Here is a 72,089-nt window from a genome sequence, read left to right as displayed (position 1 = left end):
ATATTTCAAGGCACGCTGTATGGATTCACAATAAAGTGTAAAAGTGCAAATTATATTCGTACACATTTCATCTGAGACAGGGCGAGTGCCAACACTGAATACAGGCAGTACAGGTGGCATACCTAATGTTTACACACAGCTTGGGTTACAACGTATTACTGCAGTACGTCAATTGGTGGTTGGCCCTTTGCCGAGATTTGTTGATGGCTTGAACGAACCAGCCAAACGGGGATCAAAGACAAGACTAACCACAATAACAGCAATTGCAACAAAAAATGTCACAGTTTCGCCCTAAGGGCGAAGCAATAAATGCGATAGCAACACAGCAATGTCATAGGAAGTAAGGTGAGCGGCTTTGGTAGCAATATGAATTGTAGTAAACATGAGCTGATTAAGTAAGCAGGTGTGCTGCGGCGTAAGTAGACCGACATGAAGAGAGACTTGATGACCACGAGGAGGCGCGTGTGAAACGGTGGTGTTGATGAGAAGCGCTTCCCGTGGGCAGCGCGTGCGAAGGGACACACCTGTAGCGCTGCACTGCCGACCCGGGCAGCATTGCATGTGTAGCGTGCGTTGGAAAATGTGGCCCGACTATTACTAACTGAATGAACAAGCGTGGTGTGAGCGCGCACAAACAAACATGAATAGATCAAACTGAATGACTGCAGACAACGACTGTCAAAACGCTGGCAGCAAGCGCATATATACGCCGCAGCAGCGGGCGAAGGTACTTGCGGTCGATCGCTTCAACGGAAACTGAGCGGCGAATCCACGGCGCAGAAAGGTCAGAGCCGTGTGGAGATAAGAGACGGTGCGGACGAGCGACGAGCGCGGTTGTTGGCAGCGTAGAAGTGCGCCCCCCCCACCCCCCGCGCTCCCTCCGGCGCTGGCTTCCCGCTTCCTTGCTTGCGCCTGGGTGATTGAGTGATTGAGTGCGTTCGCTCTCCGTGATAGCGCGCGTCCCCGCACGCTTCCGCTCGGGCATACGGCGCGCGGCGAAGATTTTATCTATAGGGAACCTCACGGCGACGGCGACGGCGACGGCAGAAATCCGGTAGAAGTGTCCATATAATTGCTATCGCAATAAAACAAATAACAGTGACATGGATACGTTTCATAAAGGCGGTGTGCACGTTTCAATATTCGCTTCGTTATAGAGCTCCTGAAAATGGCAGTAGTGTTGCCTTTAGACTGAATAAAGTTATTTCTCATAGACGAAAGTTAATTGACAAAGTGGGAAATCGGGAACAACAAATATGTCTTTTCTTGAAATTACACTGAGGCTAAGTGAAATGTAATTCAGGGGCGCTATAACGTAAAGCTATTCCCAATATGTTTTTATTCCAAATTTACGTAAACGCCAATGCAAGCATCGGGTGGTGACCCGCAGTGTTGTTTGAACTGCCTAATAAAACACTCTCATCTTTTGCTTTCAAAGCTAATAGCATTGCCTACCTCGACTGGTTCCTGTTATCTATACTGGCTGACAAGAGGTGAGGAACATGCAAAAGTGGAGAGGGTGTCAGCGGGGGGTGCTTGCGTACCGAAAGTAGAAGATAACCGGATAAGAGGCGTCTGCAATTGGCCCACTTCCCCTTACGTAGCTTGCGGTGGCTTGCCGAAAATCGCGGAGGCGATTTTAGACAAGACATCGCAAGCTAAGTAAGGGGAAGCGGGCCATTGCAGCGATTCATCTTGAAAGTCACAGGGCAGGTGATTTTCAAGATGAATCTCGATCAAGTGGCATTACGAGAGGATAGCCCGAGAGACGCTTCGGCAAGCGATCGAGTACTCGTTTTTCAAAAGCCAAATTACCGTAGCTGAAAACTTAAAGCCTAATTATTAGCCTATGTACGAATATGCTAATGCCGTAGACATTGCATGAGCTAGCGATATGTGCAAAGTACGCGCAAACTTAAACGCCTGTATGCTGCACCTATTTTTACATGCAAATACAAGTTGCAGCAGTGTGTCGGAGTGGAACGAAAAAAACAAGAAGAAAAAAAAGAAACAAAACAATATAACTAAACCGTAACTGAAAGGTTACGGTGAAAGATCCCGAAGATCGCTTATTTCGTTCCGGAGTGAAACCAAAATAATTTTGATCGGTATTCGGTTCAAGGGGATAGTCAGCAATTCGAAACAACGGACGCCAAGCAATGTCAGAATAATGCCAAGCAATGTCAATGTCAGGGGTCCGCATAAGCACGTATCTCAGACAGGCATAATGCGAGCGATAGCCGGTCGAGCCCTCCACTATATAATGTAAGCCTGCCACTCGGCACACTAGTAGATCGGCATCGTAACAAAACCCAGGGCTTGCGCACTAAGCGCTTATCCTTTGGTTTTCTACAGGTTATATGGTTTGGTTTCTGCGGCTTTCTTTTGCACGTTTCTACAGGGTTTTCTTACCGAAGCTTCATCCTTCGTTTGTGTTCCTTTAAGTTCGTTTTAGCGGAACAATGGTCTGGAATTATGTCGAGTACACTCGATGACGTGCTGCTTCTGAGATCATGCTCAGTGTCTTGACTCAGTGCACTGAGCATGATCTCAGAATTTGGAATTCACTTATTGAGAAAAACAATACTATGTTTCTATCGTTACATAGCTTCCAGAATTTTTACTTGCGAACCAAAACCATTATGCACCGTTACGGATCACATTTGTTTCGTTCCGGAGCTGAACGGCAACGAAGCTTTTTTCAGTGGAACGAAAATAAACCCAGAAGAAAAAAACATTTTGTTCAGACACCCTGATTTGCAGTAACGAGTTTATGCTAGCAGAAAGCGTGTTAACTCTCAGCGTATTGATAATGCGTCGGCCCGAGATCTGATGCAGAACCATCTTCCAGGAAGCACGGAGATATTCGCGCTCACCTTTATGCTAGGAATGATATCAGGCAAGCCTCCGACTGCAAATCCAGATCCATTGTCATCAGAAGTTTCTTCCACGCCGACGCTTTGTAAGTCCTGCAGTGTCACACCACCGGTGCTGTCGGCATCAGTGTTCACCTTACGCACCGAAGGCTCCTCTCTGTCCGCATCAACAAGAGACTTGACGCTTCCTGCAGGATTACCCAGCAAGACACGTGCGTTCTCGCCATCCCCTAGTTTCCCCGACATTGTTTTGCACCCAAGGTCGAATCGTCGGCGTATTAACGGAAGCGGAGGCATAGGACTTAGGAGAGGGCTACCCACGATAACTGCTGCTGCCGAGCCTCGTTCAAAGTGGCCTATAACATGACAGCCTCCCGGAGTACCAGATTGTTCCGAAACTTCGGCCTGATGACTGCTATCTGGAACGACATCGCCTGGTTTAGGGAGCACTTTGCTCTCTGAAGATACACAAGGGAGTACCATAAGCTTCGAAGAAGGTTTGACTCCACGCTCCTCTAATGTATGTTCTGAATGATCGGCTCCGTTAGAGGGAGAAGGCGCAGCTGTGGAGGAACTTTTCTCCGTGGCGACGATGACCTCCTCAATCGCCTCGCACGTTGCGTCTTCGGGACTCAACTTAGCATCGGGATGGACGCTCTGCGATATCCATAGTGCCTCGGTTGCTGTTGAGCTTTGTTCCTTGTCCTCTGAGGCCTCTGGCCGCGAGGTTGACTCGTCCCCCTCCGGCTTCGCGTCCACGGCGAAGGCCACATTCTTTTGTCGGCGAGAGCCTGCCATTCCCGAAGGGACTTCACTGTCGTCGTCATCTGGCAGCACGGCTTTTCCCGGAATCATGGCCGACTTCAATGGCTTCTCGCGAGTGGCGGTGTTGAATTTCAAGGAAGAGGAGCTCGAGATGTTAGCGCCCCATTTAATGCTCAGAGAGTGCGTGCTCGTGGTGCTCTTGAAAGGCAACAATCTTACAGATGCGGGGAGAAGGCCTGTGCCTGCCGCTGAAGTCGTCGAGCACTTTTTTGTCACGTGCACGTTGGCGACGTCATTACTGCTGGACGATATCACGTTACCAGGACCAGAATCGGGTCTGCTAGACTCCTCCGTTTTCGTCTCGTCCGTTTTGTCGGATGTCGGAGATGACGTCTCCACTGATGTCGCGATCACCACGGAATCGGCGCTGGAGGAGACCGCAGTGGTGCTAGGTACCGCAGAGGTGGTCAGTCCTGTTGCAAGCAAGACACAGGAAGGGGTTTAGGAGTTCTGGAGACGCACAAACAAAATATTGTGCTTGGCGTAAACACGAATTTCAAGCATGAATTTGCCACGGCCCCTGAAGTTGTAATTATCCATCAGCGCAGTTCAGATGAAATACGCCGTCTTGGATTGGTTCACAGGGTTTTGCCAACCGAACGCTACTTGGAGTGGGAGGGACGCCAAAGTCGTGAGTTTTGATTATTTCAGCACGCGGTTCTTATATGTGTGCCTAGGTAGCTCTCTGGTCAGAATCGATCCGTGAAACTGTTTATTGCATTCTGACACTCCTTTAAGTACCCTAAAATTATCGAATGATAGAAAATGCTGACTATATGATTCTAAAAGCAGACAACCATGATACACTTGCTTGCACCTGAGGTTAGCATAAGAAATAAAAGTTAACCCGCCGTGGTTGCTCAGTGGCTATGGTGTTGGGCTGCTGAGCACGAGGTCGCGGGATCGAATCCCGGCCACGGCGGCCGCATTTCGATGGAGGCGAAATGCGAAAACGCCCGTGTACTTAAATTTAGGTGCACGTTAATGAACCCCAGGTGGTCCAAATTTCCGGAATCCCCCACTACGGCGTGCCTCATAATCGTATCGGGGTTTTGGCACGTAAAACCCCATAATTTTTCAAAGAAATAAAAGTTAGCATAAGATGTGGTATTTACATTTAAGGGGAGATATCCCCTTACAAGTTCTCAGAATTTCCTTCAGAATGTCATAACATATGGAACTGTATGAGCGGGTAAAACATGGACGGTGGAACCTATGGATTGGTGGCAATGGTACACTGCACCTTCTTCTTGGGCGGGCGGCATGCGAATTCGACGAATGGGCAGGGCTCTCGCCGGTGAGTTTTGGCGCAATGGTAATCCCCGTAAGTGCGACGGGGTCTTCATTGTGGAAGCCTCAGCTGGACCAAACTTCCGCCAAGGTGGCGCCTGTGCGGAGCATAGTTCTTCGTCGGGAGTAGAACCACTGCGGGACTTGGACCGAGAGAGCATTCTGGATAGAAATAAAAGGTCGAAGGGAGAGAGCACGAGAACATTATTGCCAGAAAATGACGTAGTATAAAATAAAAGTCGCAGTTTCGCCCGAAAGGCGAAGCATCAATTGCGATAGCAAATTCGCAGAGAGCTATACGAAGCAGGGATAGTAGTTAAATGGGCCGTATAAAGTTGTAAACATTCGCTTAGTAACTAAATAGACAAGCAAGGTGTCACGCGCGCACAGGTAAACATGAACACATCTCGTTCGATGACGGCGGAAACAGGCTGTTTAAACGCCGGAGTGAGAAAAAGCACCACCATCAGCGGGCAAATTGACCTTCGCGCTGCCTCTCGTCTCGCTTCAACGCGAACTAAACGTCGAAAGCACAGCGCCCACGAACCTACCGGCAATCGGCGCATGCACTTTCACCCCATCGCAGATCGTTTTGAAGATGAGGCCCGTGCGGGCGCACACTTCGGTCACGTCGCAGATCGCTTTCAAGATACGGCGACCGCGCTGTGAGCAGCAGCCGACGGAGCAGAACCCACTCCTCCCGCTCCCTCTCCGTCGCCTCTCCCCCATGCCACGCGTGCGAAAGAAGACCGCGCGCTTCCGGCCTGTCTTCCTCCCTCACGTGCGCTACATGGAGCCGCGATTGCCGACTCACCCTCCTACGTTTTCAGTCGTACACACGGCCTACGGTGCGCGGCGACGATTTTACCGCCGTTGGACTTTATACGAGACCTCACGGCGACGACGACGACAGAAATGCGCTTGGAGTGTCCACATAATTGCTATCGTAATAAAAGAAACACTGCATTGTTGTACGCGGGAACCGCCTTCGTTATAGCTTGTCTAAACCCAGTGACATGCATATACTTGAATTGATATACACACTGCTTGTTTATATTTATTCGGTGACCGCATTCCAGCGGCTAACAAATGTTAAAGGTCATCGCTCAGCGCAAGACGCGCCCTTCTGTATCGGAAGTTTCTCGAGTGTTATCGATGGTTCTATCTGTTGTCTAGGTTGTCGCCGAGCCTTCTGTAATCAAATTGTGTGCCTTAAGTGTACACTGGTGTACATTCCAGAAGTAACGTGAGTGCTAGCGATTACGTTGGAGCGTTCATTGAACTATCTTTAAATAGTCAACGCCTCTGATCCACAGGTCAGATTTCGACGATCGCCGACTGTGCTCGCCGCTATCGCCGTGGTTTGAGCGTTACTCGCTTTTGTGAGCACAGAAAGTTAGTTTCGTGATCCACACTTTTGCTAGTGTTTTCTTCACCGTAACTACGACGTGACAATAACAGGCTGGTGACTACTGGGTCGCATTACCTTTCTGCGAAATTCGTCATGTGATCATACTTAGTAGATTACAGCCCGCTCTTTGGGATTTCTTTCAAATCAAACAACTAAGCCCGCGGCCAATAAAACGGAAATATGGTACATTCCATTCAGACCAGAGATGTTCATGGGGTAAACAATGGTCATTAACCGTTTTTTTATCATAATTGTGCTTCAATTGAGGCCTCGGCCTGATAATTTTGATCGCGATAACCTTGTGCACGCCGAGGGCATGTGGCAAGCCAATAATCAGGCGGACATCGCAGCCACGAAGCCGGCTAATGAATGAATACATGATTAGATAATGAGCGAAAATTTGTTGAGCCCCATTCGTACCGTAAATTGGAAGCTTCTGACAGATGAGAAGACGGTTTATTCTGCTTACTTTCTCAACAAAGAAACATCCCAAGATGAGCCACATTCGCAGAACTGAATTTCGGCTCTGAGAAGTTCGCTTTCTGTGCACGCCGAGTAACGAAGAAACGTTGGCCCTGTCATTTAGCATTACTTTGCCAGTAACATATGAGTGAAAGTTTGACACCTTACACGATATCAGCTCGAGAAAAATGTGCGCAGACTTTTTCATTACGGCTAATGTCACCGGCACTTGCAGCACCCATACGAGTATTTGGACTTCACCTGAAGTTTGTGCGCCTGTTTAAAGTGTATAATACGTTTTCACTTCGAAGTGGAAACTGTTAATTTCCCCGCGTCCTTACATTAGGTGATATTCTTGCTAGCGAATCGGTATTCAATGAGCAACGCTGTTGGGTTCTACCCTGCACGATATCTTACTGACCACTTAGCGAGCAAGCTCAGAGTTTCATAGCGCTTTAGGGTTACAACGAACGCTGCCACAAGGTACTAAGGTTTCACTGAATGAGAGCTTGATAATGGTGATGTAGGAAACGAATCACTATGTCCACCTGATTTTGTAATTATTTGATATGTAATTACTAGTAATTCTATGCAGAAAACACAATGACACGCGCACGCAGCGGCGGGCGATGGGGAGATAAAAATGGCGGTAAAATGGCTCCACAGCGAAGAAGAGTTGGCAGAGCGATGTCCTATACGTGCCGAAAGGGCTGGACATCGTTTCACAACCACGTAAAGTATTTTATTAAAAGCAAAGAAATGCCTTGTCGCCGACAGCTGCGAGTTTCCAATGCCAGAGCGATCGGCGGGCAGCCATCTTTTATTCCTTTCCGAACTGGGCATTATTATTACAAAAAATTTCCTGCTTTGTTCACTTTAACTTTAACATGGCGTGTTTTTTGCGGTTTTGTAACCGCGCGTGAGAGACAGGCGAACTGAGCATGGCCAGAAAATTTTTTATCAGAAGGGGAGGGCAACGAAGGCGTAGAATAGGGATTTTTTGAAATTTTGTTCGGCACAAGCATTGCGTACAAGTAATTATCGAAGAAGGTGTTCTCACGGTTCCGCGACATCGCGTGAAAGGCAATGAAGTGGGCGCGGCCCGGAAAATGTTGAGCAATCGCGGAGTACTAATTGCAGGAATGGAATCGAAACAGATAGCAATAGCTTCACTTTATATTGCCACGGAGCTACGGACGCTCACTCAGGCTAGTGCATTTAAAAAGCGGCAGTATAGCGCGAATCGCTTTCTGCGGCATCGACGGATGTGGCCGTGGTCACAGAATCTTCGTCTCACAAAATTTTCATGAGTCCAGCCGGGTTAATGCAACTGTAGGCAGAGTGCAGGACGATATTTTGAGTATTGGTCAAATAAATTGTGAACTTGCATGAGCGATATTAACAGCTTCTGGTCGAGTTTAAACGCGCTATAGAAGTGGACGCTAGACCAAACAATGGCCTGTTTTTAGTGACAGATTGGTTGCAATAATTTTAGTTACGCGCATGTCTACCCACAGTCTTGTATACGAAAAAGACTAACAGAAAAAAACGTTCAACTGAAAATTTCAATTCAAATAAAACCTACTGGATTCATATTTTATATTTGAAATACTCCCCCGCGGTTGTTCAGCGGTCGGCTAACTGAAACTCGGCCGCCGCTCTTAAAATGAGCAGCAGAACGCAGCGCAAGGGCAACTGAATTTCCAGACAGCTGTTTACCAACCCGCTCACCTGACGAAGACGAAGGCAGCCATGAGTGTAGCCGTGACAGCCAGCCCGACAGTGGTCGGAGTCGCTGCATCAACCAGTCTGGTCACCAATGATGGTCGTGCTACATTGAGGAACGACATGGAGAGTTAAGAGAAAGTCGAAAAGCACAAAAGAAAAGAAAAAAAGGGCTCTTGTGTGTTGTGTTTTGTTCTTTTACAAAACAAAGTTCTGGAGACTGGCAACTGTGAAAGAAAGCTATATTTACCGAACATACAGCGTCTGGTAACCTGCGCTATGTAGCTGAGATCGCTGGCTGAGAAATTAGCACATCGGCACATATCCATAATGTCAAAGGCAAGCCGCAACTATACAGGGTGTTTCAATTTAGCTGCACCAAATTTTTAAACATTGCCCGTGGCAGATAGCACAGTTTTAATCCGTGATCTAAACTACTCGATGATGCGGCCATTACTTCCACGAGAAATCCAAAGGTCTAATTGAATACTTATTATAATTACGCTAATAACATTTTAAAATTAATTATTTTACGGCACATATCTTAATCTACAAACTGTAGCTAGTGAGCTACCAAGGTGTATTCACTTGGAAGGAATTTCTTGGGCTGCGCTAGTTCCGGGATATTAATTTTCAAAGCGTCCGAGGAAATGCATTGGTGTTCCAGTTACTTTTGTGCTTCAATGCATAAAACAGCGTTTTCTTCAAGAAGTTAACTGGAACACCAATGCATTTCGTCATACACTTTGAAAATTAATATCTAGAAACTGGTTCAGTCCTGAGAATTCGTTCCAAATGGATGCGCCTTGTGAACTCACTGGCTATAATTCGCCGATTGAAATATGTATTGTAATGTAATTCATTAAAAAGTAATTATGTAAGTAATTCATTAAAAGCATAATTATGTTAATTATTCAATTAGACGTTTGATTTCTCGAGAAATTATTGGCCGCCTCATCGACTAGTTTAGATCAAGGATTAGGACTGAGCTATCTGCCACAGGCAATTTTTTTTCGTGCAACTACAGCGAAACACCCTGTATGTTAGAAATGCGTACATAGTGATAAGACGACGAGTCACTGTGTTGAACAAAGGAGGCAAGAATACTCGCGTGCCGAAACTATAACCGCGTCCTTCGATAAAGTCACAAGAGTTTGACGATTATAGACATTGACGCGCCAAAAAGGTTACGTTTTAGCGGTGTAAAAATGTAGTTCATATCTAGCCGCAAAGCTGCAAACCTTATACATTGCTAGTAATAGTTATGTCAAAACATTAAGAAATATTCATTAGCCCATTCACATACCCAAGATGTAGTGCCAATAATTTTATTCAATTAAGGCTTGTTGCCTATTTCAGGCTTGATGAAACCGCATTTTGTACATACAGAGTAGAGCGCTACACAGCCGTATTACCGTAAAAACCCGCGTATAATACGAGTTTTTTTTATGATTATTATTAGCGTCCCAAGTTTTCGCCTCGTACTATATGCGGATCCGAACCCAAATTTCAGTCATTACGTCAAGCGCAAAGTTTTGGTTTCGGTATTGCTGCACGGCTAAGGCGTGGTTTAGTTATTGCTGCATGTCTACGGCTTCGGTTCGTTATTGCTGCGTATTTACAGCATGTTTTCGCCATTGTTGAGTGTGTACCTTGGCAGCACACGAGCCGACTTGCTAACCAAGTGTAGTGCACCTTTTTTTTTTTCCGCATTGGAGCAGCATGTGAGAGTTACGAAAACAGTACTCGGCTGCTTTCAAAATGTGATTTTGGCTGGAGAGAACATTGGCAACTATGCGGCCGGGAGGCAGCTTGGCGTCACCGAGGGAACCGTGCGCAGATGGCGACGGCAGAAGGAAGCCCTTTTCGCGTGCAGCGGAACCAGAAGAAGGTTTCGCGGGCCAAAGAATAGGACATTCCCGAAAATTGAACTCGCCCTGACGGAGTTCGTACTACAACAGGGGAGCCACGCATCTAGCTGTGAGCGTGGAGTTTATGCACGCGAATGCTAGGGAGCCTGCAAGAGAAAAACGCATACCGAGCTACGACTTCAAAACCAGCAAGAACTGCATCTATCGCTACATTTTCATTACGCCGGCGAACTTTGATCTCGCAAAAGCAGCCCGAATGATTCCAAGAGCTACTTGTGGCTTTCGAGCGCCACGTTATTTTGTTGCGCAAGACCAAGAACTTCCAGCCAGGGCACATCGGCAATGCCGACCAAACGCCGGTTTATCTGAACAAGCCATCGCCTCTCACCATGCATGAAAAGCACCGGCTCCAAACAAGCTTGTGTTCGATCCACTGGCAATGACAAGACGTTGTCGTAATGTTGTCGCGCACGGCAGATAGCCATGAGCTTCCAGCCTATATGTCGTCTTCCAGCGCAAGAAAATGCCGAAAGGTGAGGATCGAGCTACTGAAAAAAATGCTTGCTGCTTACTGGCAGCTGTGGTGTTGATATATAGTTTACATGCTTTTTGTTCCGGCGATATTTTTGTCCTCAAGAGGCACACTAGTAAAAGTTCTTCTTCTTCTTTCTGGGGTTTTACGTGCCAAAACCAGTTCTGGTTATGAGGCACGCCGTAGTGGAGGGCTCCGGATTAATTTTGACCACCTGGGGTTCTGTAACGTGCACTACAACGCAAGCACACGGGCGTTTTTGCATTTCGCCTCCATCGAAATGCGGCCGCCGCGGCCGGGATACTAATAAAAGTGTGCACCCAATTATCTTGCACATATCACTGATTGAAGCATAAGAGTGCACTACTTTTTTCTCGGAAGTGAGTGTACAGCTTTGTTATATATATATATATATATATATATATATATATATATATATCCAACAATAGCTATGCTGAATTTTTGAAACAGGTATATAATAAAGTTTCACACTCACTCCAGCGAAACAGCTAGTGCATTCTTGTGCTTTCAATATGCGCCCTGTGTAACCAAGCGATTTCGTTGAGAGGAAGCATCGCTTCTATATCGAATATGGATAGGATCTGCTCGTACACCAGCATGGTTATTTAAGACGGGGTGTATTGATTCTCCAAACTGTACTACGTGTGACGAGACATGAGACATTGAACACTTTCTGCGGTCGTGCCCAAGGTACTGAGATGAAAGGGACATTCTTCTGAAGAATCCGCAGAAAAGGCATGCATGCGGGCATGCATGCCTTCCATGCATGCCTTTCACGCATTCATTCATGCATTCAGGCATGCATTCCGCAGGCATGCATGCGACACTTCGTGTTCCTAGGAGGATCACTTATATCACGCAAAGAAGCTTCATGTCTTTTTATTGCATTCTTAAAGTGACCCTGAAACATTTCTTAAATGGCAAGAAAATGTTGCCGATCTGCCGTAGCAGCTGCTGTGAACATGTGAGCCAAATATTATTGCACTGCATGCAGCAGGGAATTTACAATCTCGTGTCGAACACAATGAAAAAAGTTGTCGCAGTTTCACCTGAAAGGTGAAGCATCAATTGCGATAGCAAATTTGAAGAGAGCTATACCGAGTAATGACAGCAGCTTTATCAGCTGTATAAACTTGGACATGCAGCAGCACCGGCAACACGCAGAACTGTTGTCGACGCCGTCGGCGTTTTGCCCGCGTTCGCTCAAAATGCGTGCGGCGTTGGTGACTGTTGCCGGAGCCTCTGATATAAATACGCACTTGGTGCCGCAGCTAGACGTCGCCTCCCTTCCCTCCCCCTCCCCCCCACGGCTTTTCGTGCGTCGGAAGAAGGCACGTTTGCTCTACATATATGGTGATTGTAGAGGAGGAAAGAGACGCCTACTTCTGCAGCCCTTAAGGGAGCACAGAGCAGAACGCGCGTTTGTTCTCCGCCGTGCGTTCACTCCCCGTGAAAGCGCGCGTCCCTCGCGCCCTTTCACTCGCACATACAGCGTTCGGCGCGCGGCGACGATTTCATCTCCATTGACGTCATACGGAACCTCACGGCGACGGCGACGGCGACGGCAGAAATCTGCTTTTGAGTGTCCATATAATTGCTATCGCAATAAAATGTCGTCGTGACATGCCACGACAAAGGCTGGATAAACGAGGATCTCGTGCTCGACTGGTTGAAGTCCATGGGGTGTAGGCGGCCCAGCGCACTGTTCAGGTTCCCGTCCATCCTCGTGATGGACGCGTTTCGTGGCCATTTGGCCGACTCTGTGAAGAGGCTGCTGCGCGATTCCGGCACTGAGCTCGTCGTCATCCAGTGTGGGATGACGTCTCAGCTGCAGCCTTTAGATGTCTGCGCAAACAAGCCGTTGAGGGACGCGGTCAAGCGGTGCTACGCGGAATGGATGCGCTCAGGTGAGCTCGAAGTGACGTTGACCGGCTGGCTGAAGCGGGCATTGCCAGCCACGCTGTGGGAGTGGATTGCGGACGCATGGTCGAGCATCAGCAGAGGACCTTGTGCGTCGCGCTTTCAAGAAGTGCGGCATATCGAACGCGCTCAATGGCACGGAGGATCACTACCTACGGGAAGATTTGTCGGACAAGGAACTGTCCGGAGAACGCTCAACGGAGGATGGCAAACATTGAAGCACGGATCCGATCTAAGTAAATATTTTCGCCGAGTTGTCCTCACTCGTATTGCACTCAGATAACGGTTTGATTTTCCGTTTCGCGGCCCGAAAAGTTTACCTCGCGTTATATGCGGGTCCGTATTATACGCAGGTTTTTACGGTACACTAGGCGAGTCTGACGACTTTCCAGCCGTCATGTGAACGGTATGTGGAGAGCAGATCGACTTCACTGGACCAGGCATTCGGCTGCGTTCAGGTCTCGTGTCACTTATTTTTATTTTTAATTTTACATTGGGTTGAGTTGTGTTCGCCTACTTGGTAGTGTTAAGAATTAAAGTCATTTGTTTACTAAGTCCCCTTGTGCGGAAAATATGAGGTGGAGCTTTAAATAAAGAACTACGTAACCTGTGCGTCGACAACTCCTAGTAATGTTTTTAACCCAATGATCATTATCCAGGCTGCGTTTTTTTAGATGCGAAGCATCTTATGCTTGGGGCTATGTCACTCCCTCCCTCCATCCATCCAACCGCCGTGCGTCCACACCCCTACTGCGCATGGGCATCCTCCTCCCCCTCCTCTCCTCTCCTTGTCTCATCTCCTCTTCACTCGGCATTCCTCCTGTCCTCTCCGACGCTCCTCTCCGGATTGCGCAACGAATGGCAACACCTGCGGTGGAGTGACCAAGAATATGGGAGAGTGTCCAAAGCGCCGCGCGAATGCATGGGAGAAGCGAGGACCTTTTTCTGTGAACTTTGTGTGAACAAGACTGCATCCCGTGCTCTGTTGTTTCTTTATTAAGGTGAAATCCTTAACTGGGCTCTTGGGAAGCGGAATGTGTCAGTTGGCCGATGCCGCGGTACCAAAAATAAATATAAGCCGCGTAACTCTCGCGGCTCGTTCACTTGGTATATATACCAAAGTATACCGTGGAAAGGCACAAATGTGTGACTAAGATGACTGATGGGTCATGGCATTAGTAACTTGACATACTTGCACTCAAGTGACGATTAACGATAACAATATGACTGTGTTCATATGACGACGGCCAGAAATCCCTCTGATGCTGTGGGTGTGACGATAAAAACATGTTGAATGCCAATCTCGATCTCAACGTGTCGAACTTACCCATATATCATGAAGAACTGAGAGCACAGGTAAAGGGTAATAACAGTAATGATAATTTCTGGGGTTTTACGCCCCAAAACCACACTATGACTATAAGAGACGTCGCATTGGAGGGCTCCGTTGATTTCGACCACCTGGGGTTCTTTAACGTGCACCTAAATCTATGTACGCGGGTGTTTTATGGATTTCGCCTCCATCGAACTTTAAGCCGCCGTGGCCGGGAATCGAACCAGCGTCCTCGAGCTTAGCAGTACAACCTACCAAAGCACTAAGCTATATAGCACGGCGTGCATAGGTAAATGATACGCGAGAAATATGAGGCAAAAAACAAGACAAACCAAAATAAATGAAACGCTAACAGTTAAGCATTGTATACGTACGCCTCATTTCCTAATTACGAGCAAGCGTCAGAAAACGAACATGATGGATTACGTATGTGCAACTCGTCTTCGCCTTCTTGCGTTGCAAGAGCGCAAACACTAAGCGAATTTTGACATGAAAGTAACTTTAGGAATATTTATTGCTTATACTCGCTGGTTCGTACACAGCAAATATACTTACTAATCAATAACTATACGTACTTGTAGTTATGTAATGAAAGAGGCAACAAATCACCAGAACATAAACTTTTCATTTTGTTGCTGTTATTGAAGGTAACTATTTTAGGGATATGTAAAATCAATAGCGGTATTTGTAGTGCATCAAAGACAGTAATTTTCAAGACGATTTTCCACTCATTATAATGCAAGCACAAACATCGTCACGCGCCATGAATGCTTGTTAGTTTACGTAAAAAATCACACGTTAAGCAATAACTATGATATAATGAGAAGTTACATGTTGGTAATTTCAGAGAGGATTCACGGATTATTAAAACAACGCTATTGCATTAATAACTTTTACATAACAAATTAGTAAATGGCTAGGCCAGTAGTAGCTATCTATTCATTTCAATGTCGAAAAAAATATATATTTGTTTAGCTATATTGGCTGGATCGAATGGATTTTCTTTCGAATGTCTGAATTTGAAAAAGCTTCGCTCACGGTGAACCTTAAGGTACATCATGCGCGAAGTTTGTATTGAAGAGATAGCGTACAGAAGAATTGTTCATGTACGCAATCTCTGAAGCGAAATAAGCCAACAATATTGCGGCGTTAGGTCCGTCTTTGATCTTTCTCTTGCTTCCCTTACATGTTCTCACTCTGCTCTGTTCATAATAAAATATTTTTGTGGCTAAAAAATATTCGAATAAATACATAGGCATATAGCTGTAAACCACTACTGACCGTGAACGAAAAGCGCGTAATTGTGAGCGAAGCGGTCTCGGCAGGCACGTAAGTATTTCTGTGCGAGTAATTTACTCTTTTCGTTACTCTTATTCTTGCAAGCAAGGCGCTATTGCCCCCGTACCCATGCGAATAACGTATCTTTTTTTACGTTCTTTCCTTGCGCGGGCTCATTTAGCGCTTTTATACGCACGCACAGTTACCGTAATACCGTTCCCGAACTCTAGCACTGGAGCTGGGCCGCGCTGATGAGTTTGATACGTTAGTTTTTGCATTATATTGCTGCCCAAGCACAAAGAAACGCTTAGAGATGGGTAAGCTCCATGCAGCACGACACTGTTGAAGTTAAATAGAGTTTAAGTGCTTTGCGTGGAAAACGAACGCAAAAATCTACGGCGCGTAGCAGACGACCCTCGCTTCCCGCGCGCTTCGCGAGCGCGAAAAGCCCACGGGTCCAGAGAAGCAGCGGCGCGGCGCGGCAGTTCACAGAAAAAGGCCCTCTCCGGAGCCGGCGCTTTGGACACTCTCCCATATTCTAGGTCACTCTACCTGCGGCTCCGTGCACGATAATGCGAATCAGCTTAGGTTAGAGGCGCGACGCTACGTAGGCGCCCCAAAGGCACCGGCAACAGTCACCAACGCCGCGCGCGTTCGGTGCGAACGCGGGCAATACGCCGACGGCGTCGACAACAGCAACATCTATAAACGTTGGACAACAGTTCTGCGCGTTGCTGGTGCTGCTGCACGCAGTTTATACAGCTGATAGAACTACCTTGAGTCGACCCCATGGCTACTTCGCATAGTGCTCAGGGTTCCCCTACTCGGAGATGGCGTAATTTTTTTTATACCATGCAGGTTAAGTGCGAATGCACTTCATAAGCGACCCCGAAAACTCCGGCGGCATCCGCGCTCCTCCTCCTCTCTCCTAGCAACGGCGCAAGGAGCGGAGAGGAGCGTCTGTAGCAACGGCGCAGCGACGTCACGCCCCACGTGACTGCGCGCTCCGCCCTCCGCTCCGTGGCTGCGCGCGCCCCGCGCCGGCTCCGCACCGCTCTCCGCGCCGTGACGTCACGGCGCGTTGTGCAGCTGGCGCCTCCGCGCCGTGGCTGCGCGCGCCGCGCCGGCTCCTCGCACCCTCTCCGCGCCGTGACGTCACGGCGCCATGCAGCTGGTGTGCCTCTCCCCCCGTTAGGTTTGCACTCACCCTCGGCCGCCGCCTCTCCCCTCGCGCTGACAGCTCCCTCCTCGCCCGGTAACAGCCCCTCGTGTGCGTACTCTCCCCACCGCTCACCCCCTCTCCAACCGACTGGCGTGTTTCGCTCCGCCGTCACGTGTTGTGTGTGTGGCGCCGGCGCGTCAGTCGTGCTCTCTCGCTGCCGTCTCCTTCGCTCGGCTCTGCAGTTTAAAGCCCCTATATTTATAAAAGTAGCGCCATCCACTTCCCTCCTCCTCCGTTCCACTATCGCGCTCGGCGCGACCAGCGCGATCGAGACGCGATATCGACAGTGGCGCCGCCTGCGTCGGGCCTGCCGTGGCAGACGACAGCTAACGCGCTACCAGAGGAAATCCGAGGAAAACTTCGATCGTGCCCTGCGGAGACGTTTTTGAGGCGCGATTTTGCTTCGTCAGTCAGTAACTGGTCTTAATAATGCCGTTTTGGAAGTAGCAACGCGACGATGCGAGACGGCGCAAATATCAAATGTGCAGCAAGCGTTTGCGCACGCCGGATGGTAAACAAATACAGCCTTTTGCCCTCGCCTTGTCGGTTGCGGCAACTTAAGGCGCAGCAGCATGCCATCACAACGAAGTTCTTGTCCCTAACACGTTTGATCCGTTTGTGCGTACAGCACTTTCGTCGCACAGGCCCGAGAATGGCAGTCGGAGCGCGCTGGAAAGAAAAAAAAATATACAGAAGCGCGACGCGAACTTCCACGTGACACGGATTGGCCAATGGGGGAGCGGAGGAGGCTGGGGCGACAGGAGGTGGCTAAGAGAGGGCGAGGAGGAAGCGCCGGGGTGAGCGCGGTGGCGGCAAGATCTAAGAATGGCGCTACTTTTATAAATATAGGGGCTTTACTGCAGTTTAGTCGCGCGCGCCCCCTCATAGCATCACCCCGTGCTTCGCACTTCCTCATACTCCCCTTCGGGGAAATGCGGGTTTTTTATCAAAGACGTCGTAAGCGCCGTTTTATAAAGGAGTTCCTAGGCGAGGTAGAGACATATTCCTACTGCAAAAACCAGCGTCTTCCAGTGCCTTCCAGTGTAAAACCTGCGCGTTTTGTTTTGACACAGGATCGCACTGGGGACGCTGGCACTCGATGCGAGTTGCTGGGACGCCAATGAGATCGCTGGAAAAGAGCCGGGTCACACTGGACGAGACACTGGTTTGACTGCTATGACGCTGGGTTGCACTGGTGTGCGCTGTACACGCGCTGGTTCTCGCTGGAGTTCGCTGGCTCGTACTGGAAACTGCACTGGTTGCCTTTGTGCTTCACGGGTTCCAGTGTGCCTGGGGTTACGCGCTGTTGATTATTAAATGCTTGATACAATTTTATCGGGAGGTACTAGTTTCCTGTCCTAAATAACGCTTTATCGTGAGGTCATAAATGTGTATTTCGTGTCGCAGCTTGCAATAAAGATGTGTGAGCTGCTCCGATTATGCTTTATGTGTGTCACTGAAAATTACTCTTGTTTTTTGCATTTCTCTGTTAACTGCGCTGATAGCCATGCACTTACCCAAAATGCGCAAACCCAAATAACAGCTCGTTTTTTAGAAGTTACTATCTTTATATTTTTTTTTATTTTTATTCATCTGGGGGCATCAACGAGGGCTCATTGCTCAGCAGCAGTGCATGTTTGATTTCCTGCACATTCACCGCACTTCTTATATCTGTGTCCGTGGCTTGTTCCTGTAATGGTTTTATATTTATGTATAAGCGGTGACGCAACCGATGACTGCGAGTTGTCGCAGTGTTGTGGAGTCGATACGTAATGAACAAACGCAGCAGTCGTTCGGACGCGTTCGAACGGACCCCAGGAAGCTTGGCCGGCCCTGATTGATATTATCGCACCACAACAAACCCGAGACAATTCTCGCGTTTCCTCTTTCTATAGTGTACTAAAAATAACAGTAAAAAGGTTGTGAGTCTCAAATACACACATTTTAGTATTCACCAGCTGCGCGCACCAAGATTGTTCACTTCCACCGAAGGTTAGGCCTAGCGAACCCGCCGAGTCCGTATACACGCTATCAGCCCGTCTGGGCTCAGAAATAAACAAGTCTAACGAGGAAAAATCGTCCTACAGTTCAGCTTTCGCGTCATCCGCCGTGGTTACTCAGTGGCTATGGTGTTGGGCTGCTGAGCACGAGGTCGCGGGATCGAATCCCGGCCACGGCGGCCGCATTTCGATGGGGGCGAAATGCGAAAACACCCGTGTACTTAGATTTAGGTGCACGTTAAAGAACCCCAGGTGGTCCAAATTTCCGGAGTCCTCCACTACGGCGTGCCTCATAACAGAACTGGTTTTGGCACATAAAACCCCATAATTTTTAGCTTTCGCGTCAGTGCTCTTAAATAAACCATTTTTTTTGTATGTGTGCGTGTAAACAGTGTCAGCACAAGAAGTGGTGAGCGCCAAACAAATCGCTCAGCTAAAAAAAAAATTCGCAGTTACCTTGCGTGAAGTACAATATAGGCATTAACATCCCATGCAGCGTCCTAGGCCGTCGCTTCATTATGGATATTTTTCGAAGTTTGCCTATAGGATTTGCCGATAGTAACGTGAGCGTGAGACAACTAGTTAAGACAATTCATTGATTAACTTTTACGTGAGTGTATCGGGGATAGATGTTCAAACAGGAAATGTGGAGGCAGTCACATTTTAAAGCCTCCCACACTTCTTCAAAATTTTTAAAATCGTAGCCCGTTCTAGAAATTTATCGTGTAATTTAAACTCTAAATTCAGGCAATATTGAGACCGAGCCTGTCATGCTACTTCGTCTGACGGAAACGCCCCGTCAAGAAGTGAGGGGTGAAGTTTGAATGACAGCATGTCGCGGAAAATTCTGACCCGACACACAACCGCAGATGCTAGCCAGGAAAAGCGTGCCTTATCAGTAGCTGCCGCGAATGACCGAAAAGTTGTTTCTAACTTCGTCGCCTTGTCGTCACGGGGTGTTTCGGTCTGGTACGATAGCGGGGCTGGCCTTTTCTGCGCTCCCGGCACACTCGTTTTCGATATTGCCTGCCTTTATCGTTGAAATGGGAAGATGAAGCACTCGAATCTTTCAAGATTAATAAAATAACAAGGGGGCAATAGAATGTGACTGCCTCCAAATTTGCATTTTAAACTGCCCCCCTGGGCAATAATAAAGAGGTTAGTTATTTGATTTTTGTTAATTAGTCTTCTGAAGCTGCCGTTATTAGGGGCAAAGTACGTCGCTATCGCATAGGAACTTTCGCCACGTTCACTGCGCTTTTAACATTTTATAAAAAAATAGTATGATCTAAAAAAAGAACGCCCTGTATATTGTGCAAATGACTACGCAATATTCTTTGTGAAATAACTTATTTATTTATTTATTTATTTATTTATTTACTTATAATACCTGAAGTCCCATATTGGAGTGGTGAGGCTTGAGGGGTGGGCGAGTATACAAGTTAGCAGAAACACTATGCTACTGCACTAAGCACTGAAATGAGTTGCAAAAACAGCAAAGAAAAAAAACATGAAAATCGGCACCTACGTAGGTTAATAAATTTAAGGGAGAACAGAGGGAGAAGATTATCAAATAAAAAACAATTGTTCATTCTTCAAGTATAATCAACTAATTCATTATCAAATTGTTCGCATAGACTGAGGCGGTACAAAAAATTTCGTTTAAGCTGACTGCAACCAGTGAACGCAATGCTGTAAACTATTGCAAAGCCTTTCGCGATAGCCCCATACGAATGTTCTAACTCCGCTGTACCACGATTCAGAGAGCCCTCATTATAATCATGCTGCCTAAATCGCCATATGGACGAATAGCTAGTTGGTCAAGAAGGACACTAGTTGCCGGGCTGAATGTAGCATAAGGAACCCACGACGAGAGAAAGAAGAGGTGTACACAAGCAACTGGTGTCGCTTCCTTCTCTTGTCATGTATTTTGTTTGTGCTACACCAAACCATGAATTGACACAAACTAAGCTAGCTATCTGTGACAGCCGATAGGACGCTAGGCAGCAAAGAAGTGTGGCTGAAACATAACAGCCAAGCGATAAGGTAAATTTCAGTGTATCATCTCCGTCATGAACTAGTGCTGTTTTCGTTTGCCTACTTCCGGGGAGTTTCGGTATAGACTTCAGGGTACAGCCGGCACCAGCACCTGGTCCCACGCCCAGCGCAGTACTCACGCGCGGTGCATCCTCCTTTGGCTGTGGACTCGAAGGGCGTCGGGCACAGGCACAGACTCTCTACGCAGCGCATCGCACTGATGGTGTGGTTGCACTCCTGGTGGAACCGGCACGGCTGGTACAGCGAGCGCGCTGCGGGAAGTCGGAAAATCAGTGTGCACCAGAGCTGCACGCGTGCCCGAACGGCGAGACGTTAAGCCTGGCGTCCTAGGCCTAGCCCCTGCCTGACTGCACAGACTAATACACCCGCCTGACTATAGGCCCGACGATTATGATCTATAGCTTTGAAATTCTGGCTCGACCCGACAGATCATGGTTACGGCCGTTACTGAAGAAAAAATAAATGTTTTCGCGGAAAACAAGGGAGTAAGTCGTGATGGCATGAGAGGTGCTAGTGTTAAAGATGAGCACAAGGTAATAACCGGAAGAAAGTTTATTATCGTAAAGTCGGAACGCGAAGTCCTCGCCACTGTATTACGTGTCCCGAACCCCATGGGCCACAGGCTGGAGCCCGAAGCTAATTCCCATCAACCTCCCCAGAAAAGATTGTTGAACCGCGACCGCCAGAATCTTATTGCGAGCAAAATTAATTTCAATCAACTAGCTGCCAATTCTACCTCAATTTCAATGGCTTCGTATTGAAGAAATATATGCCTCTGTAATACGCAAGCAACGCTATTGGCCCCTTCGCGTCGTCTTAGACTAAGCTGCACTCTCGATGTACGTGGACTAGACTTGTCCAACCCGATGGCACATCAGCCCAGGCCCAGCCCTAGCCTTATAGAGGAGTGAAATCTCCCGAGTCCAGTAAGGTGTTTTGGCGGCGTACGTGCTCTTGCGTGAGTCTGAGCCGTCACGTGGAGTGTGCGTCAAGCTTGTTGTTTAACGTGGGCAGTCAGCGGAAGGTAATTGTTATGATTCAATAAAACTTGTCACTAGGCGAGTGGGCTTTCGTTACCTTAGCTTTTAGAGCAACAAATAATTTGTCTACCATACAGCATGCCTTTTCATTGCGCGAATGTATTTCAAATGCAGTGTTTGAAGGTACACTTTCTCTAACGAAATGAGAGCGTTGAAAATGTAGTGTCAGTGCTTCAGTGCAGTGTGGACACTGCAAAAGATTTACCGCATCTGTCCTAATACACTTCCTTTGCGATCACTCCTCATTGAGCACATAGCGCAACTCTCAAATTTTACACTTCACGTGTTGAGAATTTTTGACAACTGCAAATTCAGAGCAGTGAGGAGCAATGTCACATCACACGACAAACGCAAGAATACTGTGAATTGCACAAAATTAATCACTATGAAAGACTCAAGCTGAGTGAATAGGAGGATTTCCCTAAATGTTTCTCTAGGCCACTGCAAAACATGCCGGTAGTAGTAGCTCTTAGTGGGCTCAAGATGAACTCCAATAATAAGCCCGTTTTGTTTTTACCTCGACAAACTCACTTAGCCTTCGAAATAAATAGACAGGAAGGTGAGAATAACGGTTCTAGAAGAGAAATGGGGATCGCCAGATGCATCCACCATCTTCCTCATAAAATTCAACGAAAAAATCTAGTATGACATTCTCTTTGGTGTTCCCGTCAATGTTGCCTTGCAATTAAGTGCAGCAGGAAAGTAGCGACGGCGTTGACAGGACATCTGAGCACGCGCTGTGACCGTGGCGAGATCAGCATTTTCTAGCGTATTCGCCAGAAAATACGGATTCACGAGAATTAAATTTCTGCGGCTGCCATCGGGCCGTCCACATTTTTGTGCATTCGTGCAATCGATGGGAGTGCTATCCGGCGGTGGTGCTCACGGTTACAGCCAGTAGTGGACGTGGAACAAGCTTTTAACCGCGGGCGTCACGGAGCGTAACTGGGCGCTGAGCGAAGTGACATCAGTGTCACTGGCTAACACTTCCAGGCAGAGTGCCGAACCAAAAATGTTTTTTGTTCCGGTTTATTAAAGGCGATTCCATTCCAGTTCAACATTGCAGCCGTAGAATAACGGTTCAAGCCAGTTTGAACCTGGTCATGTCAGCTTGTATAACCGCGGAATATTAACAGAAAAACTGCAGAAAAGCACTCCAATTGAGCTCTATTCTCTGACATTTTTTAAAAATATTCGTCTTGTTCTTTAAACAATTCACAAGTACGGGTAAATGAGCTACTTACCTAGATACTTTTAAAATTACAGTAGACTTGTGCAACCTTCTATAGATTGATTTTGTGATCTGGGACGGAGTGGCGCGCTCACGACAGTGATACTATTTTTCTGCGCGTGCCGGGCAGACAAAAATGTCAATTGCTTCATTAAACGATGTAAGCTGAAAAACGTGATTTTTGTTGCTAAATTTCCGTAAAAGGAAAGGAAGCAATTTGCGCTAAGTATTACGTGGAATTTGCTGGAACCCGGATGAAAAAACGAGGCTATAAATGTTCCAGAATTTTTTTTAGTTTTTAGTAAGACAAAAAGTGTGTATTTCCGGCTGCAGATACATAGCGCCGGTTACCGTGCCTTGAACGAACGCTCACGAAAGCACAGCGAGCTGACAGGCAGGCCTTACCGGGCACGCATCTGGGCTCGCCCATGACCTCGACATGGACGGGCGTCTGCGGGGCACACGCACACACCCAGAACTGGCAGGACAGGCCCCGACTGGCCTGGCACTCGGCATCGGCGGTGCACGGGAGACCTAAGCCTCGGGGCCGGGTCGTCGAAACGGTAGCTGCATGTGCGCGTGTCCGACAACGCGCGTGGCATTATCCCACCATTAAACGGAATCCAAACGATGAGTAGGACACAGTGGCAGGCGAAAGGCGGCGTTCACACCCGCCCAGTCGCAGAGGTCGCGCGACGAAGTTGGTCGGAAAGCAACGTTCGCAAACGGTCGCTTTGGTCAAAAAAGGTGGCAAATTTTTGTAGTCGCTCACTGAATGATTGCAGCTCTGCGACTTGACTCACAAAGCTGCTAAACAATCAGCACAGGTGAATGATGTCGGAATACGATGATGATTATTTTACCTGTGGATGGTTATGCGAGCCGACGTAAATGGCGTCAACGGCGAAATATTCCAATATGGCGATGTACAGGCGGCGCTCGTCGGCGTGAACATCGTTCGACGTGAGTAGCTCCTCGGTCGACAGTCGCAGACCATCGCGCGACCTTTCTCATTCGCCATTGTTCGGATGGCAAAACCACAGGATATTTTCTTAGCATGCAAACTTCTGTAATCACCTCCAAAGAGAAATTGCAGAAGTTGACAAACTTTCATTTTGGCAATATTGCTTATAAATTAGTGGTACATGTGGGGTGACCATTTCAAATATTTACATAATTTTGAAAAGTCACAAGTGGCAGATAGAATAATTTTGGTACTGGAGCTGGGTTATTCAAAAGCCAACATTACCTACCCGAGAAATTGAAACACAAAATCAAGTAACTGAGGAAAGTTCGCTAGTTAACTTTTTAATTAACTACATTAGGGCGCATATTGCAATTTACGAATTGTAGCAGGTAAGCTTGCAAGGCTATTCACTTGAAACCAATTCTGAGGATGGCACGGGTTCAGATATGTGCGCCTTCAAACCAGCGGTAAAATCCACTCTTGTTTCACTTACTTTTTTAAACAGAACTCTTTTTTATTGCATTGAACCATGATAGTAACTGGAACGCCCATGTGGTTCATCGCATACTTTGGCGCTAATTATCTAAAAAATGATGTCATCCTGAAAATTCATTCCAAGTGGATACGCCTTGCAAACTCACGACCGCAATTCGTAAATTGCAATATGTGCCGTGAAGTAATTAATTAGAAAATGAATTTGTAAAATTTGTTTAGGTAGTTGAATATTTGTTTCGAGTTCTCGTGCAAGTAATGTCCGCCCTCTTGAATATACCAACTTAAGAACTAGAATTATGCTATCTGCTACAGGCCATTTTTACATATCCTGTAAAACCTAAAAAGGGTCAGCGAGTATATGCTCACCAGGCTAGGTGACTATTTGTAACCGTCCCGTTCGGAAGAAAACGGGGCGGTGACAAATGGTCACCTAGCCTGGTTAAGCTGATCATGTGTCCTATACATACCTGACACCTGAACACAAACCATAACACAGTCAGTCACCTGTCGTTGGTTCTCAGCACCACAAGCGCCATGGAAATAAACTCATTGTGCTTGAGCTCGTGTACAATTTTTTTTACAATCACACTTATGCACTCAAAAATATTTAAGAGCTTGCATAAGTGAATTGAGCCAATTAGCTAACTGTACATGATCAATCTTTAAAAGAATAATCTGCTTAATTCACGGCGACTATGGACTGTATATCGGTATACAGCCTCAATCAGCTAACATGTACTCTTTAAAAATGAATCAAATGACTTGCAACACCCGGTATAAGAGTCATGAGTGGTCTGGCGACGAATTTCAGTTATTCTTGCTAGCGGGAGAGTTGGTGACGCATTCTTCGAGGCAGAGCTTCAGCACATAGCACAAAGCGTAGAAACACGCAGCATTCTGTCCTGCCCTGTTTCTTTTTTCTTTTTTTTTTCTTTTATTTTAATGCGACGCCTTGGTGTCGAGTGTAGAACGGTGTTTCCTGCCATCTGCGATCTACCATTTCTCTAAACATTTTCATGGCCCAATCCCGAATGTTGTGCAGTGTGAGAAATTGCGCTGCATGATGTTTAAGGTAGCGCAGTCTCGACCTGCCTCCGCTCTCAGCTTCCCCGAAAAGCGGGCCGGGTTCCTAATAAAGTGGGAATGGCTTCTGCAGTATGTCGCACCATTTTCGTGTAACCTCTTTTACAGCAATCTTCAATGAATAAAAACTCCTTTAAGATTTTCCTGTGATTGACGGAATTGAACCCGCGTTACATAAATTCCTCAAGCACAGCAGGCTGACGGTTGATCTCTGCGTCTCGAATGCTTCGCCCCAAGAAGCTTCGCACCCCATCGAGTTCGAGGAGCGTAAGCTAAGCGCGCCGATGCGACTCGTTGCCGTCATACGGCTCAACGCCTGAGGCTAGCGCCACCCTACTATCACAAATACGGATAGCCGAACATGAACACCATGCTGCCCGAACGGAACAAATAAAGTTACGTAAATCTAATAAAACATCTAATCTTCAAGAGAACCACTATGTCATTCCCACTGCACATACCACCAATTGGTGCACACTTTACAACAGTTGTCGCCGTTTGACTGCAGAAAATCACCACGCTTCGTGAGAATGATCCTCCCGAAAAAATAATGCTCCGTCTAACGTCACGTTCAACTGGTGCTTTTTTCTACGCTTCGTTGTGCTGAAACACTGCGACAAAAACTATTGACGCAATTATCAGGGAGCTCTTCTTACTCGAAGATACGCCGCCAGTTCTGATTCTTGGTTGGGTGAGTAGACCCACAGCTTTGGCTGCAGCGTTTGTAGCTGGCGAAAAGTTTGCATGGGCTTCAATTAGGATCAAATAACTAAGGCAGGAAGGGAGACTCGAGAACCGCTGTGAAAACTTTGCTATTATAACACACGCACACAGTTCCTGGTGTAGATGAGCATATGTACTAGTGCGCGTAGTTTCTCCTTTATGTGGTCCAGTACTGGGTAATTTCTTAGTGTCCAGAACATTTCTTCGAATACTTCATTAAATCTGCATGTAATAGGTGCTAATGCTACTCTAATTCAAATGCAAGTCAACACATGCCTGCATGACGCTGCCAAAGAATACGCACTCTCTTACAAGTGCGATAAATAGGAGCTGTGGAATATAACAACATCCAGTGTTAGCGCATTCAATGAGTCTTGGAGGGCACCCCTGTTGCAATGTATGAGAAACATGCAGAACTTGCCTCGTGTTTCGCCGGAGTTGTCGGTGCTCGCGTTGTTGAGAAATGCACCGCCACCTGTCGCCGCAGAGTTTCCAGCTAGCGCCGACGAAAAGGAAGACCTGCGAGGTGGAGATAAGTGGAAGCTGAGCACCCTGACGCTGACAATACTCTAATATTGTAGCACTCTTCAATGAGGCACACTAAACAAACTGGCTTATTCTGGGTGAACTTGTGCCCGGAAATTCGAGACTAAAACACATTCACACAATTCACAGGCAGAATTAACAGGAGTTTGTTTCACAATCAACCACGTCCCTAGACCGAACACACGCGCAGTCGTGTACGAGAGGCACGCGCTGTCTCGCAATGCGTGAGGCGTTGCTGGTGCTCTTCTAATGGCGGTGCAATGAGACGCTTGGAAGGATACCTCGCGAGAGTGCTCGCAACTGGCATGTGGAGAGATCTCTCCGGCAATATGCCCCGCCTCCTTTACAAATGAAGTATAATAAATGAGAAGCATTTCTTGGCGAACATTTGCCACTTTGACATTATCTATCTATCTATCTATCTATCTATCTATCTATCTATCTATCTATCTATCTATCTATCTATCTATCTATCTATCTATCTATCTATCTATCTGTCTGTCTGTCTGTCTGTCTGTCTATCTATCTATCTATCTATCTATCTATCTATCTATCTATCTGTCTGTCTGTCTACCTATCTATCTATCTACCTATCTATCTAGCCGCCTACGTCTTGGGGCTCTCAAGGTCGTATCGTTAACTAGGTATTTACCAAAATTGGCATAGTATGACAATAGTGTATGACGAACATAATTGATACGTTATGACATGAATATCATGTCATGTGTGTCATGTAGGTCATGAAACAGCTGCCTAAGTCTTGGTGCTCTCGTGGTCATATCGTTCACTTGGTATTTACCAAAATTGGCATAGAATGACAAGCGCGTATGACGAACACAAATGATAGGTCCTGACATGAATGTCATCACATGCGTGTCATGTAGGGCATAAAGCAGCCGACTAAAATAGTAAGAAGATTAACAATCAAGAACGACTGAAATGGGTTAGGACGTGGGTACTAAGTGAAGGAAAATCTGAAGGATGATATTAGAAGGCATAGTCATGAGCATGACTCAGAAAAAATTGCAATAACTGAGCCAAAAAAAGATTAACACTCAAAAAAAGAAAACACTGAAATGGGTTCTGACGTGGGTACTTAGTGAAGGAAACACTAAAGGATGATGGCAGAAGGCAAAGTCATGAGCATGACTCATCAGAAGTTACAATGACTCAGCGAAAAAGATTAACACTTAAAAACCACCGAAATGTGTTCTCACGTGGTTACTAAGTGAAGAAAACACTAAAGGATGATGACAGAAGTCATAGTCATGAGCATGACTCACCAGGAGTGACAATGACGAAGGAAAAAAATCGCTGAAAAAACAATGAAGTGGGTTCGGACGTGGGCACTAAGTGAAGGAAACACTAAAGGGTGGTGTTAGAAGCCATAGTGATGAGCATGACACATCAAAAATTATAATGACTCAGCGACAAAACATTAGCACTAAAAAACCAATGAAATGGGTTCGAATGTGGTACTAAGTGAAGGAAAAAGGTAAATATTGATGGTCGAAGTCATAGTCACGAACATGACTAAGGCTTTCTCCTTAAGGTCTCTTAGGCATAGTTTAAGGGACTCCTCAGGACCCACGACATGAAAGTCATGAGATGCGTGTCATGTAGGTCATGAAACAGCCGCCTTAGTCTTGGTGCTCTCATGGTCGTTCAGTTAACTTGGTATATAGGCTCCCCGCACACTGCTTCGCACACATCGATTCCCAGAGGGCGTGGGCAGTGGCGTAGTCAGAAATTTTGTTCGGGGGGGGGGGGGGGGGGCTCAGGTTGCAGCGCGGCCTCCTCCTTATAGAATTTGTCGAGGGATCAAATGCCTGAATAATAACTGCATTGCCAATTCCATTGTATATTAGATGCTGCAAACGAATTATTGAACGTTATGCACTATCCGTTAAAATATGTATGTTTTCAAAACAGAATATATTCGTATGCCCCAAAAATTGTGGCAGAAATAACTGATATCAATGCTTCCGTGTTTTTTTCTAAATAATAAGTAAAGAAAACATCACATGAACTTTAGAACTATTGACCCTTTTCGCGGAGCAGTTTGTTTTAAAGAAACGAGATGGCGCTCACGGCGGCGCGCCATACCTCTCTTCAGCGACCGCGCACGAATACGAAACCATTGCCGATTCTACCTTGCTTCTGTGCGATCAGCTGTCGGAAATGCAACTGAGTTTTCGCTAACACACTGTGCTCCAATCATGCTAGATTGAATAATGTGGATTGAAGACGTGTGCAGTAGTTGGCTGCAAAAATAGTGACTGGCATGTTAAGGAATAGACTGAATCTGTGTGGCGAAGTTCGCGGACCGCTGCCGCAACTGTCCGAACGTGTTACCGGCACTTCGTGATGTACAGCTTTCCTAGAGGATACAGAAATTTGCTCATCCGCCAGCCTTGTATCGCTAACCTTCAAAGAAAGGGCTTCTTCCCCAGAACGTCGGCAACAGTGAGTACCACTCGTTAAACAATGACAAAGGGACTAGCGCCGCTTCCTGTCATAGTAAGTTTCGCGCACGTTATCTATACGCATCTGTCCAAATGGCAGGAAAACTTACGCCCACTCTATCGCCGACGTATCAAGAATAAGTGAATGGACGCACACTTGAATATATGCGCACTGTATACACACAATAAATGACGGACTACACCTATGGCGCACCAATGGTCGAAGCTGAATGTTTCGTGACGGTCCACAAGAGTAAGCAAGTTACTAGCTGTAATATATATTTGCTACAAGGTATTACAATGTACAAAACAGCTACGTTTCAAGCCTTGTGCGCAGCAAGAACAAATCTATCAGATTCGAAACTGAGCACACCCGCGAGCGATTAGGCAGAAAATAATCATATAGTGGCCGCATCGAGGAACTTCACTGAGTCAGAAACCGACAAGCCACTGCTTAAAAATATTTGCCGAATAAAGAACAAAGAGCAAAACACACTAATCCTGACTGAATTCATAATCGCAAAGCTTGGAATGCATATTTAGCCCCGCTTTTAGAAGAAGCACCATATAATCTGCCTGCGCCGTTTGGACATAGCTCAATCAGCTCCGAAAGCGCTTTTGCATGTTCTCTGAAGCTGTGAGCAAAGCTTCGTGTCGTCCACCTAGTCACCGTCTACGATATCTCCGAAAACAGAGGTTTTATGAGCCGCGCCGGCGTCATACACTTCCATTGTAAACAAGGAGGCAATGGAGGCAGTTGAGGCAAGCAATGGACGCGTCACCACGTGATCAAATATGGCAGCGCCCACGGGATCGCCGCGAAAAGGGTCCATATCAGTTCGAAACCAGCAAAGCAGTTCCTGCAGCTTATATGGAAAATGTAAAGGCCATGAAATGAATAAGTTGAGGACAAATATTTTGATGAATCTTTGTCGTTCAAGAACCTTGTTTACATTTTTCTACATATGCAACGGCCAGGAAGAAACCTCAATGACGCTATCCCTCGTTGCAACTGATTGCGCAGGAGCAGCTGTAATTCGTCGTGTATTGTAATTACACCGAGCTAATACTCGCAACAGTGAGTACAAATAAAAAGTGGGACTTCTGCAAAGTATATATTAGAAATGCGAAGATACAACTCGCTAAAGGGCAATAAAAGAGTCGCTGGAAACAAAGTTCACTGCTTGTGTACACAAAACCTCGCAGTAAGATATTTAAAAATACGTATGAGTCTCCAATAAATCTACGTATTTAAGCAAACGTCAGCGTATATAATGTGTCAAATACGACTAATAAACATGTTGCTCAGTCACAGATAGTAAACTTTGAGCACAGAAAGACAGATGATCCTGGCAAGAACATAACTATGATCGCAGAAATCGTGATATGTACTTGGGCCATGCAGCGGTCGCGACAGTGCCATGTGGGTAGAATAATAGAGGAATAATGCGTAAATCAGTACGAAAATGTGTAATTTAACTGCTGCACAACGCCAACAATTATTCTGCACCCAAAATCAAAGGAGGGTATTCCTTCGTTTCAAAAAAGAAATAAAAGCAGGCAGCTGAAAAGGAAAGAAAAGGACAAACGAAGCCCACAGATGATGCGGTAAGTTGAACTACCCAATATCCGAGTGTTTTTGGCGAACGCCGCGTGGGCCGGGCTTTCAATGAGCAAGGTCGGTCAAAATTGGTTATTGGTATCTACGTAATTTTTGTATTCGCGTGATAATTTTGATCATGATGCTAACTGCTAGAATAAACGGCCAAAATTTCTGCGGTTTTAATAGCTAATGAGCGGTCATACGTTTTCATAATTAAGAACTTATGGACCAGGAGAAACAGTGCTTTTTACTTGCATTGATTTTTGCTGCTTCGCTATCTAAAGGACAAACTTCTCTCGGTGGGAAAGTTGAGCGAAGCGGTCACGTTGATGCCGACGTCTCTGTGGGTGTATAGAAGCGCCAGCCTAACCATGCGTTCCACAAACATTGTAGAGCGCAAGTAGTTTTTTAGTAAACTCTTGTTTAAAAAAATATTCTCTCTGCGCTGGCAGTGGTCACTGGAAGGGTGACTAGAAGCTGCAGCAGTATTTACACATTTACATAGAACCTGTCGCAGTGAGAGATGGGCATCCATTCTGATGCTAAAACCTAAAACACTCCATTGATGTCGTTGGCACACTTGTTTAGGTACCTTGCAGAAACAGTAGGCTGTTCGATTCCAGCGATGTCCGTCGTTTCATCAGGAAGTATGGAGAAGTAGCCTGCTTTTGAATCTAAGCTTTCTTTGATAATGTCACCATAAAGTTCTATAATTTGGTTTTGTGCGTCTGGGCTTAAATACGAGGCAATACTGGGGCAACTTTCCAAATGGTTTTTCAGATATGTATCTCCATAATCAGCTCAGCATGCGAAGAAGCACTCTGAAAATGCCTGTATTTTCAGCAGGGGCATTGCTTAAATCCATAGGGCCCCTGTCCCTGTGGCCACGGAGTGCCAGACCTTGTCGCCCGCAAAAAAAAAAAAAATCCTCAATATTAGGCCGTTCACTTTCTTCTGTTTTCTCATATTTTACTTTGCCTGCCCTGGTCCAGCTGATCAATCACATTGGGCACGCTTCCTGAAAATGTTTGGAGAAAATTATCAGCTGCTAGCTGACAGTCACGGTGATATTTAGTATTTTCGTGTGTGTGGGAGATTGCGAGCGCGCGCTTCCATTTATACAACGGCTTGGACACGAGCGTTCCAGTGAGCGCATGTTGGCCCAAGTTTATAAGAACATTAACCCCATACAGTTCTAGAATTGAAAATCTTTTAAAGCATGCCTTTGGAAATTTCAGCGCCCCTTTCGCGTCAAAAGTTTATGAGAACTCTATACCCATAAAGTTTCGTAATTGAAATCCATGCGCTCCGTGTATTCCGCGGCCACTGCGAGATGCCGCAACGCGCCCGCTCGCTATTGAAAAGCCGTTGAAAGTTTGTGCTCGGATGGGGCTCCTTGCGTTACGTGACTCCAGGTGCAAGGGCGTTGTCTCGAAATCCAGCCCGAGTTCGCAATGCTCGTGCCGAAATGTCTTTTCGAGCGTGAAAAGGACATTGTACACAAAATCCAGAATGATTACCGGCGTCGGTGGTAGTTTTGGTCGGCGGTGCATGCCAGCACGAAAAAATTTCGGGAGGGGGGGCTGAAGCCCCATCAGCCCCGCCCCCCCTGGCTACGCGCCTGGGCGTGGGATATGCCGGCTTTTAGGGGCGAAGCAAAGTACGAGCCTTGTCCCCTCGTCCGTAGCTCCGGTTTGCATGAAGGTGCGCGCTAGGGGCGCTGCGGTGCACAAGGGCTATATATGCGCTGTATGTACTGTACAAATGTGCAGTATATATATATATATGTACTGTACAAATGTGTATATATATATATATATACATATTGTTACAAGCACGGGGAAAAGGGGTTTATTTAGGCGTGCTAGAGCAGGAACAGCAGGCTGCGAACAGCAGGAATGGACGCTGCACAGTCGTCCTTCTCCTCTTTCTCCTTTTGATCCGCACGTCCCTTTTAAGCACTTGGACGCAACATACCTCCCCTCGCAGACAAAGCCCACTGGGCGAGTCAACTGGCTTGTCGTGGCGTGCATGATTTCAACCTGGCGACATGCGCGACTTGTGTCCGAGCAGAGCGTCGACCAGTGTTCGTGAGGCGCGCGAGAGTGTACTTCACGTCGCTGATCTTCTCGATGACAACATACGGTCCCTCGTAGTTTGCCAGCAGCTTTTGGCACAAGCCGCGCTTCCTTGTGGGAGTCCAAAGCCAAACGAGATCACCAGGATGATATGTAACAGGCCGATGTCGTGCATCGTAGCGTGCTTTGGAGTTTTCTTGCGACGCCAAAGTCCGAAGACGCGCAAGTCGCCGAGCTTCTTCAGCGAGGCATAGCGTATCCGCGACCGCAGGATTGTCGTGGTGGTAAAAAGGGAGGACAGTGTCGAGCGTATACCGGGGCGGGCGAGCATATAGAAGGAAGAAGGGGCTGTAACCGGTTGTCTCATGTTTGGCGGTGTTGTATGCGTAAGTAATAAACGGTAGAACTTCATCCCAATTCTTATGATCGGACGCAACATACATGGAAAGCATATTCGTGATCGTTCGATTAGTGCGCTCAGTGAGGCCATTCGTTTGCGGATGATACGGCGTCGAGTGCCCGAGGTGCGAGTCACATAAATGTAGAAGCTCTTCCACGATGTCCGCTGTGAATTGACGTCCCCGGTCGCTTATAATAACACAAGGCGGTCCATGTCGCAGAACAATAACGTGAAGTAAAAAGAGCGATACTTCGATGGCAGTGGCTGATGGTATAGCCGCCGTCTCGCAATAGCGCGTTAAATAGTCGGCGCAGACAATGATCCAGCGGTTCCCCTTAGATGACTGAGGAAAAGGTCCTAACAGGTCAATTCCAACTTGCTGAAAGGGCAAGCTTGGAGGCGGCACAGGTTGAAGGAGACCAGATGGGGCAGTGGTTGGACGTTTCCGACGTTGGCACTGTATGCAGCTGGCGACATACAACTCAACCGAATGTCGCATCCGGGGCCAGTAAAAACGTTCTTGAATGCGATAAAGGGTGCGCACAGTGCCTAGGTGACCTGAGGTAGGGTCATCGTGCATAGCCCGAAGGATTGCTGGCCGGAGACGCTCCGGCACCACTAGAAGGAAGCGTGCCCCCGTGCTTGAGTAGTTCCTTTTGTACAGGAGCCCGTCACGTACACAGTAGCTGCTTGTTGCAGTAGAACGGGCGGAAGTGAAGAGTGGCTCCAATTTGGTGTCTGTCCGTTGCTCTGCTTTGAAGGCATCGATATCAGGAAAAGCGGGTGTCACAGAGGCAACGAGATGATCAAAATCGTCTGCGTCGCAGTCCGTCGTGGTAAGCGGCATACGGGAAAGGCAGTCTGCGTCAGCATGTTTTCGGCCACTCTTGTAGGACACAGTGAAGTTATATTCCTGCAACCTCAAAGCCCAACGCGCTAGGCGACCACAAGGGTCGCGAAGGTTCACGAGCCAGCACAGGGAATGGTGGTCTGTGACGACTAGGAATGGGCGTCCGTACAAGTAAGAGCGAAATCGCTGAACAGCAAAGATTACAGCGAGGCATTCTTGCTCTGTCACCGTGTAATTGGGTTCAGGTTTGCTTAATGAGCGTCTTGCATAAGCAATCACGTGCTCACGGTCGTCATAGCGTTGGACCAAGACGGCACCCAGACCAACGCCACTAGCATCTGTGTGGATTTCTGTCGGCGCAGTTGGATTGAAGTGGCGAAGGATATGTTGGGAGGTCAGCAGGAACTTCAACTGACGAAATGCAGAATCACACTCGGGTGTCCACTCAAACCGTGCATCTTTATGTAGCAGATTTGTCAGAGGATAGGCGACGTCAGCAAAACCAAGAATAAATCGGCGAAAGTAAGAGCAAAGGCCCAGAAAACTACGAAGTTGCTTCACTGACTGCGGTGCACTGAATGCCTCAACAGCTGCCGTCTTGAGGGGATCAGGCCGGATACCATCTTTGTCAACAAGATGGCCCAGCACAAGGGTTTGATGGTCACCAAAGTTGCATTTCTTGGAGTTCAGAACCAGACCAGCGTTCTTGATGCAGTCAAGGACAATATCCAGGCGGGTATTGTGCCCATTGAATGTGCGCCCGAATATAACAACGTCGTCAAGATAGCACATACAGATGTTCCACTTTAACCCACGCAGAATGGTGTCCATGAACCGTTCAAGGGTTGCTGGAGCGTTGCACAACCCAAATGGCATCACATTGAATTCGAATAATCCATCCGGAGTTATGAAGGCTGTTTTCTCCTTGTCTGCCGGGTGCATCGGGATTTGCCAATATCCTGAGCGTAGGTCCACTGAAGAAAAATAAGAGGCCGAATGAAGGCAATCAATTGCATCATCAATCCGGGGCAGCAGATAGAAATCCTTCTTAGTCACGGCGTTTGATCTTCGATAATCGACGCAAAATCTCCAGTTACCGTCTTTCTTTCTGACGAGTATGACCGGAGCTGCCCAAGGACTCGAGGACTCTTGTATTATCCCATTTTTCATCATGTCACTCACTTGTTCCCCGATTATCTTGCGCTCGTTAGGCGAGACGCGATAAGGCTTTTGCCTGATCGGGCGCGCAGATCCCGTATTGATAGTATGGCGTGTTCGATACTCGGGAATCGAGAACGCTTTGTCCGGCTGCGCAAAGTCAAACACTGACAGATGCTTAGAAAGCGTATCCACCAAGGTATGACGCTCCCTTGTGCTGAGCGACTTGTTTATCATAGACAGAAGCTTTTTGTCCGAGACGTGGCGAAGGTCAGCAGGTTCACACGGTGGGTCTGTTAGTACGGCTATGGACGAAGACGTGTAGTTAGTAAAGTAGGCAAGTTTCAAGCCGTTTGGAAGCGAGACGGGTTCTGCCGAGCAGTTGGTCGTCCACAAGCCAGCACGCCCGTTGCCGATGGATACCACACAATGAGGGACAAAAACGTTCTTCTTCACACAATTTAGATGCATTGGCTCTACGGAGGCATCGAAACAGTCTGGAACATCACCGCGACATACAAACGGCACGCACACAGAGGTAGACGCAGGCACAACAGTATCTGCGGATACACAAAGTTCACCTTGACAGCAAGTCTCCTCTAAGAGCCCGGGCGAAACATGGCCATCGACGAAAACTTCCCCCGTGCGACAATCGACGGTCGCACCACACTGTCGCAAAAAGTCGATGCCCAAAATCACTTCGTGCGTCGATCGGGGAATAACTACAAATTCCGTCGCGAAAACTCCACCAGCCAAGGATACTTCAGCAGTGCATACACAAACAGGACGCAACGACTCGCCGCTCACTCCACAAAACGTTGCAGCCTGGTCCCACCGAAATACAACTTTGCGCCCCAACCGACCTTTAAAACTGAGACTCATTACGGATACAGTTGCTCCGGTATCCACTAAAGCCATTACAGAAACACCATCAACAAGTACATGCACTTTGTTCTTAATCATAGCAACTGCAGGGGGCATTTCTGTCGATAGCACGCGTCGAGCGACCTCACCCCCATCGGCCGCGCTAGCTAGTTTTCCGGTTGCGAAGACGAGGTGGAGCGGCGCACTGGCGATGGAGATTGACGTAAACGAGGTGCACGAGAGGAAGGTGGTGGCGTCAAGCTCCTGTCAGATGCCGGCGAGCGGCTCCGAAAGCTTCTCGGCCAGTAATCGTTGCCGGGAGGAGCGCCAGCTGACCAAGAGGTGGTGTACGGCCGTTGAGTTGCCCTCACAGGAAGTGTGGTCCTGGTTGAAAACCTGGATCGATCATTCCACGTTGTTGGGCGACGATTGCAAAACCTCGCTATGTGGCCCGCGACACCGCATTGGAAACACACCGGCAGAGGCCGCACATTTCGATGTTCCTCCATGTAGTCACGCGTGTTGCTGTCGATTGCATAGCCAGCAGGTGGATCACATTCATCATGGCTAGGCATCGGCTGCCGGGAGACGTGCGTGCGGCGAGGGCGTTGGTCGTAGTCATGATCGTAATAGCTCATGGTCCCTCTCGTTTGTGGGGTAGACTCAATGGTCGCTGCGTGAGCTGTCGGTTGCCAAGCGGTCGAAACGGCCGTGTTGCTCATCTCGTGTGGTGAGTACGCACCAGTGATGCCGGGTGTGCGACGGTAAATCTCTTCCCGATGGAGCAACTCTTCACGAACAATCTGCCGTATAGTTGATGAAAGGTCAACACACGAGCTCGGCTATACACTTGCCACCGTTGTGACATTAGCCAGACGACCAAACTTCAGTATTATTCGTCGCATCTTCAGCGTCTCAAAGGTCCTGCAGTGGCGAATGACATCAGACACGGTATCCAAGCTTTCTTTGCCGATCAGAAAATTGTAGACGTCTTCGGCTACTCGTTTCAACAAATGTCCAACTTTGTCATCTTCAGACATTTGAGAGTTGACTATCTTACACAGTTTTAACACTTCTTCAATATAAGTTGTACAGGTTTCGCCGGGAACCTGAGCTCTTTGCGAAAGCGTCTGTTCAGCGCGTTTCTTTTTTGCACTAGAGTCTCCAAAACACGCTCTGAGTTCCTCGACGAAAAGCTCCCATGAAGTTAGCGTATCTTCGTGATTCTCATACCAGACGAGAGCTGTGTCGGTAAGGGAAAACACAACATTGGACAACTGCGCGGACGAGTTCCAACCATTAGACCGGCTCACTCTTCGGTAGTTCGTGAGCCACTCCTCGACATCTTCTCCGGCTTTTCCTCCGAAAGTCAGTGGCACCCGATAGTATTGACACGGAACGCCAGGTGCTGGCCTTGAAACTGCGTCAGAGCCGTCGGGAATCTGGCAGGCGTATTCAGGCATGTCAGGTGAGGGTGGCGGAAGTCCGGCAAGTCGACGGCTTCGGCGAAGTTGTAGCAGCGTAGGCTCCGTAGTTACGAGGTGTACCCCGCACCTCCACCAATTTGTTACAAGCACGGGGAAAAGGGGTTTATTTAGGCGTGCTAGAGCAGGAACAGCAGGCTACGAACAGCAGGAATGGACGCTGCACAGTCGTCGTCCTTCTCCTCTTTCTCCTTTTGATCCGCACGTCCCTTTTAAGCAATTGGACGCAACAATATATATATATATATATATATATATATATATATATATATATATATATATATATATATATATATATACCGATATATATATCGGTGGACCGACCTTGAAAGAGGTCAGTCCACCGACCGAAACTGTTGGGAAAATATTAAACCTAAGATAACCGCGAAGTTGTGCTTCTGATTTTCCTAAATACGCTTGGCCCATTGAAAAATCCAGTTACTACTATATATATATATATATATATATATATATATATATATATATATATATATATACGGGGGATTCACGGTTACCCGAATGATCCCCCGGTGCGTCGCCCACTCATCATCATTCACTTCGTGGATATCAGGTGACTTTTTTAATATAAATACGCATTTGGTGCCTCAGCTAAACGTCGCCTCCCCTCCCTCCTTCCCGTGCCCCCACGGCCTTTCACGTGACGGAAGAAGTCGCGTCTGCTCTCCGCCGTGCGCTAGCTCCCCGTGAAAGCGCGTGTCCCTCGCTCGATTTCACTCGCACATACAGCACACGGCGCGCAGCGACGCTTTCATTGCCGCTGGAGTTCACACGGAACCTCACGGCGACGACGACGCCAACGGGCCAACGACGCATATAATTGCTATCGCAATAAAAGACAATACTTTCCAAATTACCACACAACCAGCGTCCTGGAAGCTGGGAGGAGTGGACCACTCCGTCACGAGAGTTTGAAAAGCTATGGTGACCGCTTCTGGTGCAGCACGTCACGAACGAGCTGGGCCAGGAGTCATGAGCCTACGAGGAGGCCCGAACTTGGGCTTTAGTTACTTTAGTACTAATAAATGTTATTTCTCTCTCTCTCTCGTGCTCGGCTCAGGCAAAATAATTCAACGGTTACTATAATACGATTTGACTATTACAAAATGTATATTAGGGTGAAAGTCTTATGTCTCGTTCTGAGGTGACGTTGAAAAAGTGGAGCCATAAACCGGACAAAAAATTGCCAAAAAGTATGTACAAAAATGAGGCGTGGTTCTGCTATCGCAAACACCAGCAGAGCTTCGGAAAGCCTAGTAAAGTAGTGGCAAACCACGCACTTAGTCTAACGTTTGCTGGGCTTGCCCCATCTCCACTAGTCGTTGGTGTTTGCGATATCGCAGAGCCACGCATAATTTCTTTTTGACATGCCAATGCAGATTGAGAATGCTAAGATTAGCAACATCTCTTCTAGCAAAGCCACAGTAGTTCAGAAATCCGGTATGAGAAAGCAAGTGTTTTATTTTACAATTCTCCTAAACTAATCATAACCTTCACTCACACTTTCTACATCACATTCACTCATCCTGCTGCTTTCGTTTTCATCCGTGTATGTATTGTAGTCTTCTCAGCTTCTGCACATACCCCCTATATGCTTCCCACATCTCTTCAACTCCTTCCATTTACTCAGGCATCGGCTCAACTTCAATGGTATTTGCAGGTAGCACATGCTCTGCAGTCACGGACACCGGGCGCGTTCGCCGCGAACACGAGGAAACGCGGTCGGCGTCGGCAGCAGCTCTACCCGTCCCACTACCACCTGCCCCACTCCTTCTCTCCACCTCGCATCCACTATGCTGCACGATGCTATTTTTACACTCTGCTTTCACTCTCTCTCAGCTCTCTGTCCTCCATCTCGGCGAAGCTGCGGCCGACGGAATGATCATTATAGCGAGGTTCAAACAGCTCCGCTGTAAAATTTGTCGCCCATTCCCCTACCAGAAAATGGGGGTAAGCGAAGCTTGTCCTGGGTGCACCTTGTGTTTGACGGTTCTTTGTTGTAATTTGACGGTGACCAAGGGAAGGTCAGGTGATCTGTTCGGCGTTGGCGGAGTGCAGCAGCTTCAGCGGCTTGCAAGGTTGGGTCGGCCCGTCGACAAAGCGCCCTTTCACGGGCAATCTCCCGTCGGCACTCGGCGAGAGCTGCCTTTTCGGGGGTACGCACAATGCGCGACCTTCCCATAGCTTTTCCGAGACTCGACTTAACGGAACCGAAGCGGGCGCTGCGCGCGCGAAATCCTTTCCTGCCCTTTCCGTTCCCGGCCGAAGCGAAATGGCTCTGATTGGCTGCGCACGTGGTGCGAGCGCGCGCTTACGCAGCTGGCACCGTGTCTAATGACTCACGCTTCGGCACCAGCGAGTCGCCGCTGGAGCCGGAGTTTCAGCGTTACATCGCCGGCACAGGCTAGCGTATACATCCTTCGCTAGAAAAATCGATAACTTAAAAGGATCAATACAAACACCATAACATTATATATCAATCGATAGGTAATTACATGAGGAATATAAATATCGATAAATAACTATGATAATCACTAAATTAATTCTAATAATTATCATGACAAAGCGGGAAAATAGGCCGAAAAACCCGAAGTATCCAAGAACGGAGAATTAATCACAATAATGGGTAATGATGGTTATGATAATGATGAAAATGGGTATACAGAGAGGTCAACAAGGTGAATTAAGAGTGAATTGCTGGCGAATTAAGGGTGAATTGATGGTGAATTAAGGGGGTTTTGTTGAATGATAGGAGTCAAACGAAAGGTAATGATGAGATAGAGTCAGCTAAAATAATGAAGAGTTAATGAGAGTGAATTGAGAGTGAATGAAGGTGAATCAAGTGGTGATAGCGTGAATCAAAAGTTATGAAAATTGGAAATTTGGAGTAATAGAGCAAATCAAGTGAGAAGGAAGTAAAGACGAGATAGATTGAATGAACGTGTACCAATCAATGATAGGGTGAATCAAGAGGGAATAAAGTGTGAATTAACAGTGAATCAAGGGGTTATGGAGTGCGGGAGTGACTTGCGAAAAATATATGTGAGATTTGTGGGTCCAAGTGAGAGTGAGTGAGTGAGATAACTTTATTTGGAATCCACCGATTGGGAGGCCCGGGCCTGGGGCCGCCTAGATGGCCACTGGTATCTGTTGCTCCCGCACGGCCTCCATTGCTCGCTGGACGGCTCAAAGTTGGTCTTGGAGTTCTGAGCTGAGCAGCGCGGCCGACCACCGCGCCCGTAGATTTTCCGGGAAGACTGACATTTTATTTTGATATAGTTGGCATCCCCACAACATGTGTTAAAGGGTGGCTCTAGCATACTTGCATAGCTTGCATATATCGCTCGCGTATATCTCGGGTTGACTGACGAAAAAAAGTGCCGAGTCACGGTCCGAGTTTGGGGAATAAAAGATGACTTGCGAAAATGACTGCATAATATTGGTTCGGAATGAAGATGACTCAGCAAAAAAGTGGTCGTCGTGTCATTGAATTAGCGGCGCTCGCGCTTTCGCCTGCACGTCGTCTTAGTTGTAGCATAAGGAACTCCTAGTATATTTTTTACAGACTTGTTGAAGTAAAGCATTTTATTGGAAGCCGTTACTTACGAAGCGTTCTTTACGCTGCGGTACTTGTATTTGGCGATTGAGACGTGAGTTGCACAAAGCGACGAAATAGGCAAAGATACGTTAAGGTGCTATGTGTCACTGTATCTTGATGGGCTTGGCTGCTCAGTTGATGGTTCTGTGTGCTTCCCATGCCTTGTACCGAGCCCATAGGTGATCATGAAACTGGGGGACATTTGGCAGGGAAATAGATATAGAGAGCTCTGATTTATTAAGGCGAAAACCTTATATGTCTCATCGTTCCGTCGACCTTCAACGTCCTTGAGCGAAAACCGTGTCGTCGACGCGAAATTGTACACGATGACGACTCGGTGTAGTAATTTACTAACTTCACCGACCCGACATCGTGTCTTACCTAAATGCAAAAGCTGACGCAAAATCTCCCCAGGGAGTCATCTGAATGATGCGTAAGCATTTCGTAGTAATGACGTGGGGTTGAGTGCTCACACTCAACTTGCATGAAGGTCAATTCCCCGGCGATTCCAGTGGTGGCGTTCAGGTCCAATAATGTAAATATTAATATGTGAGAAGCCGAGGAAATAGGCTTCTGCATGAAACTGTATATTCGGCAGCAGCAGCTGTTAGAAACACCACGCGCGCCGAGGACAGCCATATGTAGAACAGCATGTGCATGCGGGGCGCCAAATCTTCAACGACTAGGGACAAGGTTTAATCCCCAGTGATATGTGCTTGCAACTTTGGTCGTTGCACGTGGCATTTTCACTTGTTAGGAATTGATGGGCGCTTCTTTGTGTTCTCCCCTCTCCGGGTCTGTCACCGTTCATGTGTGTGCGGCTGACCAACCAGACCAAACCACGTCTCAAAGCGGGGGTGGGGGTTTAAACAATGCAAGAATCGAGTAGAGCATATGAAGATATTGGTGAGGGCTTTAGAGAGTGTGCAGTAAAACCCTAAAGCCCGTGAAAACAAAATTGGCAATTGCGTAGGTCAAGGCTAACATGCTTAAATGCTCTGGCACGTTTTTCAAGCGACCGTCACTGGTACGCTAAATATGATTAAGGGCTGGGACATCACTTTACACATGACGCCCATGCTATAATACTATCTTGATTCGTAGGAATACGTGAGCGCGCGGATTTGTGTAAGGTTAGAAGAGTTTGCCTTCAAATATAACACATTTTTTATTTTTCGTATGGTTACCTGTGGGATGACGGTGATACTCCTGCGCAGCTTGCGAAGTGGCACGTTAGCGATGTTGACGCCATCGATGAGGATTTGGCCTTCGGACGGCCTGAGCATGCGCAGAAGTGCGAGAACAAGGGAGGACTTGCCAGCACCGGTGCGGCCCACCACTCCTACCTGGAAGAATGGTTACAATAATTTAGCACTGCCTCTTGATGGGCGAAGTCACCGAGGTGTACGATTTCTTCCTTGTGTATATGCGTGGAGAGGGGGAGATCAGTGAAATTTGAGTTTCAGCCGCGTAGTTGTAATCACGCTGAAATGTTTTATTGGGTTGAGGGAAATGTAGAGCTTAGAGTTCCCATGCTCAGACAATGACGTGCAGCCTTGCTTTGTTCAGGACCCCTGCGTTGTACCACTGTGTTGAGTTTATCCCAGTCAGATGACTGCGATAAACTCAATGCAGTGGTATTTGAAGTTACGAAATGTCGCATCACTTTTTATGAAATTGGAGCTGCTGCTTGTAATGCCATTAGAATTCTTAGGGTATTTTACAGGCCTTCCAGGGTATGTATGTATGTATGTATGTATGTATGTATGTATGTATGTATGTATGTATGTATGTATGCATGTATGCATGTATGTATGTATGCATGTATGCATGTATGCATGTATGTATGTATGTATGCATGTATGCATGTATGCATGTATGCATGTATGCATGTATGCATGTATGCATGTATGTATGTATGTATGTATGTATGTATGTATGTATGTAGTATGTATGTATGTATGTTGTATGTATGTTGTGTGTGTGTGTGTGTGTGTGTGTGTGTGTGTGTGTGTGTGTGAGTGCGCGCGCCATAAATGCACTGGGCAGGTGCCATTCATTCTTCAATGAAAGTGTTTCACGCCAACGCTTTAGCGAGCTTCGCCATAAATGCACTGGATATTTCCTGCTCTATAATAGACCTATCGCCAATTTGGGTCACTGAGTTTGTGCCATTGGGTGTGCGGCTTCAGAGGGAACAATTCTCAGCTTTGGATGGATGGATGGGTGCGATGAGCGTCCCCTTTGAAACGCGGCGGTGGGTTGCGCCACCAAACTCTTGTTCTTATTTAGTCTAATGTCCTACCTACCTTAAAAAAAGAACAAAAAAGAATTCCCAGCGTCAAAGTTTCTGAACCACTATTGGAAACTGTTTTTTGTAAGCGTCCCTTGCTTCTGGTCTCCCTACTTTTCTGCCCCCAAAACTTTTACTTACCTCTATTGCGGATATGTTCACTTTCCCTCTGGTATCCTGAACCCAAGGACTTCAAGAAGGCCAGAGGAGCCTAAACCGACCACTGGGTAGAGATCTTCACATTCTAATAAACCATGTTCCATTGTTTCCCTAGCTTTACCGCAGCAAGTGGATACTTCTTCCTTGAAGTACCTCGCTTAATAGCTACGTGTTCTAAGGGATCCTGATTTTGCTTCGAAAAGAGCTTCCCTCTCAGTCATCATTAATTGTCTATTTCCTGATTTCGTATTTTCTTCTTAGGTATAGTTGTTCATAGCAGGTTTCTTTCCCATTGCCGGCACCCATGAGGTTGTCTCAGCCTCTCTGACTTTGCGTTTGACGTTCTTTGTAGTCAAGTTGCTTACTATACCGGTCGCGCACTGACTGGTAAGCTTCCTAGTTCTTTTCCTTCCCGGTGAGTCAATGTTTTTCCTGTACATATATCGAACTACTTCAAGTGCAAGGTTCAGCTGACGTACTCGCCAATGTGCTTTGAATGTAACGCCACTGAAGACCTGCAACATGTTCCACCCGACTGCAGACGCTACGCTCGTTAGAGAGACAGTTTTGAAGGCGGCACTACATCTGCAATGGTTGAAACTGCGGCACATTCTCAGCCCATGGCAAAGCGCCAACTGCGCGTTCCGCGCACGAAAGCGCTGCTGATGTTCTTGCGGGCCATGAGTTTAACGAAACTTTGTAAATATCTCTAAAGCGTATATGAGTGGCTGTGACTGTAAGTGCTGTTAAGTGTTAATCGCTTTATATATCATAATCATCAGCCAGCACCTGGAGTAGCCTGTCAGGCGAACAGCCAGGCTAACATCTCCAGCACATCATTAAAGCTTGAATCTCTATCTCTCTCTATCTATCTAGCATATGTAATATACGGTGTGCTGTTCGTACGCTATTTGCATACTAATCTGGTGTTGTTTGATTTGACGCTTGTATTTTGTATGCTGGTCATTTTCCCTTCTTTTAAAAGAAAATAATGCACCTTCCAATAGCACGTGAAAGACTCAGAGTGTTGTAAATAAATAAATAAATAAATAAATAAATAAATAAATAAATAAATGAATGAATGAATGAATGAATGAATGAATATATAAATAAATAACTCAATAAGTAAATAAATAAATTCATAAAGTTATGTGTTATTACGCTTTATATAATTTTGGGAGACAGGAGCAGGCCTTGGCGTATGTTTATGACAATATGAAAAAAAGTGGCGTTTTAGGAAACAGTGATAGCATGGTGATAACATATGGTGCCGCCATATGCTGCCGTGCTGACAATCTGCTGGAAATATACACGCTCTTTATGGTTGCCGCCCAAGAAATCCGTAGACGTTTCCGCCCATATTTGTAAGTAAATGCAGATTGGTTGTTTTAGTTTTTTTATCGTTCTTAAAAACTGCGTAGGCAAAAACGAGACCGACGTAAGAGGTTTGACAGTTGGTAAATCGAGCGTTGACTCAGAACTGATTTATTGAAACGAAACGTTTAAGAAATACGCAGGCTGGCGGCCCTACCTGCATAGGCCACCTGGTCGATCGCGAAAAGCGATAAACACCGTTATTTTTAATCAGTGGCGCGATACGTTCTTCGAAGTTACGCAAATTTGTGTCTATGAGTTATAACAGTGACTGGCTGACCAACATCAGGCAGTTCCCATATTCCCATACAAAAAAATCACAAAATGTGGGACTTTTAAAACGTCAAGAAGACTTTTTTTTGCACAAGTGAAAGGGTCAGTTTTAAGATATTCCTTGGTAGCGAGCTGACGAAGAACGCACGCACCTTTTCTACAGGCTTGACGACGAATGTGACGTCCTTGAGTACGTCGGGAAGTACACCAGGGCGATACGAAGCCGAGTAATTTTGCAACTGAATCATTCCGGCACTTGGCCAACCAGCCAGGGACTCCATTGGTGGCACTTTTCTCTCATTGGTCTTTCTCGGGACGTCACTCTGGGGAAAAATAGACACCGCCGACATTTGCTTGCAACATAATGGGATGAAGCGGCTAGTCCTTCCCGCCCACTTTGAATTATCTAATAGGAATTTGAGCTTGCGAAATATTACCTGTATCTAATATGCTAACTCAACGATGGACACTGCAATATTGCCGAAGATTTTTCATAAAAAACAACCGGCTACATATTGCACAAACGTGTACAGAGCATTAGATCCCTTAGAATGCTTAGACGGTTTAAAAGTGGAGGAAAAAGTCTATGTGCACTTTCACTTTCCGTACCCAGTTCTGAACTTCTCTTTGCGAATTCATACATTGACGGAGTATCACTCTAGAACCATACGTGCTACGACCTCACTGAGGCACGCCATTAGCCGCAGTTGTGTAACAGCCTGCCACAGTATCCTCCTTTAAAACGTCCGCGGTAAAGAAAGAAACTGCCGTAATAAACATGGAGTGGCTCATCATGCGTTGAAATCTTCAAAGCCTGGCTATATTCTTTAGCAAAGTGCTATAGCGCACATTAGATATGTAGCCGGGACTTGTCCTGCGTGTCCATGCCAACTTTTCCACAATGCCTATCAGTTGCCTTAAGCATTACTATTCAACGATTACTTCAGTGTGCTTAGAAGCTATATATACTTGATTACGTAGAAACATGGAAATAAGAAACATGGAATAAGAATGCGATTTTCTTTTGCGGTTATATAGTAAAAATTGGCATGTGTTCTCGCACGGTAATAATATTTTATTTCATTTCAGTTTATTTGGGCCCATTTACAAGCAGATGGAGGGGACCAAGGTAAAAGCTGCTTATTGGGAGCCTGAGTGGTCCCTGGTCCCCTTTACATATTGGCAGACTGGTGGCAAAGAACACTTTCAGAAATGAACAACAAACAACAATGGGTTACATCGATTAAAGGGAGTAATTAGATTTGTTTTACTGTGAATACACGGCGTTTCACTGTACCATAGTGATTTAAATCATAGTTTTTGCCATCAACGTTTTCGCTATCAGAGTTCTCGCTATCAACTTCTCATTGCTATTTAAATTTTTTGAAGCAAGTCTCTGAAAGCAGCGTAACGCATCGCCAAGGGCTTTGAATGCCTCGCGCTTAAACCACCTATATAATTACCTATTACACACTTTGCCGTTTTAGGGTACACATCGCCTGTGTGCTACCTTTGCCTTGTGTCCTCTTTTCTTGTGTGTGCGCTGCAGTTTAAAGATGAACAGTAATTTTAACATAAAGTATTTAGCTCAGACATGCACGTACACACTTGGCGTACCCATTCAAGTTGGCATACAGATTCCCGTTATTCCAATAAAACATCCACACAGCGTACATAATTATTAACGTTAACCGAATGCTAGAGACCATTTCGCTCAACGTTCAGAAACTGATGTGATAAATAAAATTGTTATTATACAAATCACTCATCCGCTCCAAGCTCGAATGTATTGTACAACGATGAGATAGATCTCGTGAAACCTCATCGCAGTTTTGACAAGATAGCTGGTTGCATAGAATTATGTTGGTGTGCAAATAGACATAAAAGCGAACACTAAAGCACATCCAGAGACAGCTCATGTGTTTTGTGTGTCTTCTTGTGCCTATTTACGCATAAATTTAGGTAAGCTATGCAGACACAGTTAATTTGTCTTTCCGTGTTTTTGCGAGGATCCTCGTAGTCCTTATCACACAAATTCAGGCTCGTTGACTGATCAAAGCGATAGAAATTAATTCGTTTTGCTTTATAACTATAACCGCAAGGCCAACCTAGTAAAAACAATCAGCCTAATTTTACCACCTAATTAAAATTGCATAGAGCTGCTACATTTACGCAGTTTTTATACATATATTACCACCCGCTTCAGTCTCTGAAGCTAATTTCTTCTGTCGATTGCAAGTCACAAGACCACACTTCAAAAGTTCGCATTCTACTGTACGGGACTAGCAATGTTTGCAATAATCCATTGATGCCCAGCCAATTATTCCAGTCACCTTTCTGTCCCATAGCAACCGTTCAAGATCAATGCAAATATTTTAGATGTTTAGGTGACATTGAGGAAATAGATGCCCATATTTTGTAGGTATAATAGTTAATAATACACTCCCCTTTATGACATACATTTGTTATTGTGGTCACATTTATTTAAAAGAATGGTGCATTTAAATGGTGGAAACTAAGAACGAATTAAACTTTTGAGTAACTGTTCATTGCTGGCTCAACACTTTTGGCGTTCACTTCAGCACCGTGTTACAGTAACAACGAAAAAAATATATTGGCTAATCAGTGTTTTTAAGAGGCAATCTTGCTGCTTACGTCTTTTCTACAGTCTTTGCAACGTTCATATTCAAATGAGTAGCCTAAGCAGACTGTGAAATAGGTTTTTCCTAATGTCTGTAAGCTTCAGCTTATAAATGTCTTATAGGGGACGCGAGGAGTACATATTTACGTAGAAAAACACAAGAATGAAATAAATAAATGCTCCTGACGAATATAAGCAACACACAAAAATACAACACAACCGATAACGATTGGTTCGACAGAGCTTTTGAAAAGGCTCGTCAGCGATGAATGCATAGGTGCGGCTTTGTTGCTATGCTCTACTGTAATTTTAGCAAAAAAAAAAAAAGGGAATGTGAGCCTGTGAGAGTATTAAGATGGGGGAGAGGGTGCAATGGTCGTAAATGAATAAGAATGAGAAGACTGTTATTGCTCTGTTTAAATATAACTAAAAATCTAGATTCTGTGCTTCTTTCCGTGCCTCAGTAGGCGAGAAACAGCTATAATGAGCGGCTTTCACTTTCGTCACAATACCAGTGCAAAGCCATTTAACATATACGAAACCTGAAGAATGGTCCTGAACTGCTTCAAAAGCTTGCACCGATACAGAACAATGCGGATACTATTCTGGAGATTGGTTTTCTGCGTATGGAGGAGGTAGTTTTCTCATCTGTATTTTTAGTGTCGCTGTAGCAAGGTTAACTTTTCTCTCCATGTAACACAGTATTGGACATAATTTTGATATTATGTTGTCCATATGTGTATTTTTCGAACAAGTATTTATTATGTACGAATGATGTGGTATCAATAGCATGGCATGTATTGTAAAACTTTATGGGTAAAAGAACAGGAAGGGCAGGAAACACGGGACTGATACACACATTGACGCATTCGAAGTGATGAGTGTCGTTATGAGCTTGTGCTTTGATTTACGTACCTCTGGAGGGAGCTCAGTGTACTCCACACAGCGTTCGAAGGAGACAATCATTTGAAGAACGTTGAACAGCATCACGCACAGTGACATCAGCGACAGAGGAACCTGTCCAGGTAGACAGCACAAGGCGCTGGTTACAACGAGAGATGAGTAAAATGATAATCGTATGTTTCGTATCTGAGTGATTCGCCGGCGTAGCACACCTGAAAGCAGTTATTAGGAGAGCCGTTAATCCTCGAGTAGGGTATTATTTAGCGGCTTCACATCTGGATTCATATAATATCATATATTATATGATAATATAGCCTTGCCGTATGGGCTAGCATCGGCACACCATGGAAGTCTGAAATCGGCCGAGGGCAATATGTTGTGTAGTCCTAGAATAAATAATTATATTGGCGGCTAAAGCGGATGCTATATTGATTTCTTCTATTATTCGTTGTGCTAAGCTCCATGCCACCTTTCCGTGGACTGCAGGCAGGAAGAGGACTCCTGCGCACATACTATCAAGCGCCATCGGCGACGTCCTATGATAACAGCGGACGCAGTTCTGGCGTCACGATATCTAAGGCCTAACATCAGGCACTTGATGTTCAAACGTCTAAACCTGATGTTTAAATGTTTTAGAAACATAATCTTCGGTTGTATTGTGCCAAACTAACAAAGACAATTAATTCTCTTTCGTTTTGATTACATGATTATGCAATCGTTAGACATCAAATAATTTTCAGAGAAATGCTCCCGAGGTCGGTCGGTCAACGCGTTTTTCATGTTGCGACGATCACTGAGCTGTTTCATTCTGGATGCAATACGATCACGTTTTACTCAAATGGAAATGTTCGCATCAAACATTTCATACCATTCCCCGTCACACTATACAATGACTGCGCTCTGCCTCGTAGTCATTTCCCGCTGTAGTCTTCTGTCAGCGTCGGTACGCTTCACCTTATTGATTTTTTATACTTCCTTTAGAGAGAAAGAGAGAGGGGAACCGAAAGTTTTCTTGTACAATTGAGGCAATATCGTCTATGTTAATCCTGCTTTTCAAGCGTTCTTTTGAGCACAGGCATGTAATCCATATTTATTTATTCTGAATTATTTACATAGTCTGAGGACCCGAGAGCATTACGGAGAAAAATTGTAAACGAAATATGTTAGGACGACAGAAATTGCTTGACCGTCTAATGCCCTAAGGCAATTCCTTATCCGGGAATATTCAAACTTGCCAAACTTTACTTCGGGCCATGGAGAGTGCAAAAGTACATTTGCACAAAAGACAATGAGACGCCATTTGTTTCAAAGCCTAATTATCATAATAACTATTTAGTGGTAAGTGGTTTTCTAAACTATCCACCACAGATAACTCTCTCCGGCATATTATAACGCTCCTATAGGATGTGCGTTAACCTTGTCGTGGTTAAAAGAAATTTTTGAGGTACGAAACTCAACGGAGCATCTTTCATATATATTTATTACGTTGTTCAATGCGGGGTTAAAGCTAAAAGATTTTAAACCAGCTTTACTTCTGCATCTATCTAATGATACTGCAGATGCAAGCGATGCGTTAAAGGCCAATTTCCAGCAGACCGAAGTGGCCCCCGAAGAGGTTCTTCTGAATTGAGTCAGGGTTGCGGGAAGCTTCACCGGATGCTTCACCGGATTGGCCCGAGCATCGCCTTCGCTCGACGCTGCGTCCATCTTATCGGCCGTGCAATGCTTACGCACCGAGCACGCAGAGCTGAGCGCCAGGCCTAGACTGCCTGGGTCAGGTCCACCGGGGCCAGCGAAGACGACGGTGGTTAGCAGGGTGCACATGACAACCACGAATCCAGCCACAGCCGTCACCGTGCGCACGAATGCGTAAGTGGCTCCGAAGCAATCGTAGCCCCGCATGACCTCGTCTGTCAGGCGGTAGAAGTGGCTCGCAAACCTGTCCGCCACGCCGTATGACCGGACGCTACTCAGTGCATCCACGGTTTCGGTCGCGTGCTGCAGTAAGCGGGACATGGCCAGGCTCTCGAAGTAGCGGCAGTGGTGCGATGCCCGCACGGCGGCAAACTGCGCGTACCCGTGCAAAGAAAGAAGAAACATATTACGCAAATTCAACGCACACGTTTTCATGAATGGCGAGCGAATTCATGAAGCGCGTAATTAAATGCTATGAACTTTGTGCGTCTTCTGCAACGAGTTTTGCAGCAGAGCCATTACGTGCTTCCTTGGCAAATTAGCAAGACGCAGAGGCAGACGCTCAAGGCTCGGACGAACGCACTTGCGGAGGCCCAAATCTCCTTCGTCCACAACTCGGGCACTTTTCACCATATGCCGGAGGGCGAGGTCGTCAAGTTAGATCGCATTTGGCGACTGCAGGGCAGATAGCGACAGCGAAACAGGCCTTCGCATCCCACCGCATTTGCGGTTAATTATTTTCATTTTTGTTATATCCTGATTATATTCGTAGTTGCTGACTATAGCTACGTGTACTAGAGGCATAATTTCAAACCATTCTCCTGTTCATACGACATCTGTAAGTGACCTAACCGGCCGTTGTTTTTTCTGGAAGTGGTTAAAAGATACCCAGATGCCAGGTACGTACGACCCGTGTGAAGCGAGCTAAAAAATCTTTGTCTCCAAAAACAAAGAAATTCTTGCTTTCTTTTACTCTTTCCTCTCACACACATTGCTGTCCTGTAGATTTATTTACTGGGCAGCACAGGAGTGTTTATTTTACGTATTAAATCTTAAAGCGAAGCTATTATGGCTCCAAGATAGTAATGGAGAATGCGACAGAATCGAAGCTGTAGTGCTGTGGAACTTGGATGACTCATTGCGCATTTAAAATGTAGCGTGTTGTACAGTTAGAGCGTGGATGCGTAGGGCGATGAAAAATTAGTCAGTTTCTACTGAAGGGCGAAGCTTACAATTTGATGTCAGGTTTTTGAGTTGCGTTGAAGCTGCTCAAACCATGTCTGAAGGGGCCTCAACAATGTCTTAAGAGGTAGCACCAAAAGTCTACAAAAGGCGAGCTCACCAGTCCGTAGCATACCAGCACGGCGACAAGAAGTGTGATGCCGACCACAACGGGCGCCTGCGTGCCAACAATGGCGATCTTGGCGAAGGTGAGGAGCGTGTTCTGAACACTCTGCTTGCCACTGAGGAAAGCGCGTGAGTCAGCGTAATCAATGTCGGCAGAGAAGCGGTTCAGGATGCGGCCCCGGGGCGACTCGTCGAAGAAGGTAACTGGGCTCTGCAGCACGTGACCCAGCATGTCGTTGTGCAGTGACCGAGAAAGACGCTGCGCAGACAGGGCTAACAGCATACTTCCAGCGACACGGAAGGCCACTGCAAGCGGAGAACGCAGTTTTTATGAGTCAGCTTAGCAAAAAAAAAAAAAAAGCAGTAGGAGGGCTTAGATGGGTCTCACGCAACATTGTGACACCAGAGATAACTCTGACTAATTATCCCCATCCGAGAACGATTACGCGTGAAACGGCGTAATAGCAGCAAACAAATGTACTAAGCAGAGTAGCGTCTTAAACTTTTCTATCTCATTTTTGTAGTGGTATTTGTGGGGTCTTGGTCACCTTGCGTCGATGCCATTAAATGATGCGGCCGCAACCCCATGCACTTTCCAAGTGGCAAGGTTCAATCAGCCAAACCATAACAGTGAGAGAAAGCAAGGAGAACTAGACAAACGTGCATTTTACTATTCTACACTGGGGTAAACAGGCAGGTAATTAGATAGGAATAATTGAACCAGCAGTTTGATTTGTACATAAGCCCGATCTATTAGAGCATTTATATAAACCGAACCTCAGCGTGATGACGTGAACCGAAATGCCTTTGTCAAGCTTGATATGCTGCCTGAGGGATCCTTTCGGGAAGTACAAAACTTATTAGCTTAGAAATAGAGAGACCATGCTTGACACCCGCAGGGCTCGACAAGCGTGTCTCACAACTCGGTTACCCAATAGCATGTGCCCTCGGGGAATGAAGTCCGACAACGAAAACGGGCGATATAGCCAAAAAACTGTGGCTCCAATCCACGCTGTGAAGGTGGTTGGACAGCGAAGCTGTAAACGACACCCACAACCATTACCCATTGTGACGTCACTTGAATTCACACATGTGGCTCTACAATGAGTGAAACCAGAGACAAGTGAAATTTACTTAACCACAGTCTTTAGTACTTCACAATGACATCACATTCACGCTGTTCTTCTGGCGTCTTTACTTTCCGTGGTCTACCCATGGTAGCCCGGAATGAACTGAATGAGTTGCTAGACCGTGGTGACGTCACTACGTGATTTCTATGTTGTTGGGTACCTTTCCACTCAAAGTAGCTTACACAACCGTAATCCTTACCGGGAAACACACATGGCAGAAGGAACGTTGTAAACGACACCCGCAACGATTACCCATTGTGACGTCACTTGAATTCACACTCGTGGCTCTACAAAGAGTGAAACCAGACACACTGTTTTCACGAGGGTTTTGAAGGACGTCAACTTCTTTTGAAGCAGTTGCAAACCTAATCTTTACCGGAACGCGTCAGAGGGTGTTCCCATTGTTGACACGTGCCTTATAATGCATCATGTGGTTTTGATGCTTGTTTTGTTGTGGTTTTTCTTTTGGAAACGAGTGCTGAGTTGTATGCTGTATGCCTGATTTCAAAGGAGATATGATGTTTGTATTCTATTTTTAGCCTGGCGTTTTTTGCTTACGCCTACACAATAATTTCTTTGGCTTGTAGAGGTATACAGCTTTGCTATAAATGTGTTGCAGAAACCGCCGAAAAGGCTATTGCATACCGCAGGAATTGAATTGACGCACTAACAGCAGTTTCGAAGTGCACATACTGCTGACATTGACAATGGTATATGATGTTGACGGTACAATTATTATTGACATGTCGATGACGTCTGGAAGAATTTGAAAGGACAGTCGAGATGATGACGGCACTACAATGGCGGCAGCATGACCAAAACTGCATGATGACAACGGAATCAAGGTTACAATGGTGACAGAAGGATAACAATATGACGACAGCATGACAACAGTATCATAACAGTGGTGCACGTGCGCTTTTTTTGCTTATCTACTACCAATATTCTAGCGATATTCGACTTACTAGCGATTTTCGATTTACTAGCGATTTCGATCGATATTCAATATTCGATGTACTTCAAAGTCGATATTCGATCTACTAGCGATTTACTACCGATATTCTACTACCTATACTACCGATAGTCTAGCCAATATTCTAGTTGACATTAGGCGGAAAAAGTGGAGCTGGGCAGGCCATGTAATGCGTAGGATGGATAACCGGTGCACCATTAGAGTTACAGAATGGATACCAAGAGAATGGAAGTGCAGTCGAGGACGGCAAAAAGCTAGGTGGAGTGATGAAATTCGGAAATTCGCAGGAGCAAGTTGGAATCAGCTAGCACAAGACAGGGGTAATTGGAGATCGCAGGGAGAGGCCTTCGTCCTGCTGTGCACATAAATATAGGCTGATGATGATGGCCAGGTACTCGACGATTCACTTAATTGTCATGTAGATCTCACGCACTCTGGGAGTCAGTCTAACCGAAGTTGTGGTGAGCTGGCAATATGAAACGGCATATCTCCGCAAGAGACGCACTACGGACTTCAATGAAGAATGCGCCCCGTAACCATGAGCCCAGGTGACCGAAAAGCATGACTCAGTGCCACCATGGACTGCAACATCTAAACCTTCTGATGCCACAAAGCTCTCATGCGACAGCAATCACAGCTGAAAGAGTTAGAGTTTGGCGATGACAGAGCCGCGTGAGAGCATGGGCCTTCAGCTTATACAGTCCGAATACGAAAACAGGCGAAAAATCTTATCGTTAACAGTGCGAGAAATAACAAAGACTGCAGAAGCTCCACGGAAGTATACGTAAGCATCACCCCCAATTTCAATTGGCCCACCCCCATTTCAGTTGGCACACTCCCAAATTTCAAGTTGGTGCAACCTAAATTTCAGTTGGCCCATGCCCATATTTCATGTTGGCCCAGCCCCAAGTCAAAGTTGGCTGACCCTTAAATTTGAAGTTGGTGTATCCCCAAATTTAGGTTGCCCACCCCTAAATTTGCATTGATCTATTCCCAAATTTAGGTTGGCCCCCACATTTCAAGTTAGCCCACCCCATCCATAAATTTCAAGTTCGCCCACACCCAAATTTAGGTTGGCCCACCTCCAAATTTCTAGTTGACCCACTGCTAATTTTATATTGACCCACATGCAAATTTCGAGATGGCCCAACCCAAATTTCAAGTTGGCCCAAATTCAAATTTCAAGTTGTCCCAATCTAAATTTCAAGTCAAGCTATGTCCAAATTTCGATAGCCAATTCCAAATTTTCGTGGGCACACCCTAAATTTTAGGTTCACCACCCCAAGTTAGCACAACCCAAACTAAAATTTTCCCACATCCAAGTTTAAGTTGGCCCTCCCCAAATTTTAAGTTGGACCACCCACAAATTTCTAGCTGGCCCATCTTCAAATTTAAGTTGCCCCAACCCCAAATTTAGGTTGGCGTTTCATATATTGCAAGTTGGCCCACCCCCAAATTAAACTTTGTCCACCCCTAAATTTTAAGATAGCCCACCCCAAAATCTAAGTTCTGACTTACAAATTTTCAAGTTGGCGCACGTCCAAGGTAAGTTTGCCCATCTCCAAATGTAAGTTGGCATGTCGAAGTTGGTACACACCTATCCCCAAATTTCCAGTTGGTCCACCCCCAAATTTCAAGCTGGCACATCCCACAGTTAAGTTGTCCCATCGCAACACTTAGATTGGCCAATACTAAATGTTAAGTTGGTCCACCCCCATTTAAGTTGCCCAATATAAATTTAAGTCAGTCCATGTCCAAATTTCAAGTCAGCCTACTACCAAATATTAGTTTGTGCACCCCACCCCCGGATTTTAAGTTGGCCCAACCCTAAACTTAAGTTTGGCCGCTTGCAAATTTCAAGTCCAACCTCCAAATTTTAGTTGGCCCACCCTTAATATTAGGTTGGCCCACCTCCAATGTAAGTTGGTATGTTCAAATTTCAAGTTGGCACACCGTAGAATTTAAGTTGACCCATGTGCTAATTTCATGTTGGCCTACCCCAAATTTTAGTTGGCACATTACCGCCCCTATAGTTAGGTTGACACACCCCCAAATTTTGTTGGCCTACCCTTAAATTTGAATTGGCCCACATACCAATTTGAGGTTGCCCTACACCCAAATTTAAGTTGGTACACCCCCAAAATGCAGGTTGGTGCACCCCCAAAGTTTAAGCTAGCCTATTTGTAAATTTCAAGTTTGGCACCCCTTAATTTATAGTTAGCCTATCACTAAATTTAAGTTACCCAATGGCCTAATTTCAAGTTGGCCCACCCGCAAATTGAAGTTGGCCTACACCCAACTTTCAAGTTGCCCCATGTGAAAATTTAGGTTGGTCTACCCACAAATTTCTAGTTGGTCCACCTCGAATTTAGGTTGCCCATGTCCAAATTTCAAATTGACCCACCCTCAAATAGGAGTTGGCCCACACTCAAAATTTCTAGTTGATACACCTCTAATTGCCTATCTTTATCTTTATTCAGCCTATCTTTAAATTTAGGATCGCCCACCCCAAGATTCTGGTTGGTCCACCGCCAATTTCGGTTCAACCACTCCGAAATTGAAGTTGGCAAACCCCTAGATTTCAAGTTGGTCTATCCCCAAATTGAGGTTGGCACACCCAGAAATTTAGAATGCATATGTAATGGGTAACTCGTTGGGTCATAGTTTTATTGTATTTCGTCTCTACAGACTACCAGATGTCACTCGGGAATATCTCAGTTAGGAAATTTGCAGGCGCAAGCTGGAATCAGCTAGCGCAAGACAGGGGTAATTAGAGATCACAGGGAGAGGCCTTCGTCCTGCAGTGGGCATAATTACGGGCTGATGAGGATGATGATTAATTTGTGACCTGGCGCACTATAACGTAAAATGATTCCAAACTGTTTTGATTTCAATTTCTGCAATCAGCCACCCGGATTGGCGAAAACGTTTTTGGGCCACTCCCAACTTCACCTGTCTGTCACGCGACGTCACGAAAACCGCAATAACTCCCCATCTGATATAACATGTACACACTGATTATGCATGATTAAACCGCAGAAAAGAAGTATAATCATTCCTGATTCGACGCCTTTTCACCATTAGCCCTCTGCTATTGGTCCAATATTTCTGGCTACGCCCACTTCACCTGCCTATCACGCGACCTCAGAAAACCGCGAAAACTCACCACGTCAAAGTGATGTGTACGCGAAGAAAATTCATTAATAAGGAACGGCATACCACTATTAGGGCACGAAGACAAAAAATTAGATTACAATTTCTTTCCCAAGGTGTGAATACCAACTAGCTCTAGATTTATGACCGTATTTATTACCCTTAACTAGCACGCCCACCCGACACCACCAACAAAATATGCTGACGCCATATTTTAGTTTTCTTATTTCCCAAGGACCATTCATGAATGGAATCGCCTTACTGAAGCAAGTGATCAGACTGTGAATTAACATTTTTGAGCCTGAATCGTTGTTCTTTTGTTGCTTTTTTTGCTACTCTGTATTTGTGTTGTCCACCTTGCTTGGACCTTGAGTCTGCAGTATTAAATAAATAAATAAAATTTCAAGTTGGCCCACCCTAAATTTTAAGTTAGCGCACTTGCAAATTTCATATTGGCCTACCTCAAATTTAGAGTGGCCCATGTTTAAATGTCACGTTGGCGCACCCCATATTTTTGGGTTGACTCACCACAAATTTAAGTGTCCCAATCCCAATTTGAAGTTGGCCCAGCCCCAAATTTCAAGCTGGCCTACCCTCAATTTTAAGTTGGCCCAACCACAAATTACAGTTTGTGTACCCTACCATGTTGGTGAAGTTGGTCTCCTCGCAAATTTCAAGCAGGCCCACCCCAAATTTCAAGTTCACCCATCCCCGAATTTTAGTTGGCCCGCCTACAAATTTCAAGGTGGTCTCAACCCTAAATTATAATTGACCCACCCCTACAAATTGGATGTGGCTTAGCTCAGTTATGCCTGGGTGTGCGTAGCTAGTGGTATGGTTAATGTTATTGTTTAGCTTGGTGTTTCATTGCGTCATTGATCCGTGGCCCTGGCACGAGATGCTGAACTAGACAATGAACCATCCTCATCTGAATGCACTCGCCTGGCCGCTTCGTACTTACGACGCTTCTCGAGGCGTGCGGCTCGTTCTTCCTCCGTCTCATCGGCTCGCTGCCTCCTCTTGGTTTCGTTCCGACTACGACGCCTGGCTTCTTTCAGTCTCTCCGACTCACTTTCCATATCTGCCGACGAATCCCACCGAGCGGCCCCTTCTACATATACGACGCAACGCCGGCTCCTCCGGCGATGTAATGCCGGCAACGCCGCCGGCAAACACCGCGGCGGTTGCCTGGCAATGGCTTAGCTCGCGGTTCGGCCACTGACCACAGTGAAACGGCGAGAATACGGCCAATGCAGCTCTCGCTACAATATCAGCTTCCCCATGTATTTTCTATGGAGCCCTATACATCCCTATGAGTATTCTCTCTGAGCAATTTCTGTTTGGGTTAAATTGCTCCTTACCGCTTGCAAAGCTACCAATCATGTACATTTACATTATTATAATGATTAAAATATGAAATTCGCTAATTACGCAATTTTGTGCAGATACAAAGCCTTACAGTGTTTGCCCGCATTTTCGCGTGACGGAGCTGGGGTACTCGCCAATGAATGCTTAAACATTAATAAACAGGTGCGAAAGTTGTACTTAAGATAGTTTGTTAAAATATGCATACCGTCTACCAAGCACAGTGCCACGAGAATTGGCACCCAGGGGAGCTGCGCAGAGGGAAGGGCGGTAGTACCGCCATCTGCCGCTGCATCCGTACCCCACTTGATCCACAGCTGCTGTGTAGCAAAGGCACAGGCAGCTGCTACGAACATGAGGACTCCCGTGACTGCAGGCCATTCTGTGAGGCGGAGGAGGCTACACAGCAACCACCATCCTGTCTGGCCAAAGAAACAAAGCGTGATTTAGTATGCTGGATAGGTGCAATCGCTCATCCAGGCGAACGTGGACAACGGGATGCTGCTAACCGAATTCCCCGGGCTCTTAAGTTCGGAATAGTAGGAAATCCCATAGGCACTATTGTTATTCAGGTAATGTTAGTACTGCTATGTACCATAGCCAAGTTTCTATGGTGCACTGCTATGCACTATACCTACGCCCCCTCGGTAGCAAATTGATCCCTTCTCTTATACTCCTAATAAGTCCTGATAATTTCTGTGGGCCAGCAGCAACTGAGAGTTGCCGACATGTGCTACGTTCAACGAGGTCTGCACAGATCCCATATATACTCATCGACTTGCCTAATGATTACTGAAGTAAGCAATACCGCTATCTTGTGGTGTGTAATACGAATGTAGGGCAGCATGGTTATTGTAGGAACCTGCGTCCGTAGGACCATTAGCGTTTCTCTATTTCTCAGTTACATGTTCTAATATGGGCACATGTCGCGTGTGCAGGCGCACTAACTGACATAGTTAATAAATCGCGACCAATAAAGAAGAAAAGTAATTGAAACCTTTCTCATTACCATATTAGAAAACAGACATCAGCAAGACATGAGTAGCTCTTTCCCCAAAACGAGTGAAATACTTACACTTATTGGGTGCATTGTTTGAGTGTGGTTTGGCATTATTAGTGTATAAACATGCCATGATGCCGTTGTCGCTGTTTGTATAATTTCTCATTTTCTTCTTTTCATTTAATTTTTCCAGTATCAGCACCATGCTGATTTCTATGGTATATAGCACCATCGAAAAACTCGCCTTTTTTCTTGTTCATGCATACGCACACTGAGAACATACGCTTACGCGATCCCAACAGTCGCCATCGGACACTAAAAACATACGCAATCGGCACACACATTGCGTGAATTTCTGCAAAACTGGTGGGACTTTTCATTAAGCACTCCACAATATCTGCTCAGCATGAGCGCATCTGAGCTCAAACTCCTCAATACACGTTGTCGACTGTTTAAGACCAGCCCGAACATTTATGAACACTTAAACGAGAATGAGCTGTCAGCAAGACAGATTCTTCGAAACATTTGTTGATTTGTTGCCTTTCTTACCGTGCAGTTGCAGAAAATGAATTCTCACCTTGCTTGACTGTCCCAACTCTTCCCCAGTTATCCTTCCAACTACGTCGTTTTCTTCCATTTTCTCAGCGTATGTTCTGAAAGATTTGAGAATACCTTTGTCCCGAAATTGCACTCTGAGTAGCACCAATCATTACGCAAAGATTACAAGGGCATAGTCGTGAAAAATGTCATCATTAGAAGAGTTAGCAGGATTTTCATTCATCACTTTGCTATGTTCCCGTACCTATCTTTTACAAATCCATCTGATCGAAGCAGAGTTGAGTTTTCCGCATGCATATGATGACAAATTGCAGTATTTAAAAGGGTAGGAAATGTGGTGCCAAGTTATTATAAATCAACCAAGGTACATGTACTTTTGTGTATTTCCCAGTTAAAGTAACTTAAGCTGAGTCACAAATCTGCGCTTACTCATTTTTTGTGAGGAGGCGTGTCGTTCGACCTTGAAGAGCTTCACGGAAGTTTTGCGGTGACTTTGGGTCGTTTATCAAATCTTCGAATTTGTCGTACACCTTAATTCGCTTTTTGTCCACTAAAATGAGCTTGTCCATGTAATGCAAGTACTTTGCTTGATTGCACACCATAATGCGTGTCTGAAGAAAAGGTGCGGAAAGAACGACATTGTTACATTAAAATGCACAGTAGAAACAAAATTGCGTCGTGCACGCAGGAAAAATGCTTAGTGCTTAATTTCTATCCCCCGTTTTAATAGACGAGTCACATTAAATATTCTATGAGAGAAGGAAACACGTGCGTCAGAGGCAGAGCATGTGAATGGTGCTGCATAGGGAGCAAGGTGCGTGCTCTGACGGCCACGTGATAACTTAGTTCCCATTTCAGTATATGTTCCATATGAAGCTTATATAGTAGCTTCAGTGCCGCAGGGACGAATGGCCATGGCGCGGGGCCACACCAACCCTGTATCATATTACGTGGGAGTGCACGCTACACAACATAGAGCACTACGACACGAACACCACGAGGGAACAATGAGAGGGCGCGGCTGTCCAGCTCTGCCCTCAACGACCAGCTCAAGCTGACCCAGAGAGCGGAGAAGATGGCAGGAGCCAGCGGAGCCCTGGACTAGAAACCCCGACCATTATCGATGCCCCCTCGGGGGCAACACAAAGCTCTGATTATTCTTCCAATACAGTTTATCTACCATATCCTATCTGCGTCGAATAGGTACAATTGGTAGTCAAGCTGTACGATTTATAGCAGGATAAGTAGCTTGGGTGGAAATGTTACGTGTGCTAATGATACAGATCAAAACAGGTTTACACTCACTTTTGTATAAGACAACATTGATGTCTCTAACCGCGAATTCTTTTAAGCATCTGTGCTCAAGAGAAAGACATAACTTTTTCGGTTTCAACCGCTTTTGACACACAGCACAGAAATCTGAGACATTGGCCGCAAACTCCGCAAGCTTGGTCACTAAACAAGCTTGTGATGAAATCGTCCATAAACTAAAATGCAGGCCAATGTGTCTACCAAGGTTATCAGTCATGCTTAAACCAACATTTGTATGCATACCACACACACACACGCCCAGACACACACACCAATTTCATTACCATCGCCAAAGCTTTACCAAGACATGCTCCTGCTCCTCAAATTGCTATATATATATATATATATATATATATATATATATATATATATATAGGACGCGTCTCTGATAGGACGCGTCTCTCTGAGCGGAGCATCTCTGCGCCGCGGTTATGTGAACGTTCCTCCCGGCGTCCACGAACCCTGCTGCAAAGCGAACGTCCCTGCTTGTAGGGATCGCTCACGCTGCCTTGACGAGCTGGAAACAGGTCTCCCTGCCCGCTGGTCGTTTCGCTGCGAGCGCTGCTGCTGCCTCGTTCCGAACGTTCCGCTGCTCGCCGGTGTTGATCGTACCCCCACAGAACGTCCCGCCCTGTCGCCGTCGCCGAGACTTTTGTTTCGATAGATGTCTGAAGACCGTCTTAACGCTGTGCTCACTCGGCTCGCGGGACTTCGAGTTGCTCGCGATCACCTCAGCAGTGTGACGACCATGTCAGTCCCGGAGTTGGCTGCGCTGGTGGACCGCCTGGAGCACGTGGCCTTCCGGCTGGAGCGCTGTGAGGGTCAGGCCTTTGGAGGGGGCGGGGGCTCTCCCGCAGCGCGCCTTCTGCAGCGTGGCACCTCAGTGGAGCAGGTGTCAGCCTCGGAGCAGGGCTTCTACAGCCTCGGAGAGGAATGAACGACTACGGTCACTCAGTAGCTCGCGAGGCGCACCATGTCGAAGAACAAGGTTGCGAAGGATGAACGAGCCGACTTCACGTGCTGTGGCCGCCGGAAGCGCTGAAGTTTCGGCGTAGCGCGTGAGGTGGTCCACGGCGACGATAACCCAGCGTTTGCCATCTGGGGTGTACGGTAGAGGGCCGTACAAGTCAATGCCGATACGGTCGAAAGGCCGGGAGGGACAAGGCAATGGTTGAAGCGGCCCTGTTATATGGTTAGGTGGGCTCTTGCGGCGTTGACACTTGGAGCACGAGCGGACGTACTGCCGAACGAAACGGTACATTCCGCGCCAGTAGTATCGAAGCCGTAGGCGTGCATACGTCTTTAGGACACCGGCATGGGTGCATTGAGGATCCGCATGAAAAGAGGCACAGATGTCAGAACGTAGATGGCGAGGAATCACTAGCAACCATTTACGGCCATAAGAGAGGTAGTTGCGGCGGTACAGGAGCCCTTCGCGGATGGCAAAGTGGCGAGAAGTGCGCCGAAGCGAGCGGTCGGTGGTGCGGGGTGATGGCTGAGATAAATACTCTAGAAGAGATGCTATCCAAGGATCCCGGCGTTGCTCGGATGGCATGTCGGCCAATGTAAGAGAGGAAGAATCATAGCTTGAGACAGACGCAGCACCAGACTCATCAGGCAGTGGTGAGCGCGAAAGAGCGTCGGCATCCGAATGCTTACGGCCTGACCGGTAGACAACACGGATGTCAAAGTCCTTGAGACGAAGCGCCCAACGAGCTAGGCGACTAGATGGGTCTTTTAATGACGACAGCCAGCACAGGGCATGGTGATCCGTCACCACATCAAATGGACGGCCATATACGTAAGGTCTAAATTTGGTGATTGCCCAAACGATAGCAAGGCATTCTTTTTCCGTGACCGAATAGTTCATTTCCGCTTTGGTGAGAGTGCGGCTGGCGTAAGAGACGACGTACTCTTCGAAGCCAGACTTACGCTGGGCTAGAATAGCGCCCAGGCCGACTCCACTAGCGTCTGTGTGGATTTCTGTTGGAGCGTCTGGGTCAAAGTGGCGTAGAATAGGTGGGGATATCAAATAATGGTGTAAGGTGGCAGACGCGTCTTCGCAAGCTGTAGACCATGCCGAGATGCCTTGGCTGTTGGCAAGCAGCTGCGTTAAGGGGGCGATTATGGACGCAAAATTACGCACGAATCGGCGAAAGTACGAACACAGGCCTATAAAGCTACGGAGCTCCTTCAGCGTAGACGGCCTGGGGAACTCGGCGACGGCGCGAAGCTTTGCAGTGTCGGGAAGGACACCGTCCTTGCTGACAACATGACCTAAGATGGTAAGCTGGCGGGCGGCAAAGTGGCACTTCTTCAGGTTAAGCTGCAGTCCAGCGTCGGAAAGGCAAGTCAGGGCGCTTGCGAGACGCTTTAGATGGGAGTCAAAGTTCTTGGAAAAGACTACGACGTCGTCCAGGTAGCACACACACGTGTGCCATTTGAGGCCTCTAAGAATGTTATCCATGAGGCGTTCGAAGGTGGCAGGCGCATTACAAAGGCCGAATGGCATCACGTTAAACTCGTATAACCCGTCTGGGGTTACAAACGCTGTCTTCGGACGGTCAGTGTCATTCATAGGGACCTGCCAATACCCAGATCGAAGGTCCAAAGAGGAAAAGAACTCTGCTTCTTGCAAGCAGTCGCGAGCGTCGTCGATTCGGGGCAGCGGATAAACATCGTTTCGTGTTATCTTGTTAAGGCGCCTATAATCAACGCAAAATCGAATGCTACCATCCTTTTTCTTTACCAGCACAACTGGGGAGGCCCAAGGGCTGTGCGAGGGTTGTATTACGCCACGATGAAGCATGTCGTTGACCTGTTCATCAATGACACGACGTTTAGCGTGAGAAACTCGGTATGGACGCTGGCGTAGGGGTGCATGAGTGCCGGTGTCAATGTGGTGAACGATGGAGGATGTGCGGCCCAAGGAAGATTGCTCATGATCGAACGACAGCCGAAAGCGATCGAGCAGTTCCAAGAGTTGGGTACGCTGGGCAGGTGGAAGTTCGGAATCAATTGACGGGAGGAAGGCTTCTAAGGAGGACGAATCGGCGGTGGTAACAGGAGTAATGCTGTCGACGTGAAGACTCATCGCGTCGTCACGCAGTTGAGTGGAGTAGGCGGAATCAACATCGTCAAGCCGACCTATACATTCACCACGGAATAAGGCGGCTGGGGAAGAGGACCGATTCGTGACATAAATGGCGCTGCAAGAGTTTTCGATTGTGAGAACTGCAAAAAGGAAGGAGGAAGTCTTTGCGAGAGGTGAAGGCTTCGGAGGGCGCAAACAGGGCGGTGGAAGAGGAAGCAAAGGCGCAAGAAAGTGGCACAAGAACACAAGACAAAGGAGGTATATCAGTGTCCGCGACGACGACCACTTGAGAAGGCGGCTTGTCAGATGCGGCGTCAGACGTCGGCGACAACTCAAGTTCGGCACGCGCACAGTCAACAACGGCATGGTTAGCAGCAAGAAAGTCCCAACCCAAAATAACGTCGTGTGAACACGGTGAAAAAACGACGAATTCGACTACATAAAAAACGTCCTGAATGACAAGGCGAGCTGTGCATGCCACTGAAGGGTGAATGTGGTGCGCGGTTGCGGTACGCAGGGAGACGTCGGAAAGCGGAATCGTAATTTTTTTGAGCTTGCGGCACAGTTCTCCACTAAGAATAGACACAGCGGCTCCAGTATCGACAAGTGCTTGCACAGAAACACCTTCGATATTCACGGTTATTTCATTCGCAGGTAGAAATCGAGGCCTTGAAGTTGTCGACACGAACGCAGTTCTTGCCTCCGGAACTGCGAGGGCTAGTTTTCCGCTTGGACTGGTGGGGGGCGACGAACCATTGGGGAAAGTGAACGGCGACGTGGTGAGGGCGACCGACGTGGGCCGTAGTCACGTCGATTCGGTGAGCAGCTGTTCATCGTTGAGTGGGAGGAGATCGGGTGTGGTGGCTCAGAAGAAAAGTAGCCTTGATTTACTTCGCCCGCACTAGTACGGATGTCACGACGACGACAGAAACGTGCGACATGGCTAGGTAGACAACAGAAGTAGCAAATAGGCCTGTTGTCCTGGGTGCGCCAAGGATTAGTGGACGGCGGTGCGGGACGGCGAAAAGGAGGCGGGTTCTGGTGGACAGGCGCACGCACAGCGTAGAAGGTATTTGCTGGTCGAACAGGATCCGTGCTGAGTGGCATTGCTGGTGACTGGCGGCTTGCGACCTCAGCATAGGTGAGTGGAGCGGAAACAGGCGGATGCTGGTAGGTGGTTGGGAGAGCCTCAGAAATTTGCTCCTCTATGGCCTGTCGTAGCGTCGGAGCAAGCGCCTGCGCAGAGTGCGGGACGCAGGAAACAAGCGACAATTGTCGCGCCACTTCTTCTCGGACAAAGTGCTGTATCTGCCGCATGAGCATTGTGGTGTCAGCAGAAACGGAGCCTACAGTTAACGCTGACATGTTGGCTGTGTCAGAGCTCGGGAGGCGTGTAGCAATGCGCTGTTTCCGCAACTCGTCGTAGCTCTGACAGTACTGGACCACCTCCGTGACAGTTTGGGGATTTTTGGCAATGAACATGTGGAAGGCGTCGTCCTCGATCCCCTTCATGATGTGTCTGATTTGATCGGCTTCAGTCATCGCAGGGTTGATGCGACGGCAGAGGTCCACAATATCCTCAATGTAGGACGTGAAGTTATCGCCGGATTGTTGGGCGTGACCGCGTAAGCGCTGTTCTGCGCGGAGCTTGCGAACAGCGGGTCGGCCGAAGACTTCCGCGTAGCTCGCTTTAAAGGCGGACCAGTTGGCAATATCAGCTTCGTGGTTGTGGAACCACAGCTGTGCTACGCCCGCCAGGTAGAAGTTGACGTAGCTGAGCTTGTCGCCGTCATTCCATTTATTGTGGGCGCTTACCCGCTCATATGAAGTGAGCCAGTCCTCGACGTCGTGCTCGTCGGTGCCGTTGAAAATGACAGGGTCTCGCTGTCGTGGTACGCCGGAGCAGGCGACCACCGGTGGTGCGGGAGCACCCTGCTGTGGCGCGTCGTCAGTCATTGCCGAGGCGGGGGGTAGAGTCCGGGTACGGAGTTCCAGGATGAAGAGGGAACCAACACCTCCACCAATTGATAGGACGCGTTCAAGGTTAGATGCGCTTGGCATTTTTATGAGTGCCAGAAACAGGCAACGGCCAAGCGGAGCGAGTGCGAGCCGCAACAACAAGAAACGTCTTCGTCTTCGTCCTCTGCTGGCGCCGGTATTTGTCACTACAATATATATATATATATATATATATATATATATATATATATACGCGAAATGAGTGGAAGCATGACCAATGGTCGAGATCGCCGAAGGGAGTGTCAAAACGACCTGATGTTCCGCTTCCTCGTGACCATTTTCCGCTTCGTGACGTCATGTTACATGAACCTCCAGAAAAACGAAACCGATATTGTTTCGTAGAAAAGGGCACTGAGCTTGTCTGTTTTCTTTTCTGGGGTTCTGAGGTCCAGTACTTTCGCTTAACACGCATATATATAAAAAATTTAAGCAGGCTTGTGGGACCTTGAAGAATAACGATCGAATTTCCAGCGAAGATGTTTATTTCGAGCACTTGGAATAAAAGTTTGTTGCCTGTAAATAATTCACATGCTCAAAACGTTGTTTGTACAAATCGTCGCTCCTTTTCAAACCTTGCCCGCCTATAACGCTTTCCAGCACGTGCTAAGGCATTTTTACAAAGGCCGTAATTCCTTCACACACAAATTACTTCGACAGGACGTTGGCCATAGTTCTCCCTCTGTCTTTATTTGCCTATACCTACTCCAATATTCATTAAATTGGATCTGGGTTGTGTTTACAGTCCTCCCAGAGCAGCGGCATAAAATTGGCATTGTTCGGGAAACATTACACTTATGAAGCTCCTTATCATTTGCATATGTAATCTACCGCAAATGTAGAATTTAGTCTGCACAGACTGAACGCTGCCTACACAATTATTGCCTTTTACTTTCGGCAAATATAAACAAGGTGTAAACTGTTTTGTTCAACGAGGACACTGAATAAACCAACTATGAACGTCGTATGATCGCATGAATAGGAAAACAAAACGAGAGTTGAGTAATTATTTGTGACGATTACATGAGGACAAGAACGTGAAAATTCTGTCGCAAATTGCACTTAGCGTGACCCCCATTTCTGCGAATCATAAACATAGTTTCAGCTGCAGTTAGGTCGTGACATTTAGAAGCATAGGTAAGCGGCTGTACGATACTTTCTAACAATTAAATAAGATTATTTTACGAAAGCTGTATTGTATCCACAACCATTTATCTTCGTACAAATATATTCAATTGTCTTCCACCAATTTTTGCAAAATTTTATCTCGGGGGCTTTTGTATTTCTATCAGATCAACTGGCTAGATTACGCTCCTCTTGTTAGACCCCTTCAAATCACTCGAAAGCGCTTGCATATGTAATTTATTGCAAAGGCCGCATTTAACCCCTTCAAAGAAGGACTTGTTGTTGGGCAAGTTGGTGCTTCCTTAACGAGATGTGGCACGAAGGCACAATAACAAAGAAGATACACAGACACACGTGACAGGTGCTACTCACAACCCATTCACTTTCAATGCCTACACATCACACATTACCTGACCCTTACTGTCACCGAACATGAAGGAGATACCTTGTTTATTTCACCGAGCACACTCGCGTACGTGCTATCACTCATTAAAAAAACAAAGAAACGAGGGCGCAGTGATTCTTAATGAGAAAGCATTATGTGTCCCATGAGGAAGAAAAGTCGGCGTTGTCCTCAACGAGTGCTAGCAAAGATCACAATCAGCGTGGATTATGGTGAATTAAAGTGGATTAAGGTGGAACAAGGTCGGTACAAATTAGAGGAAAGTGGAATAAGGTAGAGTTGTGAAGTACACGTGACAGTGTATGACGTCACCTATCATGACGTAACCAAGTCGAGAAGTCAATGCTTTCGCATTCAAATTGCGTAAGGATACTTAGGTGACTGTGAATTTTTTGACGTTATTATTCAGCCAGGAAATTTTCGCAAGCATTGCAGTTAACATGCCTCGCATTGCTACAAAATGCAACGTTTTAAGTACAGAGCACTTTAGGACCCCGGCTAATTGTAGGATTGACGTGCTCATGCTGCTTCCTCTGCGCACCAGCACCGATATCAGTCAAGGGAGGGCGCCACTGACCCACGAGCGGAAGATTCCATTCCGGTCACCACTAGGGCGCGCCCCAAAACAGCAGTCAATAAGAACAAGCTAGCTCTTTCCCGCCATGGACGCCGACGAGGCAAGAGGTATGGAGCGTAAACGGGTGCTAGCCAGCGAGAGACAGCGTCGCCGGCAGGGAAATCTGGAGGTGAAGGCGAAGCGAGCATAAGTGGCGTGACTACGAAGGCTGCTAAATTCCGGTCTGGTGAAAGCTGATGTTGCAGCGGCACGGAAACGCTGACCAGGAAACCCGGAGCACAAGCAAAACACAAAAGAAACACAGGGGCTCGGCGTGCTTAGCACTTCATCAGATTTCACTTTAGAGTGGAACTGGTTTAGATTTTTATACTTCAGAGTTATCTACAGAATTAGGGAAGCGTAGCTGAAAAGAGTAACGTGACACTTTCGAGCACTTGCGAAAGGCATTTATTAGAGTAGCATTAACTGATGCACACGTGCTTAACTTGGCACAGAAATTTGCGATAACGGATGAAGTTTCTCTTGCTGTGATTTGTGGTTACGACAACTCTCAGAGTATTGAGGGGCTTGTAAAACATGCTCATGAAGCTCCGGAGCACTTGCACACGTAATTTATTAGACAGGTCCTAATTACCTCACATACTTTTTATTTTACGTACAGATAACCCATTATCTTTACCTTAATTTGGCGAAATGTAAACAGGGTTGTTTATACATTTCACTGAGCACACCGGATATACCTACTATATTCCTCATATCAAGCATGGAAAAAGAAACGAGGCTTTAATACTTAGTTTAAAGGCTTCTATTCAAGACATAAAGAAATTTTTGGCCATAGTGTGCACTTTACATTCTGCCTATTTTCAAGGGATTGGAAGTTGGCGTCTTTTACAGTTGCTTTATAAATTAGGGAATGATTGCGCATAACTGCAGAGTGATATTATTGAATGATTGTACAAGTAACTTTCTACAAAGGCAACATATAACCTAAACAGATTAAACTTTCATTTCGTAGATCTTGCCACACACCCCATGAACGAGGCGCCAACGCCGGACCAAATTCCAAAGCCGACTTCTCAGCTTCCGAAAATAATCCCACGAAAGCAAGGACAATTAGCAATGGGCCCTCTGGTGCGCCAGCGAATGCCGATTGCGGTCCAAAGACCGAGTCAGAGCTTAGAGTTGTCAAAACACAGCAAAATATATTCTTCACACAAGGCAGCTACACACACACGTGCACACTTAGGCTAGACATATCACAATAAAATTTAGATGAGTATTCACAAAACACAGGAAAATAATAACGACAAGCACTCAAGTACAACACGTAAAGTACAAAATGAATAGGAACACTAAGTGTCCCATCGTATTCACCCGTGCTGGTCTTGAGTCAAACGATCTCCGCGTAGCTCGGGGTAAATCTCGAAGAAGGAGCTTCTTCCGGAAATGCCGGCGCTCGATGAACTCGTCGACTAGCTTGCCGGGGAACCCCTTTCTTCCGCAGACGGTCAGTCTCCACGTTACATCTCTTCACCGGAGCGGTCTGATCTCCCTTCCGATTCTCGCACGGTGGTTTTATACTCTCCGCCGGTGTTCTCGAACCTTCCTATTGGAGTCGTGATCTCGTAGCATGGCCAAAGCCTGGGAATCATCTAGTATTTTCTCGCACCTTCGACCGCCGCCATCGGAGCCTCGTTGAGGTGCTGAGTCATATATCCTGTTGGCGCACTCTCACGCTGTAGTAATCTCTTTCTCTCTCGACTCGCCGGGTAAGAGGGTGCCTCGGCGCCCGTGCTCTCTCTCTGGTTACCGTCGCCTCGTCTATGCTCTTCTAGACGCCTTGGTCCGTTGGTCGCGTCGCCCGTTGGAAGCGTATGCGCTCTCCCCCTCTGTTTAAACTGTTGCGGTGCGAGCGTGCTTCTTTCGCTGGCTTGCGTGACACGCGCCCCGAGTACAGGCTCTTTTGTGACACTACCCCCCACTTTAAGAATATTATGCAATAATATTCAAGAAAAGACAAAAGATGCACGCACAAAAGTCCACTACGCACGAGTCCGTAAGTCCATAAATCAGTCCACAAATCACACGTCACTCGCGATACAGCGAATACAAACACAGTTCACACAGGTACACTTGGACTACACAATAACACATCTCTCGAGTAACAAGTACACTTGTACTATACAATTTACACACATCTCGCGTAAAAATTACACTTGTGCTACACAAAAACACATATCTCGCGTATAACAATTTCACTTGTACTATACAATAAACATCCCTAGCGTAAAAAGGCAGAAATACGAAACAGCTGGTACAATAGGCGTACAAAACTATGACAGGGTAGTTTACAGAACATAAACAAACACTATGTTCATTATGCATAAACGAATAGCACAGTCATAAAAACACTTTGCACCACACACTAATCGTCAACGGTTTTTAAATTTAAATTTCCTGTCTTTAGTTTTTCGATGATAGTGTTTCGCGTGGTTATGAGTCCCGGCGGGCTTATTTTCAGAATCGGGTGTGGAAAGGGGTGGGAAAGGCCTTGCCTGAGCCTTTGCTTGAGCTCGGGGGACAGCTGCCGCGGTGTTCTCGTCAGCTGCTGATGGCTTTCCGCGTGACTCTTCAATGGTCGATGGTTCGATCTTCGACTGTTCTTCCAAGGGTTTCGGATCATCTGGGGCGCAAATTCCGTCGATGTTTTCTAGAATTAGGTCATACATGCAAAGCGCAGTGACATTCCCACTGTAATAGGGGGTCTCAACCTCAATCTTGGCTTTGGCAAGCTTCCTAGCCGTACCATCGACCAGGTAAACTAAACGGCTTTCGCCCTTGAGTTCATTGTCGTTGGCCAAGTCCCTTCGCACGATCACTGTGCTGGTGCGGGTATCTCGCAACACCATAATTTGTTTTCCTGCCATTTTTGCGGCTAGTACAGGCATTCCTTTTACAGAAAATTCTGGGCATTGTGTCATCACCGCATTAACCACCGGAATTCTTTTTCCGCCCTGGAGTTCTACAAAGTCTTCGTTATGTCTTCTTCTTGATGTTTTGACGGGGCATACACACACGACGATTGGGGAGCTTCCTTCACTCCATTGCGGCATGTATCAACTTTGTGCCCCGTTCGCCCACATTTAAAACATTTGACATCGTTCGGGCGCGTAAAATTGCTCCGACAATTGCTACCATGATGACCCAGTCGGTTACAGAGATAACACCTGGAAATAGGCTTCTGAGGGTTTCTCCTTTCATCGGATGCCAGT

General features: G+C 46.6%; 1 protein-coding gene across 1 annotated transcript; it reads right to left on the bottom strand.

The window, feature by feature from the left end:
- Positions 1-20,220: 20,220 nt before the first annotated feature.
- Positions 20,221-61,164, bottom strand: LOC119449065 (ATP-binding cassette sub-family C member 2). Its single transcript, XM_037712257.2, has 11 exons — positions 60,721-61,164; positions 60,311-60,386; positions 58,942-59,155; positions 52,108-52,418; positions 50,805-51,137; positions 49,083-49,184; positions 45,679-45,849; positions 42,615-42,773; positions 23,501-23,546; positions 20,944-21,075; positions 20,221-20,240 (listed from the first exon to the last, which is right to left on the bottom strand). The coding sequence occupies exons 1-11, from the start codon at positions 60,891-60,893 to the stop codon at positions 20,221-20,223; spliced, it is 1,737 nt and encodes a 578-aa protein (XP_037568185.1). The 5' UTR covers positions 60,894-61,164.
- Positions 61,165-72,089: the final 10,925 nt, after the last annotated feature.

This window comes from Dermacentor silvarum, chromosome 4, assembly GCF_013339745.2.
Source record: "Dermacentor silvarum isolate Dsil-2018 chromosome 4, BIME_Dsil_1.4, whole genome shotgun sequence".
In the NCBI taxonomy this organism is placed as follows: domain Eukaryota; kingdom Metazoa; phylum Arthropoda; class Arachnida; order Ixodida; family Ixodidae; genus Dermacentor; species Dermacentor silvarum.
This window is presented reverse-complemented; position numbering and strand designations above follow the sequence as displayed.

What these genes read in the sequence shown, in the direction of transcription:
- LOC119449065 (XM_037712257.2), bottom strand. Translation starts at nt 60,893, where the DNA reads ATGGTGTGCAATCAAGCAAAGTACTTGCATTACATGGACAAGCTCATT. An exon ending in TGCTGGTATGCTACGGACTG is followed by an intron (nt 51,138 to 52,107) that starts GTGAGCTCGCCT and finishes GGGTACGCGCAG; the next exon opens with TTTGCCGCCGTGCGGGCATC. An exon ending in CGAGCCCAGATGCGTGCCCG is followed by an intron (nt 21,076 to 23,500) that starts GTAAGGCCTGCC and finishes GACTTCCCGCAG; the next exon opens with CGCGCTCGCTGTACCAGCCG.